The 62,572-nt window shown below is 40.8% G+C and overlaps 1 protein-coding gene across 2 annotated transcripts; it reads right to left on the bottom strand.

Moving 5' to 3' along the window:
* Window positions 1-12,630: 12,630 nt before the first annotated feature.
* Window positions 12,631-44,884, bottom strand: TNPO1 (transportin 1). Of its 2 annotated transcripts, XM_079995421.1 has the most exons (25): window positions 44,473-44,879; window positions 44,186-44,299; window positions 40,407-40,482; window positions 37,988-38,137; window positions 35,443-35,549; window positions 34,488-34,621; window positions 33,506-33,587; window positions 32,342-32,464; window positions 30,263-30,381; window positions 29,769-29,829; window positions 29,069-29,237; window positions 27,925-28,077; window positions 27,349-27,574; window positions 26,354-26,525; window positions 25,354-25,440; window positions 24,337-24,444; window positions 23,985-24,143; window positions 23,812-23,899; window positions 23,172-23,270; window positions 22,925-23,020; window positions 20,190-20,265; window positions 19,284-19,383; window positions 17,149-17,223; window positions 16,466-16,608; window positions 12,631-14,205 (listed from the first exon to the last, which is right to left on the bottom strand). In XM_079995421.1, the coding sequence occupies exons 2-24, from the start codon at window positions 44,288-44,290 to the stop codon at window positions 16,501-16,503; spliced, it is 2,673 nt and encodes an 890-aa protein (XP_079851547.1). In that variant the 5' UTR covers window positions 44,291-44,299; window positions 44,473-44,879; the 3' UTR covers window positions 12,631-14,205; window positions 16,466-16,500. The 2 variants fall into 2 exon arrangements, 1 of the variants encoding a protein (XP_079851547.1); XR_013843525.1 differs by lacking the exons at window positions 12,631-14,205; window positions 16,466-16,608; window positions 20,190-20,265 and having other exon boundaries at window positions 44,473-44,884.
* Window positions 44,885-62,572: the final 17,688 nt, after the last annotated feature.

Below are 62,572 nucleotides of genomic sequence, written 5' to 3'. Positions count from 1 at the left end.
CTTGAAAACTAACTCAACTTCTGCCTTCATAATACCTGCTGTCAAAGGTTCAGTTTTAAGCTCGTCCCCAAGAATGACAGAGACCACAGGACTGTTTAACTAACATGATGTATTACACTGCTTTATAAGAATAATAATAATAATAAACTGGTATTCACTATGAAGTTGTTACAGTAAGCGACACACTTTTTAACATTTTGGGGACCCTTTAGTATCCCCAGAAAAAAGCACTGTTTTAGCTTCAAGATCACCTCAAATGCGTTCTTTATTGACTTCTTGATATGCCCAATATATGTACCATTTTTCAGACATGCATTCTGATTTTAATCAGCCTCTGCCAGAAATTCCTTCTTAATCAGAACTGGGGAGCCTGTGGCCTCCCATAGGTTTAATTCCAACTTCCATAAACCCTGGCCAGCATGGGGAGTAGTCAGGAAGTATGCAGGTCCAGCATTCTTAGGAGGGCCTCAGCCTCCCCATTCAGGTTCTAAATACTAAAACATGGTTGTTAGCTGTACAAACTGCTCATACCCCCCGTTCACCCAATGGCACCTCCAGCACTGCAGCTTCAGTGGTACAAACATCCTGTAGCCCCAGTATATCTGATTTTTGGGCCACAATGGTACCTGTAGTCACTCAAATGGCTGTTTATGATGCCTTCTTTGGCACTGGTCCCATAACTACCAAACCACCTCACACTGGTTAGCATGTCACTTTAGTAATGTCCTAGATATCAACCCTGGGTATGAAGAGGATAAATCTTCAAGACATCTGATGATGTGGACTCCAGTTCACAAAAGCTTTTGTCATAATACATCTTTAAAGTGCCCCAAGAGAGTTTCGCTTTCAGCTATTATCCAAAAGCCTAAAACTGGGCTCAAGCTTTATAAAAACAAATGAGTTAATGCATGTAATTTCTGCTCCTTCCTACAGTGTAGAAAAGTCCAACAAAATCACCAACTGAAATTGGTGAGAAAACATACCACACCAAAGAGAAAAAATCAGTTGGGTGAGAAGTGAAGTGGGGGGGGGGGCTGGTTGCAAGGGGGGATTCTTTGGCCAGTTTTGCTAATTGAGTTTTTAAAAGAAAGAATACTGGTCTTTTTACATTCCTGAGATTAAAATCCAATATAAAAGGCATGCTTATTTTGAAAAGTGATTATATGGTTGAGTGGTTTATTCTAGATTTAATAAATTGTTCTCAGCCAGGCTGAAAATCTTGTTCGTTAAGCTGCATTCCTTACATACCATATTAAAAGTGAAATGCATAATGAACTGTACACCTTGAGAATGTTCTCCTCTTTTGAATCCTTGTTCAATTGACTTATGTTCAGAGATGTGGAAGCGTTTATGTCTCATGTGCTCTCATTTTTATTGCTCGTTTTACAAAATGAACAAGCTGTCCCCTCACTTTCAAGATTCTGGATTCATTCACCAGCCCCTTTGCTCACAATGCTAATGCTACAGCAGAAGAATAACGCTGCCCGGGATCTCATTTGTACAAATTTCAATCTTCCTCCCTTCACTCAGCTCCTTTTGTTGGTTGTCTTGGTCATCCATGCATTTTATTTATTTATTTATTTATTTATTTATTTATTTTTTCCCCCTTCATGGATCACTGCCTTGCCGTGGCGAAGGGGCTTGAAGAACTCAGAGAAGCTATGAACTATGCCGAGCAGGGCACCCAAGATGAACAGGTCATAGTGGAGAGTTTTGACCAAACGTGATCCACCTGGAGGAGGAACCGGCAAGCCACTCCAGTATCCCTGCCAAGAAAACTCCATGGACAAAGACAACAGGCATATAAAAGTTATGACGCTGGAAGATGAGCCCCTCAGGTCGGAAGGCGTCCAACATGCTACTGGGGAAGAGCGGAGGGCAAGTACAAGTAGATCCAGAGCTGATGAAGCGGCTGGGCCAAAGCCGAAAGGACGCTCAGTTGCGGATATGCCTGGAAGCGAAAGGAAAGTCCAATGCTGTAAAGAAAAATATTGCATAGGAACCTGGAATGTAAGAACCATGAACATGGGTAAGTTGGAGGTGGTCAAAAATGAGATGGCAAGAATAAATATTGACATCCTGGGCATCAGTGAACTAAAATGGACGGGAATGGGTGAATTCAGTTCGGATGACCATCATATCTACTACTGTGGGCAAGAAACCCGTAAAAGAAATGGAGTGGCCCTCATAGTCAACAAAAGAGTGGCAAAAGCTGTACTGGGATGCAATCTCAAAAATGATAGAATGATCTCGATACGAATCCAAGGCAGACCTTTTAACATCACAGTAATCCAAGTTTATGCACCAACTACTGGTGCTGAAGAAACTGAAATTGACCAATTCTATGAAGACTTACAACACCTTATAGAAGTGACACCAAAGAAGGATGTTCTTCTCATTATAGGGGATTGGAATGCTAAAGTAGGGAGTCAAGAGATAAAAGGAACAACTGGCAAGTTTGGCCTTGGAGATCAAAACGAAGCAGGGCAAAGGCTAATAGAGTTCTGTCAAGAGAACAAGCTGGTCATCACAAACACACTTTTCCAACAACACAAGAGACGACTCTACACATGGACATCACCAGATGGGCAGCATCGAAATCAGATTGATTATATTCTCTGCAGCCAAAGATGGAGAAGCTCTATACAGTCAGCAAAAACAAGACCTGGAGCTGACTGTGGCTCAGATCATCAGCTTCTTATAGCAAAATTCAAGCTTAAACTGAAGAAAGTAGGAAAAACCACTGGGCCGGTAAGATACAATCTAAGTCAAATCCCTTATGAATACACAGTGGAAGTGAGGAACAGGTTTAAGGATTTAGATTTGGTGGACAGAGTGCCTGAAGAACTATGGATGGAGGCTCGTAACATTATACAGGAGGCAGCAACGAAAACCATCCCAATGAAAAGGAAATGCAAGAAAGCAAAGTGGCTGTCCAATGAGGCCTTACAAATAGCGGGGGAGAGAAGGCAAGCAAAATGCAAGGGAGATCGTGAAACATACAGGAAATTGAATGCAGATTTCCAAAGAATAGCAAGGAGAGACAAGAAGACCTTCTTAAACAAGCAATGCAAAGAAATAGAGGAAAGCAATAGAATGGGAAGAACCAGAGATCTGTTCAAGAAAGTTGGAGATATGAAAGGAACATTTCGTACAAAGATTTCCATAATAAAGGACAAAAGTGGAAAGGACCTAACAGAAGCAGAAGACATCAAGAAGAGGTGGCAAGAATACACAGAGGAATTATACCAGAAAGAAACGGATGTCTCATATACCCCAGGTAGTGTGGTTGCTGACCTTGAGCCAGACATCCTGGAGAGTGAAGTCAAATGGGCCTTAGAAAGCACTGCAAATAACAAGGCCAGTGGAAGTGATGGTATTCCAGCTGAACTATTTAAAATTTTAAAAGATGATGCTGTTAAGGTGCTACACTCAATATGCCAGCAAATTTGGAAAACTCAGCAGTGGCCAGAAGATTGGAGAAGATCAGTCTACATCCCAATCCCAAAGAAGGGCAGTGCCAAAGAATGCTCCAACTATCGCACAATTGCACTAATTTCTCACGCTAGCAAGGTTATGCTTAAAATTCTACAAGGAAGGCTCAAGCAGTATGTGGACCGAGAACTCCCAGAAGTGCAAGCTGGATTTAGAAGAGGCAGAGGAACCAGAGACCAAATTGCAAACATGCGCTGGATTATGGAGAAAGCTAGAGAGTTCCAGAAAGACATTTACTTCTGCTTCATTGACTATGCAAAAGCCTTTGACTGTGTCGACCATGGCAAACTATGGCAAGTTCTTAAAGAAATGGGAGTGCCTGATCACCTCATCTGTCTCCTGAGAAATCTCTATGTGGGACAAGAAGCTACAGTTAGAACTGGATATGGAACAACTGACTGGTTCCAAATTGGGAAAGGAGTACGACAAGGCTGCATTTTGTCTCCCTGCTTATTTAACTTATATGCAGAATTCATCATGCGAAAGGCTGGGCTGGATGAATCCCTAGCCGGAATTAAGATTGCTGGAAGAAATATCAACAACCTCAGATATGCAGATGACCTTGATGGCAGAAAGTGAGGAGGAATTAAAGAACCTTTTATTGAGGGTGAAAGAGGAGAGTGCAAAATATGGTCTGAAGCTCAACATCAAAAAAACGAAGATCATGGCTACTGGTCCCATCACCTCCTGGCAAATAGAAGGGGAAGAAATGGAGGCAGTGAGAGATTTTACTTTCTTGGGCTCCATGATCACTGCAGATGGTGACAGCAGCCACGAAATTAAAAGACGCCTGCTTCTTGGGAGAAGGGCAATGACAGGCCTAGACAGCATCTTGAGAAGTAGAGACATCACCTTGCCAACAAAGGTCCGTATAGTTAAAGCTATGGTTTTCCCAGTAGTGATGTATGGAAGTGAAAGCTGGACCATAAAGAAGGCTGATCGCCGAAGAATTGATGCTTTTGAATTATGGTGCTGGAGGAGACTCTTGAGAGTCCCATGGACTGCAAGAAGATCAAACCTCTCCATTCTGAAGCAAATCAGCCCTGAGTGCTCACTGGAAGGACAGATTGTGAAGCTGAGGCTCCAGTACTTTGGCCACCTCATGAGAAGAGAAGACTCCCTGGAGAAGACCCTGATGTTGGGAAAGATGGAGGGCACAAGGAGAAGGGGGCGACAGAGGACGAGATGGTTGGATAGTGTTTTCGAGGTTACCAGCATGAGTCTGACCAAGCTGCGGGGGGCAGTGGAGGACAGGAGTGCCTGGCGTTCTCTGGTCCATGGGGTCACGAAGAGTCGGACACGACTAAACGACTAAACAACAACAATTTTTTTTTTTACTTTAGTCTTACCTGCACCCACCGGTGCCCATCTGGTATCTCCAATTTCTATCCGTGTTATCTGCTATCATCACCTTCCTGCTCTCATTTCTCTTGTGCCTGATCTCCTGCTCCTTCACTGAGAAAGCAGTTGCTTTTCTTCCTCCTTCCCTTCCTTTAGCATCTTGCTCTCATTCAAATCTGGCATTCCCCTCTGATGGCACTGCTGCCATTTGCCAGTCTTTTTCTCCCACACATCTCAGGGCAACACCCAGAGTAGTATACTTGGTCTTCTTGTCAAAACCTGCCAGACAGTTCTAATCTCTGAAGGTTTTCTCAGAATCTGTTCCCTTCTATCTCTCCATTTGCTTTGTTGTTTCTAATTCCCATCCCACTCCTTTAAATGCAAAGTCAGATCTTGATATTTTTTTCTTGCTTTTGACATTTCCAATCCTGCTGACTTTCTTACTCAATATTCTCACCTCCATGGGACGCAGGTGGCGCTGTGGGTTAAAGCCTCAGCGCCTAGGGCTTGCCGATCGAAAGGTCGGCGGTTCAAACCCCTGCGGCGGGGTGCGCTCCCGCTGCTCGGTCCCAGCGCCTGCCAACCTAGCAGTTTGAAAGCACCTCCGGGTGCAAGTAGATAAATAGGGACCGCTTACCAGCGGGAAGGTAAACGGCATTTCCGTGTGCGGCTCTGGCTCTGGCTCTGGCCAGAGCAGTGATGTCACGCTGGCCACGTGACCCGGAAGTGTCTCCGGACAGCGCTGGCCCCTGGCCTCTTAAGTGAGATGGGCGCACAACCCGAGTCTGTCAAGACTGGCCCGTACGGGCAGGGGTACCTTTACCTTTACCTTTATTCTCACCTCCAGTTCTGGACCATCTCCTCCCTCTGCCACCCTTTCCTCTTACCCTCTTCCAACTTACCACACTCTGTATATTTCCTTCTTTCACCACAACGTAATTTATTTCAACATTTCAGTTATGGATTAATTTTATACCCACTTCTTCAGTGTTGCTACAGCCATGACAGTGCACACTGACTCAGTCCTTCATGTAACCTGAGGTCTATTTTGCTTCTCAAAAGCATTGTTCCACCCCACCTCATCTTACTTGCCATTACCACCTTAATTTCACTATCTTATACCTATTAACAAATAAAAACTTTGAACAACTCAGTGCTTCTCATCAGCATTAATCCTCCTACGCCACTGAAGTTTCTTCTGCTCCCCAGCTCAGGATTCAGTGTGCATTAGTAAACTGTGGAAACCATTCTGGCATTGGCAATCTTCTAAATTTTTTGCCACGGAATGGTTTTAATAGCACTTTGTCAGCCTGTAGCTATCAGGCTACAATATATGCAGATGCAGTCTCCTCAAAAAACCTTGCACATCATAATAATTACACACAAGCACACACACACATCTATTTAACTTCCCCAATAACATGTTCATACTATATGTCCTAGTTCTCTTCAAATTCCGTTGCAATCCACCTAGACCCTGAACACCTTCTAGCCAAACACACTTTTTAAATTACAGATAGGTAGCCGTGTTGGTCTGCCATAGTCAAAACAAAATAAAAAAATTCCTTCCAGTAGCACCTTAAAGACCAACTAAGTTAGTTCTTGGTATGAGCTTTCGTGTGCATGCACACTTCTTCAGATACACTGAAACAGAAGTCACCAGACCCTACTATATAGTGAGAAGGTGGGGAGGGGTATTACTCAGAAGGGTGGTGGGATTGGGTGATTGGCCCACCACCCTTCTGAGTAATACCCCTCCCCACCTTCTCACTATATAGTAGGGTCTGGTGACTTCTGTTTCAGTGTATCTGAAGAAGTGTGCATGCACACGAAAGCTCATACCAAGAACTAACTTAGTTGGTCTTTAAGGTGCTACTGGAAGGAATTTTTTTATTTTGTTTTGACTTTTTAAATTGTAAGGTAAAGGTAAAGGTAAAGGTACCCCTGCCCGTACGGGCCAGTCATGTCCGACTCTAGGGTTGTGCGCCCATCTCACTTAAGAGGCCGGGAGCCAGCACTGTCCGGAGACACTTCCGGGTCACGTGGCCAGTGTGACGAAGCTGCTCTGGCAAGCCGGCACCAGCGCAGCACACGGAAACGTCGTTTATCTTCCCGCTATAAAGCGGTACCTATTTATCTACTTGCACTTAGGGGTGCTTTCAAACTGCTAGGTGGGCAGGACCTGGGACCAAAAGACGGGAGCTCACCCCGCCACGGGGATTCAAACCGCCGACCATACGATCGGCAAGTCCGAGGCACTGAGGTTTTACCCACAGCGCCACCCGCGTCTTTTAAATTGTAACATCTAGTATAGTTTAGCTTCCACAAAATATTATCTATGATTGGCTAATACAAAAATTAAAAATTCAGGTCTTAAAATAGGAGTTTATGCTTTTATATGTCCATTTTAGACTTCAGTTTTGGTGGGTTTTACTGACAAAAGCCTGATAATTCTACAAGCACTTCATTCTTTCCCGGTGCACATCCATTTAGTACCTTCCCTTCTGCAGCGATAGCACTGTCATTCCAACCTTCTTCTGCTAATTATAACTAGGATGCTTCCACCGTTTTTCAGCTATCTTCCAGTGTTTTATTACATTTTTGTAAGAAATGTATTTTATTAAAATATTACATTATAGGTGAAAACCAGTATGCATGTTTTATAAATATAAATGACATTCGGTCAGGCTATTTGGTCAGGCTAATCATCACCTGCACCGCTTCACTTTAGGATGGAACACGACATAAAGGTATTTCCCCCAGTGCTCTATGTTCCAAGACTTTGTTGCTATGCAGTTACAGTGCTCCCTTGCTTCATGTTACTACGTCCACTTTTCCAAGTGCCACGCTGAATGCAGCTGCTCAAGTATCTCAAGCACAAAGTGACTGGTGTCCTTGACGTTACTTCTGATATGCGAGTTTCAACTTGTATGCAGTTCAAGCCCTGGTGGTTGGAATAGCTGGCACCTTTATTTACTGTTCTTAGAAGGCTACCAGTTTAAACATAGGATAGAGAGCCTTGTGGATTTCTTTAAGAGGCCCACTACCATTTCTCCATAATAGTTCAAGCATTAATATGCCATTTTGGGCCTTTTAAAAACCATGGGAGCAAACCAATAAACCTTTAAGGAAGAAAAATACTGCAGCAAACACTAAAAAGACAATGGAACACCCTTTTGCAAGCTTTTCTAAACCCCGGACACAGATTCCTTCCCTCTTTTTTGTTTGAAAGAAAAAAGGCAAACTGTCCCCAAACATCATGCAATCTTCTCCACAATTCATTTTACATTAGGACAGTTCATGCTGTCAGTGCATTTGCCTTCAAGTTCTCTGATGATCTTAGACAAGCCACAATATCTCACTTTACTGAAAACATGTTAAGAAAGTTTAAATACCAGCTTAACATTCAACTGGCTAAATATGTTCCTGTTCTGAATGTGAAGTCTGGTTTCAAATAAATGTTAATGTGACATCTTCAAATCTCACTGCTTTCGTCTGTTTGCTGCTGCTACAAAGACAAAAAAAAACCCCAAAGCAAATTGAAATAAGAAACAGTACTACTAAGTCTAAACACTGGCTGTGTTCACAAATCATGCTAAATCATGCTTTAGTGAAATAAGCATGGAGTAGGAAGAATCCACAGCAAGCCTTGGGCTCACACACTCCCCCATCTCTTTCTTCCTTCTGCATGGCTAGGTTCACAACTTTGGCAAAGCTTACTTTCAGTTTCCTCGAACCCCAGCATGTCATGCTACCTAGACCACAAATGATGGTTAGTTTGAACAAGCTACCTTAATAACCCACAGTTCCAAGTTGGCTTGTTCAAAAACTGACCATATGCAGCAGGAATAAATAATAATGCATGACCAGCACAACACAATAAGCAGTTGTTTAGGGAAACTGAAAGATTTGTGGAGTGAGGAGGCAAAGATGAAAAGGAGAGCATGTGAACAAGGCTCAATGTGACACTGTCCTGTCCCTTCGCATCTCACAAAAACGTGATGTATCATTATGTGTGAATGCAAATGTTTTTAGCTATCACACTAAACTTCAAACCCAACTGCTTCCTAATTTCAAAAGAAACTGAAAGCAACACAAGCATGTAATTCAGTTTAGAGCAAACCAATGATCTTGAATGAAGTCCTCCTCTTTCCATTAAGAATCAAGAGTGCAGCATCTATATTTAAACAAATTTTATTAACATCGTCAAGCAGTGATTAACATTCACATCTATTGTCACATCATACAAATGTAAATACAAAATTACTACATTACAATATATATTCTCTGCATGATCCAAAATATTTGGTGGCCCCAAAAAACTCTTTAGAATTCAGCAGCTTATCAAAAATCAAAACCATATTCTATTTAGAATGAAGTTGTGTTAGCAGAGGCAGACAGGAAAAATCAACTCAATACAGCTTTAGAGGTTGTGGAAGGATATGTTTGAAGGGAATATTCTAACATACAGAAAACACATTCAATTTAAAGCTTTCAAGCATAACTCATACAACCTAAGTTGTCAGCAGAAAGATCTGGCTACTTCAACTATTGTTAGTACATCCAACTCTTTAACAATTAATTTTAGGTCAGGTAGGAGTTAATTGAGAGAACTTTTGATTATGGTTTTTTTTCCAGAGGGGGGCATGGAGAAGAAAGAGTGCCCTTAAGTTTTGGAAAGAGTGCCAAAGATTTGTAGCTTTCTTGCACATCCAAAAGAGACCTCCATTCTTAAATGAACTGACATGTAAAGGTGTGGCATGCGTGGCAGGTAACATACCGTGAGTCCTGAAACAGATTTGCAAAGTAACGGTTTTGCGTAAGAAGTGCATTTGTCCAGCAAAACTAAACTAAACTAACCATTAGTTTCCCTGTCATGCACACACAGATCTAAGTATCTTTTAGTTTATTCTCTTAGTGAATAAAAGCTGCAATGTATGCCCTTATTAAAGTTTTATTCAGGACAGTCCAACCCTCATTTGCTCTGACAAGTAGAAAGAGCAAAACTGGGCTATGGGCATAGTTCTGAAATGAAGAGTTATCTGAAACTGAGTGCAGTGTTGAGTAGAACTGTATTAATATGTAAATATTATTTATATTTTCATTTCAACATTAAAGTATCCCAGACAGCCAAATGCTTACACAGTACATAATAAATTCATATGCAAACAGCAACATTATCTTACAAGATTACTGCTTGGTATTCAGTAGCTCACAACAGCAGTCTGATCTCTGCTGAAGTTAACTGCTTAGTACTGCATTAAGAAGTGTTATTCTTTTGACTCTACATACTACGCTAAAAAGGTCTAGGCATCTACACAAGAAAAATATATCAGAAGGATTTATGCCAAGTTATAATTAATTTTAAAAATCAGGAACTTAACCTTTGCACTGCACAATATGAAGCACTCTTTATGCTGATCTTTAGGTGCTATTCTGCGCAGGTGCATTCTTCTCTTAAGAAGAATGTTACAAATCTCTGTTAATACATTCAATATGAATAAAATAGGTGACTTATATTGAAGCATAGTCATTGCTGTTCCACAGTAAGTTAATTTAGATACGAGAGTTTAAGACATTAGGCAGTTCCTATATGAAAGACAAACTGGAACACTTAAGACACATTAGAAGCCACTAGTTGAACAAAATGGGTAGAAGAGTATTTTACCTGAGATAAAACTAGTATGAATATTTCTTATCCAAACAGCAACATAAGTTTCAGCTTTGGAAATCCTCTTACAAGTAGTATAAATCTAAATTACACAATATTTATGTAGCTTAAGTAATTCATGCTAATGCTAAATAAAAATTCAGAATTATCACAGTGTGTATCAATAGTGTTTGTTACAAAACTAAAATTATTTATGTTTCTTTTTAAAAAAATCCTATTGGCTATGTATTTGAAAACATTATTCTATGCATGTTGCCATGACTACACCCTTTTATGGCTGCTATCCTCAGCATACTTACTTGGAAGCAAGTCCCATTTAAAGGAATAGAATTTGCTTCAGCATAAACATGCTGAAGCATCAGGGTGCAATAGATAGGATCTACATCTTATAACTGATGTCTACACACCAATTTAGAAAACAAATCAAGCTTAAAAAAACTTACAAAATGTATCCATTCCCCTTAGATTTAAAGAAATGAAATGAACATTAAGATACTTCTTTCCCTTAATAGTTAAAGTGTACCACTAGAAAACCCTATAATATTAGACAAGTTTAACTGCAAAAGAGATGCATTTAAAATGTTTTAAAATACACTTTCTGTTACCAACTTAGGTTGATCAGCAGCTTTATTCACTGTTAGAATCCTTCAAAGCAAGGGGGCCTTAGACATGAAAACAAAGGCATATATAAAAACAGTAAACACTGACCTCCTGAGGTTCCTACAACAAAAATATTCAAGTAGAAAATCTACATCACTTAGCAGCGGCTATTTCTGTAGTTTCGCACACTAAGCACTTTATTCACTGTGTAAGGAGCAGATTTAGTAAGCCGTGCTTGTAGCATGCCAAGAGGCAGAGAACACTGGAATGTAACAAAGACAAACTCACAAGTCTACCAGTATCAACATTCAGTCAACATTCAAATAACTGTCAAGACTACATGAAAAGATGCTTTATATATCCCATGATGCAATATAGTTGAATTACAATTGTTAGTGTTGTATCAGAGCTCTCCTCATCTCAAATTCTAACCCAAGTGGTTTCTGCAAATATGCTATACTTTACTCAGAATGAATATGTTTTGGTATGCTATGAACTTAATAACAATAATTATCATTTTAACCACAATATTGCTTTCTTGTTTGTTACTTTTCTGCCTGATCAACTAAGTCACAGTAGAACAGTCACTTCCTTCTACATTAACCCATGTAATAAAATTATATATATATATGTATATATATTTATGTAAGTGGCTACTTAACAGTTCAACTTCACAAGGGTAAAACAAATAAGTTTGTTTTAGAGAATTCCATATAGAAATTTTGGGCTAATGCTCTGTCTTCAGAAAGATTAATGCAAACCCTTGTCTAAGGCAAGTTTCACCCTAAATAAATTTTCAGATTTCCTTTCTTAGGAATTGATGATTGAAAAAGCTACAACTACAGTTTTCATCCAAAAGAAAAGTTGTAGCTACTGACACAGCAAGTTAATTTTAAAGTAGATCACCACATGCAGTTTTATTCCAGTAGATTTCAAGACCTAGTAGCATTAATTCCATTCTTGATAGGCTTTCATATAGGACATGTATTTAAAAAGGTCATTTTCAAGCATGTTTAATCCACTCAAATTTGTAAAGAAAAAAAGAGAGGAATGCGTAAGATTTATGCATGCTACCGTGCATCAAACAAAAATTTGAAGCCAGATTTCTTTAATTCACTCACACAAGATTGAAAGTCAGTGCAATGGCTAAATCATCCAACAACCTTTATAAGAACCAAATCATGCAAAGTCAGACCCTGCAAAAACAGTTTTCCAGTAGTTGTTTTTGCAATGCAAAGATGAGAAGCAAAAATGTAAGGCGGCTGTTATGGCTTTTTTTTCTTTTTCTTTTTTGCACAGATTAATTTTGCAGCACTTAAGGGAAAATGGAAACGTGTGGCTTTTGCCTCTGACCAGCAGAGTTATTGTCTCTCCATTTTTCCTTTATCATCATGGGATATTCTTTATGCAATCTAAATTAATCACAACTTCCATTTTTTTTTTTAAATAGTAACACAAGATCAAGTGTACCAGTTAGGTTTTCACATTCACAGTACGTAAGAAAATACACATGGAAAGAAAAGTAAAGGGTTAACTTAACAAGGATTTATTCACAGGAATACAAGTGAGTAGAGGGGGTTGGGGAAACAGAAAAGCTAAAAACAAATGAAATGAAGAGGATCCAAACCAACTTTCACTCTGTAGCTTTTAACTTGCACCATTGTGTCCTCTCTAGGATACAAAGGGCCACCAACATGCGCCAATACAGTGTAGATACCCTGCTTTACATCCACCAAATTATGCATCTCTTAAGATCATACTTTGCGGAGGAGAAAATTATAGAAAGGTAATACGTTGGGTGGGAATAAACACTGAAATGTAGCAATCATGTTATCAGTTTTCTACCATTGTCTTTACGTGCCAACTAACATTTATGTAGCCTTTAAACAGGTCTTACCATGTTAAGTCATTTTTAGGTTTGATAAAAATCACTAGTATAACCATGCAGAAAGCACATTACACTGACAGCACAGAGGCAATACTTTGCACAGCTATATCAGCTTTCCACATTGTGCAGGTTACACAATACAATATCAATCTTAATCCTAACAGATCCTAAAAAGATATTTTGAGGCCTAATTGTCACTACAGTATTTTATACCTATATTCCTAAGAAAAAATAAAATCCACAGAATCATAAAGGAATTTTAAATGCAGGGCTATACTGAATTGGTAAACTGCAACACAAAACTGGCGCAACATAAGTAAATGTATACCACTCTCACCCTTTGATGCAAGCATGCTACTTTCCCACTAAAAATACGCTTGATCACTATGATCCAAAATGCATGCCTGAACCTTAAACGGCACATTAAGAATTATGCCTTACTCTAGAAATTAAATCTAATGAAGTACAACCATCAAATCATATCCACTACCTTTGAAGTTTCAATTTTTTTTTTTAAAAGGTTCACCTTTCTTCTCTAATGCCCCTCCCCCCACCCAAAAAAATGAAAAGGAGTGACTCATTTGGCATCTTGCAGGTTGCTTCATTTTGTTCAAGTTAACCTTTATTACTTTATTATGGGGTTATTTAAATTTGTACGCTGCAAGTGCCTGCTCCTAATACAGGCAGCAAGCTTTATTTTAACTGTACTAACTTCATTTGTTTAGTTCTTCATTAACATGCAACACCTAGGAATCCCATCAAGATGAAACAATGCAGAAACCCCTTATTACGACACACCTTTTGCTCTCTGCAATCGCTACCCTTCGGTTTCCTTTATCGTGTCCACACAGTGTATTTCCTCTTTACATATCTCTATGGTTCAATTTTATAGTTTTCATTTTGGTACAGTTCCCCATAATATTGCAGAATGTGCTGTTGTAAATATATATTTATATATATATATATAGAGCTTCTTCACATCCAGTGCAGAGTTGTAACAGGAGACAGACTTCCACCCACAAAAGCTCCAGATGTTAAAACATTTCCCAACATCGGCTTAATACAGTGACGGCAACACCTCCCTCCCGCCCCTCCCAGTAGGCTTGGGATTGTACTGTATTCCCTACTGGTTTACCCTTCCCCCCAGTAAAGGGTAACATTTTTTTCCCTGGGTGTCGAGGCTCCCTCCCAGTCTTCCAGACTGAAGGACCTGAAAGAAGCAAACAAGTCACAGATTTAGTGTTCGGAAAGCAAGTGTTTTAAAATAATGTTATCACAAAATACACCACGATCTGAATACATAGTCAAAAATGCAAAGTGATTAAGTTAAAAACATAAGAAGCTGCCTTATGCAGAGACAAACCTTCAGGGTCTATCCAACTCAGTACTGCCTACACCAACTGACAGCCATTCACAAGCGTTTCAGCCAAGGGCCATTCCCAAACATCTGGAGATGCTGAGGATTGAATTTGGGACCTTCTGCATACACTAAGCCAGCCTTCCTCAACCTTGGCCCTCCAGATGTTTTGAGACTACAATTCCCATAATCCCTGACCACTGGTCCTGCTAGCTAGGGATCATGGGAGTTGTAGGCCAAAACATCCGGAGGGCCGAGGTTGAGGAAGCCTGCACTAAGCTATGGCCCTTCCCCAATGTGAACCTCCAAGAGAAAGTCACAGCAGTACTAATATATTTAGAGTGATGTTCCATTTCCTTGCCTTCAACTTTCTTTTTATTAGCAAAAGACAAGCAGTTTTCGCAGGTGGTACTCTCCTCTTTCTACTCCAAAGCCAGCTGAATTAACGAAAGAAATCTCAGTAGAGAAACCATGCCGAGGCTGGATGGCCATCCACCATGGATGCTGTAGTTGAGATTCCTATATTGAAGGAGGCTGGACTAGATGACCCTCAGGGGGGGCGGTACCTTCCAACTCTATGGTTCTATGCTCCTGAAGTAGATTCTTCTACATACTTTAAATCATTCTGGGTTTAAAACATCACCTATGATGTTTTACTGAAAGCTCATACCATTGTGATGTTTATCCCAGATAAGCAACTGACAAAACTATCAGATATATTTCCCTCTATTTCAGCCCCTGCCAACAGACATGGGGCAAATTCCATGCGATATGGACAAACGGTCACCCTGCTATCAATGATTGTATGTGAAGATGCCATAAATTTATTTCCTTGCTTGTGGCAAACAACCCTTCCTCACTTGGCAACAGTCCCTGTCCTTCCTGCCAAAGCCTTGATCTTCACGCCACGTTCTCCAAGGAGTAAATGAGGGGTGTGGCTTCTCTTCCATGAGGTGGGACTTTGCAGGAAGAACCAGCAACCCTTCAGAAGAGACCATGGAAGAGGACAAGTAATGACCATTAATGGTTGGCAGTTTCATCTCTGCAACTCTTACACTTTATATATGAAGGCTGCTTTGTACCCATGCAAGGGTACGGCGGGTTCCATAAGGTAATTTTAAAAAATGTGAAGTCAACAAAAAAAGCTTGCAGAAGAGAAGCTAGCTATAGGCTTAGCTTAGCTGAATAAAGAGAATGCTATTGCAGCAGTTTATGGCCTTTGGCATGTTTCCATGAGAAGGAATTAACCTGGGGAACCTCCAACCCACAGGCCAGATTTGGCCTATCAGTCTTCCCCATTTGACCCATGAGGCTATTTTGGTCAAGCCATGCTCACCTACCCTGTACCTGACATCAATGTGGAGCAGGCAAGGGTGGGGGCTCGGCCAAAAGGGGCTTTGCAGGCATGGTGATCGGCAGTGCCTGCAAAGCCCCTTGCACACCTTCCAAAGTGCTCACCAACTGGCTGGTTCTTGGGAGCTTCTGCAACTTTGTATAAAAGAAGATTGTACACCTGTGCATCAGCTGAGAACTTGGGGTGGCCAATCTTGTTTGCTATAGGTGCTGAAGGGACCTGCACCTGCTCCATTTGGCTGCACTTTGAAGTGCTGACTTTGGGACTTCAAAGCACCAAATCATTTGCAATGCTAGGTGATGTGTCCAATCTGGCCTGCAAGTAGTAGTGATTGGTGGGGCAGTACAGCAATGCTCACTTGCCTTCACCAGCCATCGCTGCCAATTACAGAGAGAGGCAAGGTGCAGGTGACTCATTGAGCCAGTAGGGTTGTCAAGATTAGCTGCCCTGTTGTGCCCACACTATGCTGAGCTCCCCACCTCTCCCTCTCAGAAACTGACAGCAACACTTGGGTGTTTGGAAGGCAGATGAGCAACGCCATTCTGATAAGTGGGGCCAAAAAGGTTTCCAGCCCTGGAGTAAATAAACAAACAAAATCTACTAAATGAGTCTCCTCCATTAGCTGTTGCTAAATAGGGGAAGAGTTGTGGTTATTTGAGGGAGGTTAAAACTTCAGCTTATTCACCAGTCAACATACACAATACAGAACAGTTCATGCACTGGAAAAAGGGAGGAGCTTTGAAAGTCAACCCAGCTTACCCCTCATTATGGTACTGCAGCTTGAATACTTTAGGTTAAACTCCATAGTAAGCTGCAAGGCGTTCTTTTAAGGGAACAGGAAACTGGTCAGAGAAACGCCTCCAATTTTCATCTCCAACTTGATTTTTAAATCCATGAAGGATCTAAAGGGGAGCAGAAAGTTAAATGTTTTCTTCAAAGAGCAACTGAATTAAAAGCCTTAGAAGAGTGACCATCTGATAACAGAAAAACTAGATGCACATTGACAATGGTTACAGTGTTTGCAAAAAGTCACATACTAGATCCAAAACTTGTTTTTTTAAAAAATGAGTTCTATTTGTGCCACAAATTTATGTGATTTACTATCTTCCTTCCATCAAAAAGCCCTAGATTCTAGGCATATATTCATCTCTTCTTGCACACACATTCCATTCTCCAGCTGTTTTACTTAGAAAAGATCAAGGGGGGTAGCGATGGAACTGTGTGTGTTAACAATTCTTAGTTTCTGGAAGGAGTTATCAGGCTGTTGGACATCATAATGAGTTCACCAGTAACTATGAATGCTCAGATAGAAATACTGTAGAGCAATTTTTCAGAACACCAGAGTAGGCTACCTTCTTTTTGTGCCACTTTAAGTACACTCTAACTTCACATGTTCTAATAATACAGCCCCATGAAACAAAAAATGTGAAATAACTCATTACCTTACAGAACATGTCTCGAAGATCATCTTTTGGGCTAATCCATGATGCAACAGCATCACAAAAAAATATAAAGTCCTGCAAATGTTTTCAAAATGTGCAAATTAGAGATGAGTACTTATAAATGGACAGATTCTGCTCAGAAATATCAGTGTAATTAAATTCTAGGGACCTATCGGCACTATACATTTAAAGTGCTATTATACCATTTAAATCGCCCTGGCTTCCCTCCCACAGAATCCTGGGAACTGCAGTTTGTGAAGAGTGCTGAGAACTACAATTCCCAGTTTCCTCAGAAATTCCCTGTTTAACCACTCAGAGAACTTTAACTCTGTGAGGGGACCAGGAGCCTTCTTACAACTCTCAGAACCCGTAACAAACTAGTTTTGATGATTATTTGGAGGAAGTCATGACTTTAAAGTGGTATGATACTGCTTTAAAAGTATAGTGCAGATGAGGCCTAGATCTACATTTTATAGTTTCTCCATCAAACATTTTATTATATACAATAAAAATTCTGAAGCCTTTTGCACCTATGTCAAATTCCTTCTCCTGTATGCTTTTTATAGGGAACAGCAGCAATGATTTCAATAACAAATCTGTGATCTGTATAAGCATTCAAATGGGTGGCTGGGCTCCAGACAGTAACTCCAAGAACTTCATGTGAATTGTGAAACACACGCAGGGGCTTGGGTCAGGAGAATGGAGTTAGTTAAGAAGGTTAAAATGATCAACTGTGAGAAATGTGCAGGGTTCCTCTTTGTAGCACTTGATCTGGAAGCAAGTCCCATTGATGGTAAAAGAATAGGCAAGCAATAAATGTTTTTAGAACTGAACTTAGCATCTAGTTTGACCCCACTGGAGGAGGAAGCAGGAGTTTCACAATTTGAACTTCCACTTTTCCACCTAAAAAGCAGCTGTCGTGGGGGTGGGGGGGATATTTTGACCTCCAAAAAAAGGTTTCCTGAAGTTCTACCTTCTGCATCAAATTTATTCCTATTAGAAGCTGGTCTGAAGAATGCAAAACGTAAGATTTTAAATACTACAGCCCCAGCTTTCTTGAGTTTTACTCATCATTCTAAAGAGAAAACAACACACCATCATATCACTAAATCACACTAACATTCTGAAGTGCCCATTTTCAATTCTGGTATTTGAAATAGTATATACTCAGACGAAGCCATTAACAATGTATTTTGCAGTGACCAATCCACAGTGAAACAGACCAACACTTGATGTTATTTGAAGCCAACTGGGACAAACATGTATGTATGTATGTGGCAACAAAGTGATAGAAATAAAGGTGCTGACAGTCACACTATCTAGTTCTTGCTTACAGGTATTCTAGTCTGCCAATAATCTAAGAACTGTTATTCAAAAAGGGATTTGAATACATGTCAGCCAAACAATACCTCAATAAAATAAAGACAGAGCAGAATTCCAGAAATTAATTTTTGCAAAACATTTATGCAGAGCCAAGAATACTATCTGCTTATCTAGGATATGACATAATCTTCAACTGAATGGAGATCTTATCCACTCTATGAAAGTACTTTGGGCAGTTTCTCATTTTTCCAAAATACAGCAATCTCAAAAGTGGCTACCATGAGTAACAGAATTAAGAGGGGGTAGCTTCCTGAGGCATTTTGGAGAATCATTATTGGTTTGATCCAACACTATGTGAGTGCAGTTCTGCTCATGCGATAGGACCACCACTTTGCCTCCTTCAAAATTTGTTCTGGATAGTCTCCCAGTCCTTAAAACAGATTTTGGGTGTGTGCAAGTTGCTGCAGTGGGGAGGAAAGGAAGGTGAAGTCCCACTGTGCATGGAGAAGCCCCTTCAGCTTGTGTGTGAACACCATTGGTTTCATCCCATATGCAGAGTTTAAATCTGGTATCTAAATAAGATGATGTAACATGGGGCAGAGGATCAAATTTTAGACCACACGTCTGGCTTAAAAGGTCCTACCAATCTCTGATCCTCACTTTTTAATGTCTCCCAGCATTGTTGCTACAGTACTTTGGGCAGTATGTGTCTTGATTTTTTCCTTGAAAAACACACCACCACCTCAATTCTTATCTGCAGCCAATGGGGCAATGTGTTCATCTAAGCCAATCGAGACCAAGACAAGACTTACTTGGACTACTCCACTTGGATTGACAGTGATCATGGTACAAATTCCACGGAATGCTGAATCTTTTTCTTCATTATCCCTTATGTTTCTGAGAGAGGTGCACCTATTAAAACAAAGAACAAAGGGTTAGATTAATCTCTGCATCCAACTTTAGCTGGTATTGTATTTGATGGAATAAGTGTCCCAATGAAGCTTAAGGACTATGCAGCACATGTCAGGTTTCTTACTTTGTACCCCTACTTTGTACACTTTCAACCTGATTTGAAACCCATAGAATTTTATAGATGCCAGATCAGCCAATTTCAAATTCTTTCTTGTAGTGCACAAGTGACCTATATTCCATTAAATACCTCTATCTATTTTCTGCATTGTATCATTATTAGCTTTCATTGCTAAAAGCAGCATATACTGCCACAGTATGAAGTCTATCAAATACCAGGAACAGAACATCTCTCACTTGTTTACAGCAGCAAGCAAGCTATTTTGGTACAAGTTTATAAACATGTATTTCAGACAGCAAGTCAAATCGCAAATGAGTTTGAAGTAATGTAATGCGATGTTTTAACGTTTTATGCTATTTGCATGCACATAATCATACTGGTGGATTTTTAAAAATGCTTTTAATAATCAAGCTTTAACACATCAAGCATGTGACAATCTTATCCCATGCATTAATTAGTTGTTAGCCACAACATGAAATATATACATGACGGTACTGCTAAAAAAACTCACAAACCTGATAGGACAAGATTAGTCACATGGTTGGCAATGATTAAGAATAGTGATTTTTGTAACCAACTGAAAAGTATATCTAGAAGTGAGATAGAGAGAGGAAAGAAAGAAAGGAAGGAAGAAAGAAAGAAGAAAGTGAGGAAAAAATGAATAAAAAAAAGATTGAATAATACACACCAGGGTCTTATAAACTGCTGTAGCATGGGGGCCACCTCTTGAGGACAAACGTAACCAAGACGACCAATTGTTATTGCTAAGGTAACGCAATCACGGTTATACACCACCAAACGCCAACCAAGACATGAGCAAATGAGGGGGGAAGGAGAAAAATAAAGAAAAAACAACAAATAACTCAGAAACAGAAACCAACAGAACCTGTGTATGATAATAACATAAGATTTCACCAGTGCTGTTCATTACCACCCCTAAAAATAAGGGGTAGCAAATGTGGCATACTATTTGGAGGAGGGGGAAAGGAATTAAGCGAATGAGAGAACACCAAAAGCACAAATTAAAATCCAAATGCTCAGTCTAAATAATATGGTTCAAACTGTGACAACGCTATTTAATCAAAAGGTATTTTGAGTCACCTTTAGTAACAAGTCACTGTTATTTATTACACTGAGTTGCTAGCCCATCTCTCAGGGTTAAAAACCCACAGCTACTTGGCTTCCTTGAAAGAATACTATTTGTAATTAAATTTTAAATGGCAGGTCTCAATTTTAAAATCAAAGTAACACAAACTTTTGAAATTTACGATTTTCCAGGGGAAAAAACGGAATTCTATTCATAACGCTCAAAGAATTATTTTAAAGATAAAAGCTAAATTCAGCAGGAATCAGGGTTTGTATCTGTATTAGCTTTTCATTACAAGATAAGGCAGCTTTTAATTTTATTATCTAACGATTCAACAATTGCCAGAATTAATCTCTGGAGTCAAAGATCCTGCATAAATATGAAGGGATCTGTTCAGTGTGAACTGATCTGTCAGGCACCTGGCCGTTCATGTGAAGAGGCTGCTTGGACGGTGACCCTGTGTGGTTTTAATGGTGTTCTCTCAACTCGCAGAGTAATTCTTCAGAAAAGGGAGAGTGGGGGTATGTTTAAGGATTATTTGAAGCAAACTACATGAATACTAAAATCCAGCAGATTCATATGAAGCAGAGAAGCCTATGCTTAAAAGACATTGTGCAACACTCCAGAACAGGCATTTGTGAACAATCTCATGAACACATGCAATAAAGCAGATGATGCTCTTTTCACTATGAGATTTGGTGTAGGATATACCAACACTATAAAATGGAATCACAATTAATACGGCTAAAAGAAAATTTTTGGCTTTGTTTTCCAATTATTTATTGTGCTATACATGAATCAGCCTCTAATATTAACAATTCCTATCCTACCATTAACTAGGGATGTTATAGTAGTGGATTTCCTGTGTCGGCAAGGGACTGACCTACATGACCTTTGAGACCACTTCCAATGCTATGGGCTACAAGGTTTTCTGTATGATTTTGCCGCAACACTCATTCAATTCCCATTAGAATTATATTCCCATTATTTAGACAATAATGGAAATGATGTACTGGTTGAGAATACAGAGTGGAATTTAGACCACAAAGCCTGTTATTTTTGGCAAGTACTCTTACAGAGTTCATTTCTTAAGCAGCCATTCAACATAAGAAGTCAATTAGGAAAAGCACTATAATGTTAAAAGGTGCTAGTTTTGGTAGATCGATGGTAGATCTGCATTGAGATTTCAAGTATGAAAACATCCTACAGTATAGACCAGAATATCCCACAACAAACCTAAAGTACAACACATTCAACATTTATCTGTAGTATCAGCCTTTTGGGTATTTACAACTAATATTTAGAAGTTATGGTGAGGGATCAAATGTCTCTTAACTTCTGCACTGTGTAAAAAGCAAGCACTACAGGTAATGTACCAATGACCATAAAGAAAATGTATAGGTGTCACTCCCAGTTACTGCCAGGAGACTTCTTTGATCTAAAAGAGTTGTTCCACATCATGTGTTTGCAAACATACTGTGAATAGTGCAATACATAATGTGCCAAATTACCATGTAGCTTATCTTTCAGTTTAACGTAAAATATACAGTTACAGTCTTTGCACTCATTGCTAGATGTTTAACAAACATGCACAGAATATAACCTGACTCCCACCCACAGCCATGAAGGCAATGGCCAAGTTATCAATGTCTAGACTGAAATTCTGGTAACCATTCATTTTCACTTCAGACTGTAACTATAAATCTGCATTCATAGGCTTAGTATCACTGGTATCAGATTACAGTGCAGACAGAGATAGTCAGAGATGACAATTAGCATTTTTCAGAAAATGAAAAGCTCTTTTAAAAAAGAAAAAAAGAAACACACACAGAACATGCTTTGTACTAGCACAGAACAAGCCTCAAACTCAATTTTAAAGGGTCTTTTAATCTTCAACCAATCTGCAATTTCTAAGGTCTCCATTTAAGAGCATGCTATATTTAATAAACTATGTAACAAGTTAGCAAGATATAGATAATATATGATAGTCAGCTACTCTTTTTTTTAATAGCAGTTTGCTTGCATCCTCTTGCCAGCTATAGTTAGAAGGCTTCTGTAAATTAGCTATGTGCACAGAACACACATACAATTTATACAAAAAAGGATGTCAAATTCTATGCTACGTTTAAGTCCTTAATCAATAGCACCTGCTAATTGAAAATTAAATCTGTTTAATTTGACACTTAATTACAAGGCTGAGGTTTGCAACACCATCCAAACTGAGTTGCTTTTGCTTTAAAACTGATGCAGTTTACCTACGACTCTCTGAATAGTCTGGTTTACAAACAGACACCTGCACAACTTCATTCACTGCAAAGAGTTCAGTTGTCGGGTACCTGTGTTTTCTAACAAAGTCTTTGGTGTGTTGGGTCTGTTAATGATTTCTACAAGCTGGTGCAAGACCATAGGAATATAAGGCTGCATCTCTATACCTAGAAAGAAAGAAAAAACACATAAAACAGTTCATTAAAAACCTGAACATATGCTTTCATAACAGGTACATAAGTGCAATTGAACACCAGAATTTACAACTGGTAATACCATGCAAAATCCAAACTATAACTTTAAAGAAGCAAACCTTACCCATCTGAATAGAAATTTCTCCAATTGCCCACGTGGCATTGTTACAGACAGAAATGAACTCTGGGTTAAGGTTGGTTCCTAAAATTGGCATGAAGTCAGCTGAAAAGAACACAAGCCACACTGTTAAAACTCTCCCACAGCTAGAACTTCACACAAATGTTCAGTTTCATGTAACTTCAGCAGAAAACCCATGTGAAGGACAATCACTTTTTCTTAGCCAGAAACTCTTCCTAGGCATAAGAAACTCCTGGTACAGCCCAGTAAGGTTAAATTCAATTCCACTGCAAGCAAGGGACTTCAGCTACCAATTTGTGTGGGATGCAGATATAACCACAAGTGTTCAATGAAACAAAAAAAAAGCAGCTTTAGACATTTCCAACATTTTGAACAGGATCTTCTGCTATAAAGTAAGCATGTGTTTACTAGGCACTGCCTAGCCAGAAACAAGGTCCTGGAGGAAAAGTTCTACATCAAACTTAGATGGCAATAATATATTCTTTTTTGTACCATAAACCTGTTAGGAAAAAAACAAAACTTTCAAAATTTCCCTTTACACATAGAAAGAGCATTTCTAGTCGCAATGATGCCATGCATGGACAAAACTCCATATTTGAAGAATTTGCCTTGCTAAGTCACATACCAATGCATGGCTTCACATGTTGAAAACATGCCTTTGTCAGATCGCCCAGCAAGGCAAAAGAACTCTGTCGTACCTCGGGCATTTTATCCTAAAAGAGAGAAACAGAAGTAAGTTTGTGTTTTAAAGCATTCTATTTCAAAAGTGAGGCAGGAGAAGGGGATTATTTGCCTCACCTGCATGCACTGGTACATGAGTGTCAGGATATTGCTCCGAGCCACTAGCTGTTCAATGTTGCCGCCGAGTCCTTCAGCTAAACCACTAAGTAAATCAAGAGCCACAATCATGAAGTCTTTATCTGGAGCTTCGTACTGGTCTGGCTGAGCATTGTGCAACTATAATAAAAACACACAGTTGGACACTGCTTAAAAGGCTTAATTACGTGACATACAGTGAACCATTTTTGCTATTAACATTATTTTCAGTTGGTGAAATAATATTACAAATCTCTCCAGAAAACAAGCTTCACTTAAAATGCAACTGAAGATAATTCTCCCCATCCTCTAAAGGCCAACAACAGAAAAATACCATGGCTTGTGCAAGAGTCTTCTGTACCAGATTTACACAGCGCTGGTACACAGGTTCACAGTATGGAAGGAAGCCAGATTGCAAGGCAGTGGCAACCGAAGATAGGCACTGAAATACGGAAGAAAAAGTAGTGAGTATCAGGGATATTCAACTGATATGAGCTTTCAATTGCGGGCATGCATGTTTGCTACAAACAATTTCTTTTAGAAAGGCCAACTTTTTGAAGTACATGAACTGCAGAATTAAGGAACTTCATAACAGTGTGGCCAGAGTTCTAGCTTTGGCCATGCCAAGACCCATGGAATTACCAACATCATTAATTCCTACAGCTCAACCCTATGCGTCCTTCCCTCAAAATATATCCTAATGAGCTCAATGCATTCTGATACACATATAGTCAATAATCCCACCAAGTTGGAATGGGGTTTATTCCTAAGTAAAGGGGTGTAGAATTGTAAATGGGCATAGAATTAATCTCCCAGGAGAAGCTTCCCTCGCGTGTGTATATCAAGGAAAACTGCAAAACTATTAGTGAGCAACTGGAAGAGGAGAGGACAGAGGGTGAAGAAAGAGCAGTGAGTGGAGGGGAGCCCTTTCCCCCTCTTCTGGACTCCCTGCAAAACTCAACAAACCTGCTCTATCTGGAACTGGGTGTGGAGAGTGCAGCTGAATTGAACACAGCTGTGGGGGAGCTTGAGGGAGTAGCACCCACCTTGGGCCTGCCCCTAAAAAACAAGTCTAGAGTGAGAGACTAGAGTGATGTCTGCTGTTTCCAGGAACTCTTTCCATTGTGAGACTTTTGCGGGTGAGCTGAGAGTTTGCTTGGACCCTCGGCAGGAACCCAGAGGCTGAGAGCGTCAGAAGGAAAATGAGTGTGTGTGTGTGAAACATTTTTATATGTAACTGTGCATTTTTGTAATATTTCGTTTAAGCTGTCTGTTGCTTCTTTTTTGTACGCTGCTTAGAGATATTTTTAATATATTAAGCATTAAAGAAATTAAATAATCAATCAATTACCTCTAATAAAGGGAAAAGATCTTTATCTTCATCCTTCAACATGTTCCATTTCTGGATTAATGGAGGCATAAGCATCTGAATATATTCCTAAAGACAATGAAATAAAATGACACATTTAAGTAAGCCATTGTAAATTCCACTAAATCCAACGTTGTTTCCACTTCAAACATGTGACACCATTTTTCAAAAAATCCAGTATTATCAAAATTATGGAGGACTAATCTCCAAAAGTTTACCTTACCAACTGACAACCACAAACTCCCAAAAAGGAGTGTCATACATGGTCTGGAGACTCCCAGATTCAAATCTCACTCCGTAAGAAAGATCATTGGGTAATCACTAGCTCTCAGTCTAACCTACATGACAGGAATGTTGCAAGGAGAAAGTGCACAAGTTCCAGCTTGTCAATATCTTCCATAATTTGTTGTGCCCAGAACTGGGCACAGTACTCCAGGTATTGTCTGAGCAAGGCAAAATAGAATGGTACTATTGCTTCCCTTGTTCTGGACACTAAACTTGGTGCAGCCTATAATAGAATTAGCCTTTTTTGCTGCTCTGCTGCATGACATTGTTGACTCATGTTAGCTTGTTGTCTACTACGGTCCCCAGATTCTTTTCACCTGGTAATCCAGGTGTCCCCCATCTTATATTAGTGAAGCTGGTTCTTCCCACCAAAGTGTAGAACCTTACATTTGTTCCTACAGAAATTCATTTTGTTGGTTTTAGCACAGTTCTCCAATTTGATGAAGATAGCACCACAGATTTCATAATATTTCATAACAAACAGAAAGGAAGCAATATTCAGGCCAGTGAAAGATATGTTGAAATTTTGTTAAAGGATGATGGGGCAAATTGCTTGGTACTTAAGACAATGGAGTGTGTTGAAATATTCCTGCTAGCAACACACCAAAGTAAGGAAATAAGCCTCTAGAATGTAGGACTAATTAAGAGGTGAACAAAATTATCAGTTTAATCTGAATGAAAGGATAACAATACTTACTGGTTTGTTTAGATGATGGCCTACAGAATCTGCTAAAGTTCCTATGGCATCGTAAAGAATGAGCAGATTCTTATGCTGGTATTTACTAAATGCGAAGACCAGAGTATCAAGTATATAAGCGAGATAAGGAACAAGTTCTGTACAAGCCTCCTCTTCTAGAGTAGCAAAGGCACTAAGAAGCAAAAGAAAAATTTAGTATGCAGAATTAGAGAATGCACTCCTCTCTTTGAGACAAACTTTCACAGCTTTTTTTAAAAGGTCAGACGGGGGTGGGGGGGGGAGAACCATTCTGGTAAGATGCACTGGAAGTTGGCTTTGCATTTATTTTCACAGGTCATAACACCTCTGAAGATGGAGAAACCCTACCTTAAACTGAAGTAAAGATTTTGCTCATCACCCAAGTATCTGATTAAAGTACTTGGAGTCATATTTTGTCTGGTTTCACATTGACTTGTATTTAAGTGAAATACTGTTCTATTGCATTTCAAAATTGTTTCTTGCTTAGGGATTGTGTGAACATTGAAGAGAGGGTAGTAAATTATTTTAATAAATAAAACAAAGCCATAAACCTGAAGGGTTTTCAAAAGTCCCCAAGTTTCCAAGTAAAAGCTAAGCTCCAAAGGTACGGAAATCCAAAAGTGCTAGTGGGTGTGATGGGTTACTTGAATGTGCTTCTGGATTAAATTATTAAAATAATACCTAGAACAGAACTTGCTGACTTGACAATACACAGCATTCATGTTCTGTGCAAAGTGAGAATCAGTGACAAATGTTATCATTCCCACAAAAAAATTAAATAAAAGCAGCTACAACGAACAAGGGCATTTAGAACAGAAGAGAAACTCCTAAGACAACTTCAAAAATAAGATGTCTGTCTAGACTAATGAAAAGCTGTTCAAGATCAAACAGAATATTACAGCACAATGAAAAAGGGTTTCACATCTCCATCCTGTTATTTGAGGACCACTGGCAATACTTTTATGACTCTGACCTACCTGCAGGCAGCTTCTTGTACTCTCTTGTTGCTATCCAGGATGCGCTTTAGCAACTCAGTCATTAATGGCTTCAAGTACGTGTCTGGGGGTTGGCTGACTACCCAGTGTGCATAGCGGCTAAGAGTCCAGCAAGTAATGGAGCGCACAAGAGCCTTTTTATCAGAGAGGCACTGAATAAGGTGAGGGATTAGCTCGGGAAGATATGGAATCATACCCTGCATACAACCTGTAAAAATAGGTTACAAATTAGACATGCCTAGCAGAATCTGCCCTCCATACACACACAAAGGAGTGAAGCCAGCATGAAAAAACAAGCCATAATATTAACAAACTTCCAGGAGGCAACGTATTTTAGCAAACACAAGTGGTGGCTGTTGCCCACTGGGAATGGTGGAGAGAACAACAAGGAAAGAAAACAAGAGGGCAGAGGCAACTAACAACAGGTGGCATTTGGGGCAGGAAGAGACAGAGATCACAACAAGCAGACAGCCTGCTTGAGGGGGGAGAGGAGGAGGAGAAAAAGCATAGCTAGGGGCTGGCACGGAATATAGCCTGTCCTTGAAAGTACTGACTAACCTTCAGCAATTGCTCCTAGTACTAGGATGCCTGATTCTTTCACAACCCACTCTGGATGAAAAAGCAGTTCTTTTAGAAGGGGCAAAATGTGTGGCAGCAATTCATCACGGAATACATTGGCAAGGACATCAAGAGCAGCAGCTGAACACTTCCCTAAAATAGATACACAAACACACATTTAATACACCTGAGACACATTTTAGTCATAAAATTTCAACTCAATGCTACGTTCGTATTAATTGTAGGCCACAAAAGCTTTATAGAATAATCAAAACAAAATCATTCCATGCATATTATCAGGAGGTTTAACTGCTCAATTAGTTTTCATTACAGCATTCATGAAGGCAATTCACAAGATGTGCAACATGTTTTGAATGCTTTTATTGAATCACATCTGAGTAACACTCAAGACATGTATTAGGTAACAGAACTTTTTGAAAAGCTTGAAAAGTTTTATTTGCTCAACTGTGAGCATGATTTCCTAAAAAGGCCCTCAAACCCTCATTAATTTCAATAGGGTTTGTACTTCATAAATGGTTTTCACCCCTTTTATCGAAAAGCTGCAACAGTTGCAAAAATCCAGAAGAAAATATTCTACTTGTGCTCAGTGACTGATAAATTACAAGTACAGTGGTACCTCTGGTTAAGTACTTAATTCGTTCCAGAGGTCCGTACTCAACCTGAAACTGTTCTTAACCTGAAGCACAACTTCAGCTAATGGGGCTCCTGCTGCTGCCGCGCCGCCAGAGCACGATTTCTGTTCTCATCCTGAAGCAAAGTTCTTAACCCGAAGAACTATTTCTGGGTTAGCGGAGTCTGTAACCTGAAGCATATGTAACCTGAAGCGTATGTAACCTGAGGTACCACTGTACAGAACATAATCCAGAGGACTTTAAAAAAACCAAGTTAAGGGAATTTTTACAAAGTTGGCATTATAACTTCAGAACAATTGCTGAACAATAAAATAAGGACAATTGGTAGACTCTTAATCACAGGGTCGTGGGTTTGAGTCTCACATTGGGCAAAAGACTCCTGCGCTGCAAGGGAGTTGGACTCGATGACTTGCAGAGTCCGTTTCAAATCTACAATTCTATGAATTCACCACATAAATATTTTGACTGCACAGTATGTTATATGGCCTTACTTAAATTCCAGTCAGAAATAGTATCATCGTCATCCAGCTCATCCTCTTCCTCCTCCTCCTCTTCAATGCCATCTTCCTCATGCTGCTGTGCTACCGTCCGTGAACGGTGAAAGCGGGGCCTTATGTCTTGCTCACTATCTGGGATAGCTTCATCTTCTTCAACATCTCCCTATAATCAGAAACCAAAATGGCAAAGAGCCTATACATGCTGAAGTAATGTCAGTGTATTCGTTTTTGTATTATCAGTGCAGAGCTGAGACTTCAACATTATGTTACATGCCCTAAACCTCTGGGCACTGGGGTAAAGTAAAAGTGTGATTTAAGTCTACTCACAAGATGAAGGTGGACTTCTGAGTTTACAATATATAAGCGCAAACTGGCGTGTTTCCAAAAACTTATCTGACTCTGGAAAATACAGCTTGCCTTATATTTTAGCTTCATAGCCACCCTGCACCCAATCCCATTGTTTAATTCAGTGCACTGAGTCTTCCCTTCATAGCCCGTGAATCAACAAGTGGGAAGGCTGCAAAAACCAGCAATGTTGCAACAAAGCGGTCAGAGTCCACAAATAACTGAGAGTTGTTGCATGTTGCGTATGTTGCTGCGTATATTGCGCATGTTAAAGGCAAACGTTGTAAGAGTATCTAATATAAGGGACAGTGGCGTATCTTCAACAAATGAGGGGGGAAATCACGCTTACCTTCAGGAGAATTATATCTATCTCTGAGTATTTCATGCCATTTACTAACACAGGTATCAACCTAAAGAGAAAGGACATTTCTTGAATATTAGCTGGTTTGCAGCTGTACAATTTCCTTTGCCTCCAATAAAATCTGGAAGTATCCAGGAAGCATTCATTGAGGCATCTGTGGCTTCTGAGCCTCTAGCACTTACAGGGACACCCCCCTTCAACCCCACTTGAAAGCATAAGATTTCAGCAGCCTTGCATACATCCCCAGTATTAAAAAGGTGGTGCCAGTTATCTTCCTTGCACACACTGAAACACCACCAAGGTATACCAATGATCACTCTCAACTATGCTACCATCAATGCAAAAGAATGTATACGTTTTATACGTGGATTATTGCCTCTGTTCCCAAAATCCATTTTTTAAAAAAAGACATTGAAAGCATGATGCAAATAAATTCTGAATCTATAAAATTATGGAGGGGGGCGGGCGTAGGATCAACTTACTTGGTAAGATGCCGACACAGAACATCTTTACAAATTGGCTGTTCAGCCAAAGTCAGCCAAAACTCACAAGCCTCCAAAGCCACATTTTCATCTTGGTCCTGAGTCCTTTGTAGCATATACTACACACAATGCCAAGGAAATAAAATGGCACAGCTGTCAGTTTCTTTGTAACTGTGATCTAATTAAAAAGAGCTTAATGTAGCAATCCACCACCAATGGGGTTGCTTACAAAAGTTGTTTTTTTAACTGAAAGTACCAGCTAAGCATGAACACCACAGTTAATTCATTTCTTTCCCATTGCACTGACTGACCCTTTATGATAATATTTTTGTGCTCAAGCTCAGATTTCACAAACAGCTAACCATTGGTAGTTGGTAGTGTGAGTGTAAGAATGACAGAGAGTGTGTTCCTAGATTATTCCGCTTCCCCTAGATTTGCATGTTTCCTGCATTATCATTTAAACCAGTAAACACTGTAGATGTAGATTAGTGTTAATTTGAAAATATGTAGTACCACAGTTTTACAAACCGTTTTGCTTGGCAGCTACCTAGTGCTGACATTTCCAAGTCTGAGAAAGTGTATTCTTTACTTGGGACTGGTCACATGTATGAGAAAGACAGAAGGAAACCCTTAAGGGGCATTAAAATCTTATGAATAACTAAATAATTTTCTCCATGCCACTCCCAGTGTCCAAAAAAGGTATTCCCATGATTTTAGGAATGTTTGCTAATCACTGCAAACTGTATCAATATACAGAGCAGTTCATAATGAGATTTCTCCATGTGATCCTATACCATAGCTGTCAACTTTTCCCTTTTCTTAAGGGAAATTCCCTTATTCCAAATAGGATTCCTCACAAGAAAAGGGAAAAGTTGACAGCTATGTCCTATACACTGCAAAGATCACACTTAGAAAATATGCAGACATTTGCATGTGAGAACCAGCACTTGCTCTAATGCCCTGTTAAGGATATGGATGGAAGATTAAGGCTGGCTAACTCATGGCCCGCTAAATGTTGCTAGATTCCAGCTTTCATCAACTCCAGCTGATGTCCAATGTCCAACAGTCAGAGATGATGCTGGGGCAGGCAAGGGAGTTTGTAAAACCTTGCAGATCGCAGTTGAGCCATTCTGAATCAGGAAATTCACAAAATGTGTTTAGGTATCCACACTTCACACAGAATATGGCAAATGGAGAAACAGATCACAAATATAAAATGGAACATTTAGAACAATCCTCAACAGTGTATTTGACTTGCAATGGCAGCCAATACATATTTAATCTAGTACAAAAACCCTCAAGGCTAGATTACTGCAATGCGCTATATACAGGGCTGCCTGTGAGATGGTTCAGAAACGTCAGCTAGTGCAGAATTTAGCAGCCATGTTGCTCACCAGAGCAAGATGGTTTGAGCGTATTACACCGATCCTAGTCCGACTGCACTGGCTACCAATTAGTTTCCAGGCCCAATTCAAAGTGCTGGTTTTGACCTATAAAGCCTTAAATGGCTCAGGACTGCAATACATCAAGGACCGCCTCTTTCCTCATCTTCTGAGGCCCTTCTTCATGTGCCTTCTCCTCAAGAGGCCCAGAGGGTGGCAACACGAGAACAGGCCTTCTCTGCAGTGTCTCCCTGTCTGTGGAATGCTCTCCCCAGGGAAGTTTGCCTGGTGCCTTCATTATACACCTTTAGGCACCAGGCAAAAAAGTTCCCTTTTAAGCTTTGGTTGATTTGATTGACATCCTATGCCCTTTTAAAATGATGGGTTGGGGGCATTATTGGGTGGTTGTTTTTATTTTGATTATATATTTTGTGGTTTTATATTTTGATTTTTTTTCTGTGAACTGCCCTGAAACCTCGGTGTAGGGTGGTATACAAATTAAATAAAAAATAACCCCACATATGCAGAAAAATCACTCAGCGAATTTAAGTAGTATGGCTTTCCTTTTACATTTGACACACACATGTATGTCTGAACATATGTGAATCTTACCCATCTACTTCTCCCTCTCCTTCTACACACAAAAAAACTGCTATTGTGTATTCATTTGTGTTTAATCAAAATTCAAAAAAGTTACCTCAACAATACTAATCATGTGAGGAAGTAAGCGGTCCATTCGAACTTCCAGTAGCATCACTAGAGCCCGACACACATTTTTACGTACTTCAGGCTCCTCATCGCCCGCCAACGCAAACAGATTCTGTTGAAGGGGAAAAGGTATTGTGAATAGGAGCAAACTAAATGGTTTACAGCACCTATGAGGTTTAAAATATGTTGTTTCGTTTTTAGTAATCCCCTTATTTGGAAGGAAAGAAGTGGATCTAAATATTAATTTTTTAGAATTATTATTTTGCCTTACTATCAGATTTACTTCAGAGCTCCAGCAGTTTTTTTTACTGTGTTACAAAGATAAAAAGATTAACTTCATTGGGGAAAAAGCATCTGTCAACTGAAATCGACATTTTTACTGGATTAGCTCATATTGGGGACTGGGGGTCTGTTGTGTTTCCTCAAGCCAAAAGCTATTAGGTGAAATCCAATGTTGCATGAACACACTTCTGCTTGCATAACACCTCCCATGCCCCCCTCAACCCTCCAGCACTGATTTAGGGGAGGGGGCAAGCAGGGAGAGGAGACAGAAGGAAAGTTCTGTTGTGCACACAGAAGTCAATTCCACTTATGCACAGACACCAATGGATTGCATCCATTGCATAGCCATAAAATTTCTGCTTCTAAAAGGCTTTTGGCTGGGCGGGGGGGAAACACTTATGAAACAATTGTTATAGTGGGAATTCTACCAGCTTTGATATCTGCAGGGACCATTTTTAAGTTTCCATTTAATTAGGAAGGATCTACAGTTCGTGGCTACCCCAAAATTGTAGCCATCAGCCCTCCTCCTCACCAGGTAAGCCCACTGGCCTTTCCCAAGGGAAGGGAATGTGGGAAGCATACCAGGTTGCATGCAGCTACCTGACAGTGTGGCCTGCCAGGCCAAAATGGTCCCCAACCCCTGCTGTATATATAATACAGAACCTGAAAGCAGCTATTGTTCAGAGTTCTAGGCTCTGCAATGGTTTCACACACTAATCAACTTTACGACTTCACACATTTCATTCTTACCCTGCTTTCATGGTGTGGGAGACCTGCATGTTTGTGTTCAATTTCCATAGTTTAATTAAAATTTTATCAACAATTTTAAAGGATCAAACTCAGGAAAGATAAGAAACTTTGTGCCACCTACCTCAATAAATCCATCAATGTGCAACATAAGGGCCTGAGTCCTACTGATGATAAACTGATTGACACATGCAACTGCATGGGACCTACAAAATGAATTTTTTTTCTTTTAAAAATCAAATCAAAAAGTACACTCACCACTTCTAAGACTCAAAACAGATTTGAAACTGATGTGTAAAGAAACAAAAAGCTATTTTAGTAGTACAATGGCTATAGCTTGTGTGTATAGCAACTATTAGCAACCAGAAAAGACTCAGGAACAGTAAAAACATTCTACACCAGTTACAACCAAGTGTAATCTCCAAAGCATGCCCAAATTTTAAGTGAGCCCAAGGATTTACAAGTTACAAAACATGAACACTGCAGCTGGGATCCAGAGAGGTCTGCATGCAAGTCAAGACATTTATTTTTGGACTGCCGCTCCAAAGTCAAGGCTCTTTCCAAATGTCATACACACATTAAGATTCAAGTGTGGTTAATTGAGTAGTTTGGGAACACTAAGATGTGGGGCAGGGGAGAGAGAGTTTACATCCAGGAGACAACTGGAGGTGTTTCTGTTAGTATCCAGTAAAAATACACCTACGTTGCCTTAATGACAAAAGTTTATTGACTGGTTTCCCACTTGTACTTGGTAATCACTTGCGTCACAGCAACTGCCTTGGGCAAAAAGAACTGACGCTTCTGGTTTACAATAGTTTCCCTTCCTAGAGGCCAGGTAAATCGCTGTTTACAATGGTGCTAAGCTCCAGTGAAGTGAACCATGCTTTCATGAAACGATGCTGAGGAACTTCAGCAAATACAACGAATTTGTTCAAAGTCTCAGAAACTGGAAGAGTATCAGTCAGACTAGATAAACAATTTGTTTTTGGCCTGAAATGGCATTCAAGTTAGCCATATTTAAAATACCTTCCCATAAAATCTTGCTAACTGAAGTATTTGAAAAATGTGTGTGTGTGTATATACAAACATGCATGGTCATCTCTTACCTTATCTTTGGACTGCTATGCTTGAAGAACTGTAAAAACTTAGGGATCATGATATTGAGAGGGCGATCTAATGCATCACTATCTAAGATTTCAGCAGAATCTTCACAAATCTTCTGAAGAGCTCCAAATGCACCCTGCCAAATAAACACACGTTTTGGTGATTGTTTGAAAATTCTATATGGACACCTTATTATTTTAGAAATCCTCACTCCCTTATCTCAGTACACTCCTATTTAAAAAACAACACCTGGTAGCAATTTCTAGATTAAAAATGCAAGCAAAAGAAAATCCTGCTGGAACCAATCAGTTAGACCTGGCTGGGATCCTGTAACCATTTGCTGTGGAAGCAAAAGATAGACTGACTCCAGGGATGAAGTGGGAAGGTTTCCCCACGTTAGCCTCCGAAGTGGATGGAGTGGAAAGCACCCAGCATCTGGGCATCAAAAAGCAGAGGAAATTTTGGCACCCAAGCATCCTGCCTAAAGTCTTCCCAGATCTCCTAGACCTAGAACAACATAGGTTAATGAGCAAGATTGAATAAATGCAAAAATCTGCATGAACAAGTCTTGCTTAGCATGTTCTCTTGGATGTCTCCAATACTAAACAGGAATTCTTTTTTTGTAGGATTACATTGACATGTGAATGAACATTTGCACACTTGAGTATCAGGCAGCAAAAAAACGACCTTATTGAGTGTTATACAACAATTGCCCCAATATTTCAATCAACTTTCACTGAGAATTATGATATTTTCTTACGGGTAACAGATCAACACTAATGTGCTTGGGTGAGCAGGATCATTTAAATCGCTTTTTGGAAGATTAAAGGTAAAAATAGATTCCTACACCGTTCAGTAGTAATTATGGTTAGATTACAATGCAGTTTAAATGCAATTTAAAATTTGGTTATCTTCTACCAAATGCAAATGTAGTACTAGATGGAAAATAAGTCATACCTCACAGGTATTGTAGTCTTCAGAATCCAGTAGGCTACAAAGCTTTGGTAAGAGGTCAGGCCAATTCTGCAATTCTCCTTTTGAGGCAATGGTTGTAATCAGGATACCTTGGATTTGTTGGAAAAAGAATAAAGTTAACCAACCCATTTAGTATTCTGATGTAAGCATACAAGTGTTAACAAATGAATTATATCGGAAACAGGAGCAGTCTTCCTCTCTAGAATATTAAACAGAAAGATGGTTTGATCTTTCGGTCTGTGAACAGAATTAATTTGATAAGTAAAGAAATTCCTTTGCTCTCAAATCCATCATTTTTCTAAAGCTACAGAAATATTAAGTGATGAAATCAACATTCCAAGCAAAACTGTTTAACACTAGGCAGATAGATGGCCACTGCTGGCCATTACTACAGGGGTTGAGGGAATCTAGCAGGCAGTGGTATAGCTACATATGCAGCTTTTCAACTGCGTATTTACAGGGCAGTAATGCTTCTACAATTCTAGCTGCAGGCAGCCATTTATGGCAGCATGGGGAACACTTGGGGACCACACTTGTGCACCTAAAGTAAACATGTGAATACCAAGTTATACTAGTGCAGAAAGATCAATAATTTTGCTCTACAAAACTAACACCAATCTTAACACTGACCACACTCAAACTGATCGCTGGATTTGCCTTATAACAAACCATTTATTAGGTTCAGATTATGGAACTACTATCCCCCTTAGGCAGAGTTGCTAAGTCATTCCTCTTTGGAACAATTACCAGTCAGTTCTGAAAGATCTCCGAAATACCTTCAAAGCACAGAAACAAGCCAATCATTTCAGACTGAAGACATTTAGCTATACCATAAAGCTATAAAAATATTCATACTCTAATGAGTGGCAGAGGGAAATAAGAGAACTATCAGTAAATAACCAGTACAAGCAAAACAGATCACACTAAACTTTTCTAGCGGTAAAGACTTCAAAACAACAACTTCCAATGTTGTGGCTCAAACCTAATGTTGAAACCCTGTGCACATTTACAAGGGAGCAGGGAACTTACTTCTGATTAAAATCCTTGTGATCCAGCTCCAAGATATTCAATGTACTGAATGGCTACATCACAAGTAGTGGTCAAGAGGATAGACCTACTAATATAAATAGCTTCTCTTAAACCATTTGCGGAACACTGATTCATATAATCCTTCTTTAAATATTGTAGTTTATAGAATCAGCTAAGAAAACACTTCCACTTGCAAAATGTGGCTGTGCCAAAGGAAACGTGCTCCTCTCCTACTTCACAGAAGAAAATATGACCTGTATTTGCATTCTGTAAGTAAAAATCCCACCTTGATAATCATACTCTACACATTTTCCTTAAAATGTTACATTTCAAAAGCATGGAAATTGTTATTTATCAACATGGATTGGAGGTGTGGAGGAGACTGAACTGTGGAGAATTTAGCTGCGTCCAGCAAAAAGCCATTTAAATGTTTCAGAAGTTAGCCAACCATATATTCACAGAATGTAATCGATTTTAAAGTAATTGCTTCCTTGAAGTGCAAGGAGAAAGCTTTAATCCATCCTCCTTTCCACATGTCAAAACAATGTCACCATACTCCACACTCCAATGACTATCTTCTGGGTAGCAGTGAGTTTGTGTGTTTCCAGAAATGGGGAATCAGCCACTGTTTCTCCTCTTCCCAGTAGGCCTTTGTGCAACCTGATAACTGCGCAGCACCTAAGGGTTTCATTTGGATCTCTGCTACCTCCTCCCACATTCTGTCTGAAGAGTCTTACCAGATGTGGACCCCTTTTACCTGCTAATCTGATGAGGAGTTCTTCAGAACCTTGCCCACCGTTTTGTGATTATTTTGGTTAGCCCAAGAGAAGGTATTGCCCTAATATTTTTTTTATGAGCCAACACAGCTACCTGTACTTTGTGTGTGACTTTTCATTGCAAAGACTTGTAGACAGCAACTACTTTCTTCTACCCTGAACTAACATATAACATGTCACTACAACCAAAATGTATATATAGTAAAGTCTTATTTATTTAACTTGTATACTGCCCTTCATCCGAAGATCTCAGGGCAGTTCACAGTCAGCTGAAGTTTAAAACCCATTTCAATTTTAGTCACAAAGATGAAACATTACTTTAACACACAACTTGACCAGAAGCATAGTAAATGGTCAAAACAAAAACATCTAAAGAAAGAAAATGTTGTTTTCTGTGAAGATAAGAACAAAGGACTTGGAAACCAATGATATATTAAATTGATTTATGTCAAAATGTTTCACTACGGGTAATATAGACCACAATATTCCAATATTACTGTAATTAAAATATTGAAGTACAGTACACTATCCTATCCAATCAGATTGGATTGGTACACTAGCATATATGGACCTCTCAATTATTAAACAAACAAACAAACAAACACATTTTAAGAAACCCTCTAAAACAGCTCTCGCAGAAGCTTTCAAGTAATTTCTCATAGCATGCAAACAGTTGCCACCAAGAACTGGCCTACAAATACTTTTAAATACCTGCAACTCACCTACAGTGGCTCTGATTAACGGGGAGGAGTCTCCGATATTGTTTAAGCACTCGCTTTTAATGAAATCAGTTACTCCATTAGGAAAATTGTGAAAGTGAGCTTTCACATTATTCTTCAAGATGAGACCACTCAACGACCGTGTAGGTTCATCTAAAATGAAGAGTTTTAAAGTGGAATTTAAATATTTTAGTAAAATAATACATACTCTACAGAAGCTTTAAACACTAATATTTCATATGGCAAAACTTTATCAGGGACACATTAAAATTAGCTGTTAAAAAAACCCAAGAACTTGATTGTACAGTATAAGTGAAGCACTCCTTTACCTAGAAACAGGACACACCAGCCATCTTGTAGCAGGGCTCACAATATCAAGTATAAAATTTAAATTGTTTTATACTTCATGGCTGTCACTAAGGAATAAGGCCTATGGTACTAGAGTAATATCTTGAGAACAACACCTCACTTTGTCCAGAGTTTATTTATCCTGTGCTTTGTAGTGGGAAGCCATCTGCCCAGAATACTGTACATGGGGACCTTCCCACGGCCTGCATCAAAATTTAAGGAAAAAGAAATCCTAAAAAGTCTTGTCATGTGAATAAGTCTCTTTCTTAACTACTGTATGGCAATGCCATATTTTCACCTCCAATAAATAAAAAAAAGTACAAGGCAGATGAGGGTTTTTTATACACTAAAACCCATCTGAAAAGAAAAGAAAATATTTGCTTAAAAATAAGTTCCACATTAAGGTACAATCAAGGAATAGAAACTATAATACAATTTAGGCTGTGGGTTAAAGCCTCAGCGCCTAGGACTTGCCGATCGAAAGGTCGGCGGTTCGAATCCCTGCGGCGGGGTGCGCTCCCGCTGCTCGGTCCCAGCGCCTGTCAACCTAGCAGTTCGAAAGCACCTCCGGGTGCAAGTAGATAAATAGGGACCACTTACCAGCGGGAAGGTAAACAGCGTTTCCGTGTGCGGCTCTGGCTCGCCAGAGCAGCGATGTCACGCTGGCCACGTGACCCGGAAGTGTCTCCGGACAGCGCTGGCCCCTGGCCTCTTAAGTGAGATGGGCGCACAACCCCAGAGTCTGTCAAGACTGGCCCGTACGGGCAGGGGTACCTTTACCTTTACCTAGTATATTTTTACTAAAAAGCTTTCATTTTTATCTTTTAGTCAAATGCTCAAACAAATGCCAAAGAAGAATCTGTATTAACCACATTTTGGAAAGTTTTGACATAGGATGTCTTAATTGCTTCTTTGTCCCCTCCTGGATGATTTGGTGAGCCAGGCTAGATACCGACATTCTAAGAATGAACCCTGTTGCTTATTTAGTTAAACAGAATTTCAAGTGTGTTAAAAATATAGACTTCTGTTGGAAAACATTCCATGATTTGAACACCCAGACTAAGGCTGCAGTCCTGCATAAACTTACCTGAGAATAAATTTAATAGAACTTAACGTGTCTTTAGTTCTAAGCAGGCCATGAATAGGATTCCACTGTAACAGGAAATAAAATAGCCAAGCACAAAAACCAAACTAGAGGTACACTTCCTGCATAAAGACCAAATCCTACCGTCACAAAAACCAGTGCTTTTTTATTATCCAAATGCCACATTTAATAAGAATCTGGAGCTTGAATAATTTAGCAGGAAATACATGGTTATGGATCCAAACACTGGCCTTTAGAAGGCTCTAACAGGGAGCCTTGCATCAAAAGCAGGATTAGAAAAGAATGTTTTATTTTTTAAAGATGGATGCATTGTTACAGAGCCAATATTAATGTATAGGGAGCTAGATTACTAAAGAGGGCATAAAATATCTAAACAATTGGCAGAACTGACTTGCACACAGGAATAACAGTAGCTCAAAATAAATGAAGACTAGCAAAAGTGCATAATTTTGTGCACTCCCTTAAGCAAAGGTTCTCTGCTTCTCCCCTCCACAGTTAAAATATCTGTACTATTTAACATCACCATCATTTTATAAATGTTGGGGAGGGGACCCTTGCCCTTGAACAACTTTTGCTTTTCTGTAAGATATTGTAGCCATGTTAACACCATGACTAGTTTCATTGACATGAAAACATCTGGGTTTTTTAGTAAAAATCTTGGAAAGCTCCACCAATACCTGTTACTCACAACCCTAACTTAAACAGATGTGCTTGAAAGCAAATTCCATTTATTTCAAAACAACTGATCTTGGGACCACAGCATAAGGAACATTTGATTATAATCAAGTCTACAGACTATATTTATGTATGCACTGAATTCCTACAGTGCCTTTCATCACACACAGCAAACACAGGATGATTGTAATCTACAAAATTGCAAGTAAAAAGCTCCCAAACATGAAAAGTGCCTGCATATTTTTTCTAGTTTTGTGAGTGCTTATTAAAAATGGTATAGAGCTAGTGACTCACCTTCAGATTTTAGCTTCGTAAGAACAAATATCAGGTAGTTGTTGAAGTCTGGATACTGATTGAGCTGTTCCAGTTTCTACAGTAGAGCATTCTGTTAAAGACCATTTCTTGTGCATTGTTTGCAAGTTCTCAATACATTTAAACCTGCAGCTGAAACTGTTTTGGTTTTTTGTTTGTTTTTTAAAAGATCAAAACTGGAAGTAAAAAGTTTCTAACTACTGACAAAGTGTAATCAGGACAGCAAACACAGCAAGGTACTTCAGTACAAATCTGGAGGTCTTGTTATTTGCCATTTAACTGGCTGTCAATAACAAGGAACATTTGCCACCAACAACCACAATAGAAAAAACTGGAAATTTAACGCAGTACCATGTGGAAGCATGCATAGCTATGTCTCCCTTCTGCTGTTAAGAGCTTCCCATACACAGTTTCCTAGCACTCTGTTGGATGCAAATGCAATGCAGATCATTGCTCTTCCCTGCTTAGTAGGGGTTAGCATATGCAGAAACCATTCCTCCCCATCGCTTGCATTAGGCCTTGTCAAATCCAAAGCAAATGGCAGCAAATTAGTGTCTCTGCTGGGCTCAACCCATGAGACTCAAGCAATGAAACACAACTGCCATCAGCCCCAAGCCACGGCAATTGTCAGGGGTGATGTGAATTATAGTCCGTAACATCTGGTGAGTACCACATTGGCAGAAACCCAGTGCTAACTTTTGCAACTCACCTAGATTTTAGCTGTCATTTAAAGTTAAGTTACTTGCAGACTGACTACTGCGAGAATCAAGTGATGCATAGAGACTCATTTCAAGATTAAGTGAGCATACTTGTTTACACTATGCATGCTTATACATCCTATAGGTTAATCCCATGCACACCTATTCAAAAACAAGACCCACTGGGTCCAATGGAACCTTCTTGAGAGTGATAGGATTGCAGACTTAGGCTGCAATGAAAGCTACTCACACTCTCAGTCACGCCAGCTTTGAAAGATTTGTACCCATGTCTAGGATTGCAATCTAAATCTGAAACAATGTGAAGAATTCAGACATTTTAGAAATAAATAAAACTTTGATAAAGTATTCTAGTAAAATGCTGTTGCAGACAGTAAAGATACAATCTTGTAAGCCCATCCATTGGAGCAGACCCCACTGAATTAAATTTAACTCCTTTGAAGGCATGTATACAATAGCATTGTAAGTATTTTAAATAAATATTCATATGTACACATGTAGACATATGGTTGTTATAGTTCATCTTACTAACAATGTCAGAAAGATGTGCAAGCCATAGAAAACAGTGTGGTGTCGCTACAGGAGTGTTTTCTGTTCTCTTCTATTGAGTTTGATTACTCCCAAGTTATTTTCCAGTGTTCTTGTCACTTTCAGAGATGTTGAAGAAAGCCAATGAATCTATTTTAGCAAAATTAGTCTGGCATTCTAGGCAATGCAATGTACCCAATTACTTTTCCCTATTACAAAACATCAACTGAGCATACTGCATGCATGTTGATGTATCAAACTCAAGATGGTAGAAAGTGGTCAAACACATACCTATTTCAAGAATGTATGTTTTAAAAAGGTGCAGCTTCACCATCTATCAGCAGCTGTGATATCATACTTCTAACCAGAACGAACCAACCCAGCAATCAGATTATCAGATTGGGCACAAAACAATAGGAGAAACTGTGAACTGCCCTGAGACCTGCGGGTATAGGGCAGTATGCAAATTTAATGAATAATAATAAGACTGTACATTACTTCTGAATATGGGCTGTTAGCTAAGCCCTTCCTACACCCACTTAACTATCAAAGAGGTAGGAGGGACATATCAAATATTCCAGCCACTGAGCAATGCTTTGAAAACAATATTTGCTTGTATCTTCCTACTATCTATATAAAAGCATATTATTTTTGGAATTTGTAATTAAGGTTCCTTACAAATAATGGTTAAGGTGCTACAAGGACTCCAGTTAAGTAGAAAATTCCTTATGTTCCCACTGCTTTGTCAATGGTTCTCAAAGTGTAAGAACTTCAGCAGAGAAGCCTAGACAGTTGTCAAGTAAGGATCAAGTTTCTCACTGATCCTTTTGCAAGGTGCAGGTCATGACATTCATGTCAGAAAAGTAGTAAGTTCATCCCATTTGGTCAGCCAAAAAGCAGGCTATTAATGGCACAATGGGTCAGTGCGTCTGTCAGTTAACCAGAAGGCTGGTGGTTTGAGCCCACCCAGGGATGGTCATGGGCAGGATTCCTGCATTGCAAAGGGTGGACTAGATGATCCTCAAGTCCCTTCCTACTCTACAATTCTATGATTTTCTACTCATAGGGAAATCTACCACCTTAGCTGCGCCCATGGACTGTTGTGACACTTTTCTGCAATTAGGTTCCAAAATAGTTCGTTATCCCTGACAATAGCCTACCCCGAAGGAGTGCAGATGGGAAAACGAAATAAGGCAGTCTAGTGTGACCCAGCATAGGCTCATAAAATTGGAGAGTTGTGGGTGAAAGTCACCCATCATGACCACTATTTATAAAAAATGAGATTTTTTTTTACATTTCTCCCGTCCGTTTACTACACCATGCTCAGTGATATTTCATTGTAAAGTACTCTGGAAATCTGAATTTAATGGGGATAAAACACATATTTGTAAACTGAAAATCTGAACAAACCATACCTATCAACCACCAGTTGTTCAATCATTTCATTTTAGTAGCACTGTGCCTTGTCGTACATTTTATGTTTGATTAGCTGCATGCTTTTTACTTTGGTTCAGCCTTCTGAATCATATCCAGATCTCTAGTCCAAGGGAAAACAAACACTGTAACTTTGGACCCTAATACTATAAACATACATCTGCAAGCTTTGTCTTAACCATACCAATGTACATTTAAGAACTACATGCTTTAGGAGGTTTCAACTGAGAAACCTTTGATTTCATCCATCCTTTAGCAGAAGTATGAGTGTCTCCTATACACCGACATTCAACAAGCAAGCCCCTCCATCAGCTCTCTACCGAGTCCACAACAGACAATGGGTCTTCACAATGCAACAAAAGGAAACGGGGAACTAACAGTTTGCAGCCTATTTCCCCACTTCTGAAGGTGACCCTTACCCTCTTCGTCTGCAACAGCGACCTGCCGTCCTTTCTACCTGTTAAACGAAATGCCAACAAAGCCAGCTGCCTCGCCGGGCGCTATCAATCACACGTGCGCCGGGGTGGTCCGACACGACTCCGTGCCCCGGGGGTACAAAGGACCGCTTCCACACGTGTCTCGTCCAAAGCCAGCCAGGTTATCCAGAGGAACCACCGGCGGAAGGCTGAGCTGGGGGAAGAATTCATGGCCGAAAAGGTCCTCCTGTCCAGGCCCAGAGATTGGGGGGGGGGGGGAGATCCCGACACCGGAGCTGCCAAGCCTTTAAAAAGCCAAACGGGGCTCGGCGCCAGGCTGGCAACAGGTGCGAGGCCGCGAAGCCTCGCGGGGCCGGAGCAGGGTCGCCGCCTCCGTTCCTGGCGGTTCAAAGCCCGCGCCACGGTCGGGCGGAGGCCGGGCCTACAACGCCCCCGGCCTCCGCCAGCCGGCGACCCCGCAGGGAAGCGGCCTCCTCCTCCTCCTCCGCCCGGCGGAATCTCTCCCTCCTGCGCGGCTCCTCTGCCCTTCCGGCGGCGGGGGCCCAGGCGCTGGGCCCGGCCGGGCTCCCGCCGCTGGTGCCCGGCCTGGCGCTCCCTCCCTCCCGCCTTCCCTCCCGGCGCCGCCACCCCTTCGGGAGGAGGATACTTGTTGCACGGCTCTCTGCGTGGTGGTGTCCGGGGACTGCGACTCCTTGAGCAGCTGCAGGATCTGCTGGAGCCCCTGCTCGTCGGGTTTCCACTCGTACTCCATCTTGGCGCTCTGCAAAGACAACAGGCGGCGGCCGCCGTTAGAGGCGGCGGAGGAGGAGGAGGCGACGCTAGGCCCGAGCGGGGAGGGCAGCGCGGCAGCGAAGCTCCGGGCGGGTGGGCCCGGCCTAGTTCCCTCCCCCTCCCCCCTCCCCCCGCGGCCGCCTCCCCCCGAGCCCCACGGACCTGCTGCTCGCTTGCGCTCAGCCCCGGCCGCCGCTGCCGCTGCCGCCGCCGCCGCCTACTGTGCGCTGCGCAGAGCCGACTGAGTCACGGAGGAGAATTGGCAATCTGGCTCGGAGAACCCGGCCGCGCCGCATCCCCCTGGGTCCTAGAGCCGCCGCTTCCGCGCCGGGCTGCTGGCTTCTTCCCCCCGCCCTCGCCGAGAGAGAGGAGAGCTTCCCCTCGGACCGCCCAGCCCAGCGCGGAGGGAGAGGAGAGGAGGCCGCGGGAGGCAGAAGAGGCCGCCTCTTCAACCCGCGCTTGTCGCTGGGAGGCCTGCTCATCTAGACTCAGCCCCTCCGACCAGGCTCTAGGGGGCGGCAGAGAGCATTGGGGGGAGGGTCTCATGTTATCTATAGTTATCCGTATAGTTAAAGCTATGGTTTTCCCAGTAGTGATGTATGGAAGTGAGAGCTGAATCATAAAGAAGGCTGATCGCCAAAGAATTGATGCTTTTGAATTATGGTGCTGGAGGAGACTCTTGAGAGTCCCATGGACTGCAAGAAGATCAAACCTCTCCATTCTGAAGGAAATCAGCCCTGAGTGCTCACTGGAAGGACAGATCGTGAAGCTGAGGCTCCAATACTTTGGCCACCTCATGAGAAGAGAAGACTCCCTGGAGAAGACCCTGATGTTGGGAAAGATGGAGGGCACAAGGAGAAGGGGGCGACAGAGGACGAGATGGTTGGATAGTGTCTTCGAAGCTACCAGCATGAGTTTGACCAAACTGCGGGAGGCAGTGGAAGACAGGAGTGCCTGGCGTGGTCTGGTCCAGGGGGTCATGAAGAGTCGGACATGACTAAACGACTAAACAACAACAACATGTTATCTAAGCAGGCCGGGATGCAGGCGAAGTCCTCTCCTGCCCAAAGGAAGCAATGCCCAGTGGCGTAGCGTGGGGGGTGCAGGGGGGGCCGGCCGCACCGGGCGCAACATCTGGGGGTTAGGGTTAGGGGGCGCAAATCCACGGGTTAGGGGGTGCAAATTACTTGCCTTGCCCCGGGTGCTGACAACCCACGCTAAGCCACTGGCAATGCCTGTTACCTACATTTGAGAAATTCCCTACCAATTTCCCTCCTTGAGTCTCCCCACAGGCCTAAAAAAACAACCCAAAACGTCATTGCACCATTTTCCTAACAGCAATTTTGGTGCACACTTAGAATCGTAGAGGTGGAAGGGACCCCCAGAGTCATCTAGTCCAACCCCTTGCAATGCAGGAATCTCAGCTAAAGCATCTATGACAGATGGCCGACCAACCTCTGCTTAATAAACCTCCAAAGAAGGAGAGTCCACCAACTCTGTTCCACTGTCAAACTGTTTAGGCTTGCCATACTGGGGAAAAAACGCTCAACAATTTAATCTGAATCTCCTTCCTTGAAGCCACTGGTTCATTTCCTACCCTCCAGAGCAAGAGAAAACAAGTTTGCTCCATGTTCCATGTGACAGCCCTTCAGATATTTGAAGATGGCTATCATAGCTCCTGTCAGTCTCCTCCAGGCTAAACATACTCAACACCCTCAAACATGCCTCATAATGCTTGGTTTCAAGACCCTATTGATCTATGCATTTTATATACTCAGAATAAAGTCCAATTTAAGTCAGTGAAACTACTCCCTAGTAAAGGGTTAAAGGATTGAAGCCTTAACCCGTGGGTAGGCAAACTAAGGCCCAGGGGCCAGATCCGGCCCAATCGCCAGATCCGGCCCAATCGCCTTCTAAATCCAGTCCAGGAATCAGCGTGTTTTTACATGAGTAGAATGTGTCCTTTTATTTAAAATTCGTCTCTGGGTTATTTGTGGGGCATAGGAATTCGTTCTTTTTCTCTCTTTTTTTTGGAAAATATAGTCTGGCCCCCCAAAGGTCTGAGGGACAGTGGACCGGCCCCCTGCTGAAAAAGTTTGCTGACCCCTGCCTTAACCTCTTCCTCCCAGGCTATTTGAACAAGTTAAGGGGGAACGCAATCTGAACAGCTATGTACTTCACTGGGGCTTTCCTCCAAAAGGAAGTACGTTCCATGCTGACACTTTTATCTTTAACATTTTTTACTAGGGATGAAGCCCACTGAATGCAGTGGAATTTTCTTCACAGGAAACACACCCAGGATCAGGCTGTTACACTTTCACTGACATTATGGCCTAAACCTTATTTCCCTTGAACACAATTAAAACATCTACTGCTTAAAGCCAAATGAATCTATCTGTATACAGACATTAGTCTTGACCTTGAATAGCAGAAAATAAAGTTTTGGGGTGTTCTTATGATTTTTAAAATGTTTTTGGATTGGATATTTCATTACTGTTTTTTGTATAGTTTTTAAATATTTTCTTACATTACAAATACATATCCGAGCAATTCCTGTTACCACATGCAGTCAGCAACCATTTTTTTTAATAATGTGGAGGTCATCTTTTACACTGTATATAATAAGAATATGCCAATCATCAGAATATGTGTCTTTTCATTTCATTCTGCTTGGTATTTTAAGTTTAGTAGCTATTTTTTCTATCAGCACTAGTTGCTGGACTTTTTGGTACTGTATGGTCAACACTGCACCCTCTAAAAATTTCCAATATGTATCTATTACCAGCTCAACTGCTAATAAAAGCTGGCTAATAAGGTGCTAAAAAGGCAGGTATGATAACCCAAAGTGTATGCCGATGGTAATGCACCAGCCCAGGAAGATTCAGATTTGATTGCCCTATTAAAGTTTAGATGCTTCTAAAGCTTTTGACTATGTAGAGTTGCCATATTTGAACATCATCATCATTATTATTTAATTTTTCAAATAGATGCATATACATATACAATATATACATATAAATGTTCACATACAGATTGTTACAATAAAAACAATAGAGCACCAGCCCTTTCCTTAAAAGTAACTGGCTGTAATAAAGAAGTTCCAAAGGGCTGATTCACCCTATCTGTACCTATCTGGTTCACCCTGGCGGTACCTAAACAGATGAAAATACTGGCTGCAAATTAGAAACCCTCATGCTAAGGCCTCTAACTGCTTTAACACGGTAACTAAAAGCACTTTATAACATGGTTGTAAATATTTTCAAGGTTATAAGTCTTAACGTGTTGCCCTGTAGAAGTCACACAGTATTTCTCACCTCTGCCAAATATCTCCCCCAAGAATCAAGCAATGCTTAAAAAGATTTTCTCTGAAGTACAACGAAGAGCTTTTTTCTCACCAGACTATCTCAATTGCCATCTTGAATGGAATACCATATTTGAACATCAATGAAGAGGATGGAACAGGGGTAAATTCTTATGTGTAATATTGAGGAAACAGGCAGGGTTGTCTATTGCCTCAACTCTTCTTGTATGTTGTCACTGGAATCCTTAATATGCCCCATTAGATGGAGTATGCAAATAAAAGGAATGGTATTACAGTGGTGCCTCGCAAGACGAAATTAATCCGTTCCGTGATTCTCTTCGTCTAGCGGTTTTTTCGTCTTGCGAAGCAAGACCATTGACGGCTTAGCGGATTAGCGCTATTAGCGGTCTAGCGGCTTTTAGCGATCAGCTGAGAGGCGGCTTATCAGCGGAACAGCTGATAAGCGGCTTAGCGGCTTAGGAAAGGGGGGGGAAAGCGAAAAAAACCCGCGGGAACTCGCAAGATTTTTTTGTCTTGCGAAGCAACCCCATAGAGAAATTCGTTTAGCGAAGCGCCTCCAAAACGGAAAACCCTTTCGTCTAGCGGGTTTTCCGTCTTGCGAGGCGTTCGTCTTGCGGGGCACCACTGTATATCAATATTTTTTTTCAACACAAGTGCTCTACCACCGAGCCACAGCCAAATAATCACAGGCAACTGGGCAGAGATAGCAGCTCTTTACTGTTTGTGTGCATGCAGGCTGTGCATAGAGCAAAACGATGGAAGCAACCTAGGTCCAATAATTTCAGTGGGTCTGCTTTGACTATAACTTAGTTAGATACAACCCAAAGAGTGAAAAATATTAGATCTTTAATAAGATCAGTATTATGCTAAAGTAAATAAAGATAGCGATCAGTCAAAAGTATTTTTTTTTCAGAAGCAATTTGTAGTACAGTTTAGGTTCTTGTGCTATATTATGAAAAAAGCCAATCCTTGACCGATACACATGGCTGGTGATAAAGTACTGCCTATAGCCTCAGTGTGGAATGTGTTACTAGAGTTGTGAAATATTCTGCTGTGCTACTGATGTCTGTGGAAATGTAATTTAGAAGTTACAGAAGGAGTCCTAAAGAGCGTGCAGCAAGGCAACTTACCACACAAGCCTAACTAGTTATTTACTAGTGATTTCCAATACTACGGTGCAATGACCGCTCCCCACTTAAAACGGGGGGTGCCCTTTGCGGGGACGCGTGCAGCCCTGGATCTGGAGTGGCCCCATCAGCATAGGCTTTGCCTTCCCTCAGGTGGGATACCTGGAGGTCCCCGCCTACCCCAGTGAGTTGTCCAATCCCACCTGGGGGAAGCGTTGCCAGGGAAACCAGGCCAGGTAGGGGGAGGGATTACCTGCCCACACAATAGAGGGTGGATCTTAATTGGTAATCTTCACTTGGCTCCAGAGCTTCTCCCACCCTACCCACCCTCAGTTAATGCCTTCTTTTGCAGGTTATCTTTTCTTCATAGGTTTTGCAGGTTAACCTGTCTCCACAGGTATGCGGGCGCTGCTACGATAAGGTCGCTGTTAAAGGGCCGGAAAGGAATTTCCCTGCATTGGCAGGTTTCGCCTTTTCCGTAGCAAAACGTCACAACTTTGGCGGTATCAGGCCTTGGGCGGAATCCTTTAGTCCATCTTCCTCTTTGCGGCGGCGATACCAGGGTTCCCCGTTAAAGGGGTTTTTGAAGGGAGGCTTTGGCCGTACGCCGAAAGGTCGTCTTTGCTCTCCCCTGCGGCGGCGTAACGGGGGCGGCTATCTCTGCTTGGACATATGTTCTCCAGAGCCGGCCCATCCCCCACACACACACTGGATAACCCTGATGCTCCCTAGGTCCCCGGCTGGGGACTAGGGAGGGAGAACGCCCAATGCCTGAGCCAAGGTCTACCCACATTTGAAATTTAATAAAGTTGTGGCCAATTTAATCCCATAGCACGTTGTCTAGAGTCGTTATTCCACATGACGGGGGGGACCACTCGGGATCTGGGGACTCCGCCTGTCCACGCAACAAAGGACATTCCAAAAAAACCAAACTCAACAACTTTTGTGTCCGGATTTTCACTTTTTGAAATATGGCAACCCTATCCAAGACTAAGCTGTTATATTTAATGAATGAATGACTTAACAACTAATGAGGAGATTCTGTACAAATGATTTCTGGTGATATATGCAAACTATGTACAGTGGTACCTTGGGTTAAGTACTTAATTTGTTCCAGAGCTCTGTACTTAACCTGAAACTCTTCTTAACCCGAAGCACCACTTTAGCTAATGGGGCCTCCTGCTGCTGCCGCGCCACCGGAGCACGATTTCTGTTCTCATCCTGAAGCAAAGTTCTTAACCTGAAGCACTATTCCTGGGTTAGCGGAGTTCGTAACCTGAAGCATATGTAACCTGTAGCGTATGTAACCCGAGGTACCACTGTACATGCATGCATTTATTTATTCTTCCAACAGGCAACAGCCATTCCACCAGACTGCAGTAGAGGGAGAGATAGGAATCATGGCCACTTCATTGGGCCTGCTGAACCGCCCACTCCTTTTGCTTCCTCTTCTCCCTGAAGTATTTCCATCTCAGCTGTTTCTAAAAGAACTCTCTAATGTTAAGAACTGGTGTCTGGGTTTGTTCCCGCCCCCCTGCCTTCCACTTTATGTCATGTCTTTTAGATTGCAAGCCTGCAAGCTGGCCTCCTGGTTTGTTTGTTTTTTAATTATCTTTAACTCCTCTGGAAGCCTTTTTTGGCTGAAATGCTTTAAATAAACATGCACATAAATCAATTCTCTAAAATTTCTATTCTACTTATTAGCCAAATACCCCCCCAACCACATACACTCTGCAAACACAGCAGCTCTTGTGAATAAAGCCTCCTGTTTGTCTGAATTGTTCACTTACATATAAGACACAGTACCCCAACCACTTCACAGTACCCCAACCGTTCCTAGTTTGTTTATCTTTCTAAATATAGTACAAATTAAGATACACATAATAAACTAATCTGGCCTGTTATTTTGTATATGGCATGATAAGAATAATAGAATTAGAAGGGGCCCTGAAAATTATCTCAGCCATCTCCCTGCAACTGTCCCTTGCAGGGATCGAACCTGCAACCGTAGTGCTATCAGCACCACGAAAGAATGATAATACAACTTGTTTTTTAAAAGCTACAAGCAGTACTTGATAAACTGTTAACCTCTTCATCATGTCAGCCTATGCTGTCGTAACCTACCCAGGTTCCTCAGCTTACAAGGGAAATTATGTCGGTAAGTGAAGAGGTTGAGGGTGACAAAGTCCTCCTGTCAACAGAGAAACTGTGTACTTCATAAAATGCACTGAATATTGTCAACAATATGGGACTGTCAAATCTCACAATGACTAATACACTTTGAATCTTGTGCAGTATAACATGCCAATATTCGGAAGACAACTTCATGTTTTACTTATAAACACCCTTCACTTCCTGATTTATATTCTTTTCACATTGACCAGCCATTTTACTTTAATCAAATATTTGAATAACTTCATTTTAATCAACTAGATTTTTCTGCCACAGCACTGATGTGACTAAAGTATAAATTAAAGAGTGGCTCCTCTGCAGTAGCACAGGCAAGTCAAGGCTCTTGTCTGGGAGTTTATAATCAACTTTTGACGAAGGAGTCCTGAAATCATAGAACTGTAGAGTTGGAAGGGACCACGAGGGTCATCTAGTCCAACTCTCCGCAACACAGGTATATATTTTGCCCAACGTGGGGCTCAAACCTACAACCCTGAGGTTAAGAGTCTCGTGCTCTACTGACTGAGCTATTCTCACTCCTGTCATTGGTGAGTGTCTCATCTGCCCAGGTGAGTAGATGCATTCTGTTATGGACAGGGTTGCATTCCCTCGGGTTGCATTTGGGGATGCTGCTTTGACCACCTCTGCCACTAGGAATGCAGGTTTATTCTGTGGCATGGAGCACCTTTTACCAGTTTAGGTTAGTTCTGAGAGCTGCATCCCTACCTGGTCAGAGATGGGCTGACTTCATGCTCTGCTGACCTCCAAGTAGCACCACTGTAATTAACTGAAAATGTTAGAATCCATATTTTGTACAGACGCATTAAAAGCAAGAGACCCATTGCCATCAGAGATAATAATAAGCAACTTCTACATAATCCTATTAATAAGCATTTAGTCATAGCATTCTGTTAGCAGTAATCCTTTACAAAAGCAATTAAAATGTATCTAATAAGCCCACACACCAGTTAAGGCTGGGCCTACTGACAATGCTTGAGATGGGAATTGTTGTGGCTGAGAGCAGGATCTTTATAGCGGTCTCTCCTAAACGGTGAAACTTTCTGCCTGGATATGTTAGGTAATCTACACCTTACCTTGGAATTTCAATAAGGCAATCCACCTTGGGACTCTCTAGGACAGGACAATGAAGAAACCATAATCTGTTTTGGTCAGTTTGGATTAGTTTAGCTCATTATCAGGTGAAATATAAGAATACAGTGGTACCTCCATTTATGAAGACTTCTGGTTACGCACGCGTTGGGTTATGAGCTCCGCTAACCCGGAAGCAGCTGCTCCTGGTTACAACCTTTGCCCCAGGATGTGAGTGGAAATAGCACGCCAGAGGTGTGTGCGCAGCGGGACACCCCATTGTCAAAAGTGTGCCTCAGCTTAAGAACGGTTTCTGGTTACAAATGGAGCTCCGGAACAGATTAAGTCCGTAACCCGAGGTACCAGTGTAATGAAAACCAATTGTATTTTTGTATATGCTTGGTTATCAGTACAACAAAATGTTGGTATTTTGAGTCTTGTTAAGTTTTTATTTTTAAAGTTTAGTTGTTGATTTTATAATACTGAATATTATAGAAAGATACCAGCATCTGTGGTCAGTGCATAACCCTCCCCCATATTTCAGAAATATACAATGCATATTACATAAAATTTAAAATAGCATATTTTAATAATATATAGAGCTGTCAATAATAATAATAATAATAATAATAATAATATATCATTTATATGCTGCCCATCTGACTGGGTGGCCCCAGCCATACCTGGTGGATCTAAAAAATAATAATAGTAAAAACACACCTTCTAAACCTTCATTGAAAGGAAGAAAAATAAGTATATTTCATTTTTAGAATCTTAGTGTAGTAAAGTTTGGAGAAACAGAAATAAATAGTAAATCATGACATTTTCATGATTTTTTATGTTCCTCCAGCCCAAAGTATTGCATAATTTAATTTGAAAAGCTTTAATACAACCATTGGATCTCTAGAACAGCAAATCACTATGCAGTTAAGAAACTGTTGTCAACAGACAGGTAAGGCTCCCTGACCCAACAGCAGCATTTATTAACTTTCATCACTGTTGCCTCTCCATTAAGCTTTTTGGAAAGAGAGGTGAGAAGAGAGATGGTACTGTAACAGCCACTTCCATTAACACACTGTCTAAATCTTTCCAGATAAATGTCACTAATGACAACTGCTCAGGCTAAGATATGCCTGTGTTTTTCCATCAGAGCAGTTGCATCATCAGATATGCAAGGCTAAATATTGATGGTGGCAGTTGCAACACTGCAGCGCCAACCACTGCATATTTCACTCGATACAGGAATCATATAGCCTACTTCGTAAAAAATATTGAATGACCTGTGTATGTCTTCAGCTGCCGCAGAGCATTTCAGAATACTCTTATTCATATAATATGCTCTCGCACGAATGCCAGTCTTCATCACATGGCAGGCAAGCAAGGAGTGGCCACATTTTGGTGCACTGCTCTGTGGACAGTTCCATGGGAATTTGCTTTGGTAGAATCTGCCTGGGTGGGCTTTGGGAAGGAGGTGGGAGGGCTCCCGGACTCTGCCAGAGCATTGCGCCTCCCTCCCTCAGATGGGCAGAAACTTCCTGGGCTTTGGGAAGAAGATGGGAGGCTCTGATTTGGGAAAAGAAAAAGGTCCAAGAACTGCATTCCGGAGCATTCTGCCAGAAAAAAAGCACTGATGAAAGCAAATGTCCCTATGCTAGCCATCCTATCAAACCACTTAATCTAATCTTACCAGGATTACAACAGTTTATTACTTCTCTGGGATTTCAGATCATAAGCATTTGTATTACATATGCATGATTATTGTTCAAAGGATTATTGTATGGAACTAAGACACTTAAGTTTTTTTCTATCTCATGTTGTTGTTGTTGTTTAGTCATTTAGTCGTGTCTGACTCTTCATGACCCCATGGACCAGAGCACACCAGGCACTCCTGTCTTCCACTGCCTCCCGCAGTTTGGTCAAACTCATGCTGGTAGCTTCGAGAAAACTGTCCAACCATCTCGTCCTCTGTCGTCCCCCTCTCCTTGTGCCCTCCATCTTTCCCAACATCAGGGTCTTTTCCAGGGAGTCTTCTCTTCTCATGAGGTGGCCAAAGTATTGGAGTCTCAGCTTCAGGATCTGTCCTTCCAGTGAGCACTCAGGGCTGATTTCCTTCAGAATGGATAGGTATGATCTTCTTGCAGTCCATGGGACTCTCAAGAGTCTCCTCAGGTTCATTATACTATGTTATAGATTAATGGATGTTTTCAAGGTTATAAGATGTCAGTTAGGGGTTTTCCCCCTCATTGAGGCAGTTAAAGCTACAGGGAACCAGGCAGAGGGCCTTCTCGGTCGTGGCGCCTACCCTGTGGAACGCCCTCCCATCAGATGTCAAAGCAATAAATAACTACCTGACATTCAGAAGACATCTTAAGGCAGCCCTGTTCAGGGAAGTTTTTAATCTGTGATATTTTAGTGTATTTTTGGTTTTTATGGAAACCCAGCCAGATGCGCGGGGTACAAATAATAAATTAAGGCAGCTTCCAAAATATTTTTTAAAATCACATAACTACAAACATAACAAAAGTAGTCATAAGCAATAGACAAGGCACCAAAAGTACGCAACCAAATAAACAATAGCCCAGCCCAAATTTCTGGTGGGCCTCACCTTGGTTAAGAGTTGGGGCTGAAATGTCCGGCCTAGACAGTCTCACAGCAAGGGTGTCTATGTGGATCCTTAATCTTAAATCCATTTTCTGCCAGCACTCTCATCTTCAGAACTTGTTTGCCATGTATGGGCCAACTTGAGTGATGCTAAGCAAGATATTGCATGAACACAAAGTAACCCACAAAAACCCCCGCTGTGCTCAGACAGTAGCATTTAATTTCTCCCAGGATGTTATGATTCAACAACAAAAAATGTTTCAAAGGTAAACTCCAAATTCACCTGGAGTCAAATCCACTGGCAACCTTGGCACTTTGGAATTTTGTCTCATCAAAATTTTGTATCATCAAAATTCCTTGCTCACTATTAAAAAAAAATGTTATCTCTTTTGAGAAGTTCATTTACTAGCAGGAGCTAGTTAGGAGTGGGTTATACCTGTACTGAGTGGATATTACTCATTTGACTGTTCTGGATTCATTTATGTTATGCAGAGCATTTCTGAGGTGTTTTCAATAACTTTTTTTTTTCAAGGTACAGAATATACATTTTGAGAAAAAATTGTTGCTGCAGTAAACAACAAATAACTTGTTCTGATAAAATAACAGACTTTTGTCATGCTATATAATACAGTTTCATTTGATTATGTACTCTAAAAGATCATGCCATATTTTCTGATGAGCGTTGGGTGGATTCCTGCCATAGTATGAAAATATATGTATTCAATAAACATTTACCATATGTTATAAAAGGAATAGGGATTGTGTTTGCCCTTTGCTGATGCAGAGTATTTGTGACATACCTACAGTCTCTTGCATTGCAGAGAAGCAATGGATTTGAAGTTCTTTGCTTGAAATACATTTTTGCATCTTTCTAAATGGAGTTACTTCAGCAGAATGTGGGAGAACTGAACAGAGGGTCTTAATAGCCCCTTTTGAAATTAAAATATTTGAAAAGCACTCCACATATGTTGGAAAAGCTTATAAAGATTTATACTACCTATAGTCAGGCATGTGCGAGTGGTATTTTATGAGAAGGAAATTATTTCAGTTATCCATTGATGCACTTAATTTCAGGCAGTCAAGCTGTGCAGCTAAAAAAATTGGGAGAATTGTTACTTTCATATTTCATATTCATATTTGCAAATAATTCCTAATACAGTGAGAAAGCGAGTCTTCATAGATTACTATGAGATGCTCCATGTCACGGAACAGGACGTGGGTCTTTGCCTAGACACCAGGGCAATCAAATGCAATTTTGTCCTGCATACTTCCTTCATGGAATCATTTATACAGCTAGCCTTCATTACAGGACTACAGCGCCCTGCCTCTGGGGATGTGCCATCCATCTTCCCTTACAGATCAAAAATCACTTTGTTACTTTAGGAACATTAATATGTATTATGTACAACCTGTTTGCAACTAAATATTCGGTATATTAAAAAAATATAATTTATTTAGTCAATATTCAGTCAATTGATTTTGCTTTTTATTTTTTATTTTGATACAAACGAAGCTATAAGCTGCTGAACAGTAAGGAACCTAGCATCTCTTTCATTTTGCCAGTTTAAAAAGCAACTAAAGTAGAAGAAACCATCAATATTATAGTAAAGAAACTTTAAATATTATGGGTTCTATTGAAGAATTCCTACTCAAAGTAGAGCCCTTGCAATTAATGACCCTAAGTTGTTGTTGTTTAGTTGTTTAGTCGTGTCCGACTCTTCGTGACCCCATGGACCAGAGCACGCCAGGAACTCCTGTCTTCCACTGCCTCCCACAGTTTGGTTAGACGCATGTTTGTAGCTTCGAGAACACTGTCCAACCATCTTGTCCTCTGTCGTCCCCTTCTCCTTGTGCCCTCCATCCATATCAGGGTCTTTTTCAGGGAGTCTTCTCATGAGGTGGCCAAAGTATTGGAGTCTCAGCTTCAGGATCTGTCCTTCCAGTGAGCACTCAGGGCTGATTTCCTTAAGAATGGGTAGGTTTGTTCTTCTTGCTGTCCATGGGACTCTCAAGAGTCTCCTCCAGCACCATAATTCAAAAGCATCAATTCTTCGGTGATCAGCCTTCTTGATGGTCCAGCTCTCACTTCCATACATCACTACTGGGAAAACCATAGCTTTTACTATACGGACCTTTGTTGGCAAGGTGATGTCAGTTAGTTAAGTTAGTTCTGTCTATTAACATCAGTAGTTAGTTCTAAGTTAGTTCTGCCTATTAACATTGGTAGGTCTACTCATAGTAGGACTAGCATTGAATACACCCCCATTTCCTGCAGTCCTCCACAGTGCCCAACAGATATAAAACACCCATTTTCAAATAAAGAGCTGCAAAAAGGAGAAAAGCCAGACTGAATTAAGACTACATGGAATTTAATCAGTTTCATTTTTCTGAGCTACCACTATCCATTTCTGTTTCTTCTGCTTCTCCACATTTGTTGTTATATTTATTGTTGACTTCTAAAAATCAAAGGTTTGCGCAGACTGAAATGAGCATTTCTAGCATTTCACTAGTCGTTGTCCAATTTTCAATTGTTTGGGGGAGGGAAAGGTTTCAACACTGAGGTTTCAGTGAGGGGTATTCTCCTCATTTCCTGCAGAAAAATCAAGATGGTGTCATGGGCAGTCCTAGGCCCAGTATAACTGAAGGAGCGTCTCCACCCCCATCGTTCAGCCCAGACACTGAGGTCCAGCACCAAGAGCCTTCTGGCGGTTCCCTCACTGCGAGAAGTGAGGTTACAGGGAACCAGGCAGAGGGCCTTCTCAGTAGTGGCACCTGCCCTGTGGAACGCCCTCCCATCAGATGTCAAGGAAATAAACAACTATCCAACTTTTAGAATACATCTGAAGGCAGCCCTGTTTAAGGGGAGTTTTTAAGGATGAATATTTCATTCTGTTTTTAATCTGTTGGGAGCTGCCCAGATTGTTTGGGGAAACCCAGCCAGATGGTGGGATATAAATAAATAATAATAATAACTACTACTACTACTACTACTACTATTACTATTATTATTATTGCCACTGATGACAGATAGATGCTGTTCTTGTTTGGTGATGTCTGCAGTTACTGCAAGCGGCCCATAAGAGAAACATTGCTGTACTGCTATGTTTTCCCCAGACTCCTGCAGAGCTAGGGGGCAAGCATTGCACACTCCTTCCCTCCTAACAAAGGACATCATAAATAAATCCAAAAATGGCATCTTTGGCTTAATAGAATATTTGGCAATGTTTGATCACTGTGTCTTTTGAAAATCTTTGAAAGGTCACTTTACCAGATACGAAAACAAGCTTTTCTGCAAGATAAATGTCCAATTTGCTCAAAAGATGAGATGGTACTGATTATCCAAACATACACCCATATTTCATACAGATCATATAATTGTAGATTTGGAAGGGACCACAAGGGTCATCTAGTTTAACCCTAACTTGAGGTCCAAACCCATGACCCTGAGATTAAAAGTCTCATGCTCTACCAACTGAGCTATCCCAAAGTATGCACATGTATATATATGTATATATGTATATGTGTGTGTATATATATATATATATATATATATATATATATGTATATATATATAATGTATATATATATATATATGTGTGTGTATATATATATATGTATATGTATATATGTATATGTATATATGTATATGTATATATATATATATATATATATATATGTGTGTGTATATATATATATGTGTATATATATATATATGTATATATATATATAGATATAGATATATATATATATATATATGTATATATATGTATATATATATATATATGTATATATGTATCCAAAGTATAAACATGAAGGCACAGGAGTTAGCTTCTAAGGGCTGAGGTCCTTTTGTCCTCCCAATAAAATATTTGAGGGAGCCGCACCCCATTTGATGGGCGTTGCCATTCAGATGGTGCATGTGCACTGTGTTTTGTGATCAGTTAGGTGGGGCGGGGGCTTACCTGTGCCCTGCCCAATACTTTACAGTGGTACCTCAGGTTAAGTACTTAATTCATTCCGGAGGTCCATTCTTAACCTGAAACTATTCTTAACCTGAAGCACCACTTTAGCTAATGGGGCCTCCTGCTGCCACTGCGCCGCTGCTGCATGATTTCTGTTCTTATCCTGAAGCAAAGTTCTTAACCTGAAGCACTATTTCTAGGTTAGCGTAGTCTGTAACCTGAAGTGTATGTAACCTGAAGCGTATGTAACCTGAGGTACCATTGTATTCAAGTTGGCACCCATGCATGAAGCACAGTCTTTTCAGAAACCCAAACATTTCAAAATGTTCCCCAAAAATATTTAGGAGAGAAAGAACCAAGTCTCGATTCTATATTTGCTTCTTTCCCCACATCATTTTTAAGAATGGAAAAAGAGTAATCTTCTGAACGACTGGCTTTTGACAGCCACAGAAGGATCTCATAATTGAGTGCCCCAGGGAACATTGGCAATATCACATTTCCAAACACTGCAGGAACTTTAAAGTGTGCGCCATGAAGAGTGTTTTGAATCCCTGTGGGGCACTGGGAATGAAAGGGTTACCACCGAATCTGTCTATAAAAAATTCCGCACTAAATCAAACTATCCAGGAATGTAACAGTTGCTGCCTCACTCGGTATCACTCTTTCCTAATGCAGCTCACTGCCTTCGAACCACCACAAGGGAGACATTCCAAGAGTTCTGTGTTCAAGCGTCTCTTGGCCGACATCCATAATTCAGCTGGCATGAGCTCAGTAATAAATTCCGTGAATATGTATGCTGGTGGTGCCATGAAATGATCTATCTTATGCTATCCACAACCACATTCAAAGCATGACAGAGGGAACATGCAACGTTGTAGGGCTCAGCTCTGAACCTTTATTTTAAACTCAATTTAAAAGGCAATGAGATGTGTATTATCATCATGATAGTTGTGAAAATTCCTTTTTTTAGACGTGTAGCTCGGGGTGTATATTTTATTGAGTCTTGCACAACACTACCTACACCGACGGTTCTGTCTCATTGATAGCATAGATTTATTTCTGCCTATTGTATTAAAGTAACTTACAAGCTGTTGATAGAATCTGGAAAGCTCCTAGCAGAGCCCTGAGTGCTTTGAAAGCACAATATAACTAAATAGATATAAAACAATATAAATAAAACAAAAATAACTTCCAGCATGTGCATCTTAGAAGTTGTCTTAGGGCAGAAACTAAGCACTGGTTGACTCAGCACAGAGATATAGGGTCAGACTTTGACGTTTTCTTCATATAATGGGCTAGGCTATGGGATCCTAAAGGGCTACCTGCACTGGGTGAGGGATACTTCTCACCCTGACAAGGAAGTTGATAGTGCCACCTCTTCAAATGGCAGACAGGTGAGGAGATGGCTGAGGGCAGACTGGGCTGGGCTCCTTCACTGGAAAGAAGAACTACAAAAAATAGACACACCAGTTTCCACATTAAGTAATTATCCCGGCCATATCTGGTAAGTATCTGTTTCACTGTGCAAGCTAGAGCCATGAGTTGCCACAGATACCAGTTGGTAGTATTTATTAATGTTATGCCTTTCTTGGCCTACTAGCTGTTCTTTTGTTTTGTAATTAAATGTTTTTCTTTCTTTTTACTGTACTGTATACTGCCATGTGATTGCAAATGAAAGTATTCTAAATCAATGGAAGATCTATCCAGAAAATAAGCAGAAGAGGGGATGTCTTCCTCTTCCTCTCCTGGCAGGGAGTGAGGGGCATGTCCACATGTGAGCATTATAGAAGCTGTTAATCCTCTTTCCCCCATTTGAATTATACCAGAGTTGTCTACACCCATACGTGCTTGAATCTGTATATGAGGAGCAACTGCGGTCTTTACTGTTTATACCCTTTTGTGCTTGTCTCCACCTTCTGATCTGTTGATTCTATTATGCTGGTTAAGTACCAACAAGGTGTGGGGGAAGGTAGCTGTGCAATATCTGATGTATTTTCTTTTTGTTTTGATCCCTCAGTTTTCCACAAAACCAGAAAACTGTACAAGGAAGTCACGTTACAATTTCCCCTTAGTATGGTTTACTTGTCCAGTTTTCTGGTTTTGTGCAAATCTGAGAAATAAAAAGCAGGGATGCATGCTCCTCTGTTCAGGAGCAATGGAAATAATGTAGACCACAACTGTCAAAGAAATTAAAGCAGTTGTAGATCCTCAGTACATACTTTTCAGATTAAAATGCTGTGTAATTTCTGCTGTAGAATTACTGTATTTTCCCGTGTATAAGATGCCCCCATGTATAAGAGGACCCCTATTTTTTTTAACGCAAAATTGAGAAATTAAGTTGTTTAGCTTTTTGGGGGGTGAGGGAGGTCACTTCTGCCAATCGCTCACCCACCTGCCCGCCACTCGCTTGCCACAGCCACTGCCAATTGCACACCTCGCTGCAACAGCCAATTGTCTGCCCGCTCACCGCCACAAACGGCCCACCTCCCCACTTGCCGCAGCCGCCAATCGCCTGCCCAATTGCCACAGCCACAGCCAATTGCCAGCAGGCCTTACCACAGCCACCAATCATCTGCCAAGTCGCTGGTGCCAATCTCCTGTTTGTTGCTGCCATTAATCACACGTCCCCCCTCTGCGTTCACTATCCGTGTATAAGACGACACCTAATTTTTGCCTAATTTTCTTTAGCAAAAAATATTGCCTTATACACAGAAAAATACGGTGATTTTTTAATGTGGTTTGCTTATCCAGTGTTCTGGTTTGTGCAAATCTGAGGCATCAATGGGAAAATCAAGAGAAAATCAAGTGCTAGAAATTGTTATGAGCGTGACTGGAAAAGAAATTTAAGCACGGAGAGAGTAGTGGGTATAGAAAGGGGAGCAAAAAATGCAAGTTGAGCCATCTACTAAACAAATAATCTATAACACTGAGTTTGGAGCCCAACTGGATACCTCCCATGTCTAGTTTAGAATATTAGGCCCAAGCAGGAGGCTGGGCTAGAAGCACAATGAGAAAGTATAAACTATTTCTTATTCAACTTGTCTTAAGGTAAAGGGACCCCTCACCATTAGGTCCAGTCATGACCGACTCTGGGGTTGCGGCGCTCATCTCGCTTGACCGAGGGAGCCAGCGTACAGCTTCCAGGTCATGTTGCCAGCATGACTAAGCCGCTTCTGGCGAACCAGAGCAGCGCTCGGAAATGCTGTTTACCTTCCTGCCAGAGTGGTACCTATTTATCTACTTGCACTTTGACGTGCTTTTGAACTGCTAGGTTGGCAGGAGCTGGGACAGAGTAACAGGAGCTCACACCCTCGCAGGGATTCGAACCACCGACCTTCTGATCAGCAAGTCCTAGGCTCTGTGGTTTAACCCACAGCGCCACCCGCGTCCCGAACTTGTCTTACCTCACCACTAAACATGGTATGGGACCCTCAAAATCTCTCACCACTCAGAGACAGATGCATGCAACAATATTTTGCTAAACCCTGAAACCTGCTCTTGTCCAGAATAAATAAGTTTTTGTTATATTTAATTGGAAGCCACAAAAATGTCACTGATATAGTAACATAAATAGCATTGGCTGAATCTCTTTGAAATCCCTGAGTACAAAAATCACATATTTTAAGATAAAAGAACATCTGAGCATATCCTTGGTGAAGGTGCCCTTGAAAACCTCGTATTTGATATGCAAAATGTCTATGCAGTGAATTTTTCTTCTTCTCATAACAGCCTTGATCATACCTATAGTTTCTAGAATGAATTTGCTTCTCCAGCTTTAAGTATCCGCATATCATCCTCGGGGTAGGGTAATACATTTTATTCCCTTTGGCAGTAACACAGAGGATACAAACTACAAAGATAAACTGTCCGAGCCCAACAAATGAAGAAAACAGACACATCACTTTTAATAGCGAACTTGAGAGATGTAAAAATATATCCATTTTCAAAAAACGAAACAAAAAGCCACACAATTTGTATTCCCAAGGACTGCA

This window comes from Podarcis cretensis (genome assembly GCF_951804945.1).
Source record: "Podarcis cretensis genome assembly, chromosome: 11".
NCBI classification, from domain to species: Eukaryota; Metazoa; Chordata; class Lepidosauria; order Squamata; family Lacertidae; genus Podarcis; species Podarcis cretensis.
Note: the sequence above shows the minus strand (reverse complement) of the source record. Positions and strands in the feature narration are given on the sequence as shown.

Excerpts from the sequence above, each read along its gene's own strand:
- TNPO1 (XM_079995421.1), bottom strand. The coding sequence starts at position 44,290 with ATGGAGTACGAGTGGAAACCCGACGAGCAGGGGCTCCAGCAGATCCTG. Across the intron at positions 19,384-20,189 it reads CAGCAGTTTATAAGACCCTG|GTGCACCTCTCTCAGAAACA; the intron begins GTGTGTATTATT and ends TTGTTTTAATAG. Across the intron at positions 16,609-17,148 it reads TTCGAGACATGTTCTGTAAG|ATCCTTCATGGATTTAAAAA; the intron begins GTAATGAGTTAT and ends GCTCCCCTTTAG.